Genomic DNA, 72,089 nt, shown 5'->3' with positions numbered 1-72,089 from the left:
TGCTAAGAGAGGTACGCAATTTTGTTCTATTTAGAATCCATGGTTATGTGGTACAACGATATTTAAATAAAAATATAATTTTTTGTTTTATATTGCTTCGTAAAAACTTTCAGAGGATGATGATGATGTTGTACACTCCTTACTATATCATGTATCTTTCCTTATGTCATGGTGGGTGTGGCATCCAAACTGTGAAAAATTTGTCCCCTTTCCCAAGATATTATAGATTAGAAGGTCCTACTAGCTACTCATCACTACCCCATTGAGAAGATTACCAACTTGTCAAGGGGTTACAACTTACAACACAAAATTGTGTATAAATAAATAAATAAAACAGAGACAACTTGAGAATGTCCCTGCTATATTATCCTATATACGTCATGTTTTTAACTAGTGGTGTTTGATGGCTTTGACAAACAGGCGAATGCTAGGAAGTTATAGGTAGAACTCATCTTTAAAAACTAACTTGCAAATGGAGAGTGTCTAAGAATTTATAACATATTTAAGCTTATTTATTCTATATAGGACACTAAAATTATAATATAAGCTCAATGTTACTCTAGTTTTATTATACAATGGACGATAAAAGAAGCAAAACATCACCATTTGTGAGGGTGCCAATTGGGCAAAACGATCATCGATTAAGACAAAACTGTTAAATGTAGGTTGATGTGAAATATAAAATTTAGGAATTCTTGATGGGGTCCAACGGCCGTCCAAGGAGATGGATAAAATTATTGTTAAAATTGAATACAATCAAAACTGCCACAGGCAAACCATGTGCTACTGGCATTTGAAAATTTGTGCAATATTTCTTTTTCTTTTTCTTTTATTTAATAATGTGGATAATGTAGAATCAGTTTAAGATTTTCATATGTTTTATGAATGCCAATTAACTCAATTGACATCTCAAACTTTTAGAGTGAAATCGTGATTCAAACTTAGGACCATATGTGATATTGTGAATATGATAATCTTTCATGTATATTAAAAACTTAACCCTTTATATGTTCAAATATCCTCTTGTTCTATTTTTCTCCATTTCAAATATGTTCAAGTTGATGATAGTAAATGATAAATTTAATCACTTAAAAATTATTTATCATAAACACTTCAAAGGCATATATGACTTTATGACTAGTTTTATTTTATTGGTAGTCATCCTCAAAATGATTACCTATATCGAGTACGTTGGAGACTTTTTTTCATTATATATAAGAAAAGATCCATTAAGCTTATCCATCCAGAAGAATTGAGGTGTCTATAAATATCAATTTGATAACAAGAGAAATTTGTGCATCACTGTTCTACGTGCGTTATTATATACTAGTTCTTTTTTATATGGATGCATTTCTATTTACTAAATGGGAGATAAGTGCATTAAACAGAAATTGTTCTAGTACAAAACAAATCAGCGAGGCTAGCAATGTGGTTCCATAAATGGATAAAGAACTTGGTTTTTTTTTTTTTGGAAGTTGTAACTTAATTATTTCTAAGCATATTGATAATGCGATTGAGGCTCAGAGCAAGCAAGAGGCCAATACAATTCTAGGACGCTAATTGTATGCCCCGAAGATCGAGTTCCAAGTTCCTTCGCTGTCTCAAATTAACCCTCTCCCTCTAGCAAGTCTCGGATTTCTAAAGGAGGAACCATCAGTATTAAGTATTGAGCTTAAACCATCCAAGAGTAGGTTTGGCCCATTTGACTGCCATAGAGGAACGTTTGAGCCTGGTAGAAGAATTGATGGCAATTACGATTTACGAAACGTCTCATTCCTTTTTAACAAGTTTCTTGTAGTTTAGGATTAACTACACCTTTTTGGAGGACATAGAGTTCTTATGTAACCATAAGTTTCAACTACCAATTTAATTTGAAAAGGATACCCCACAGGATGGGGAGGTCGCGTCGAAGCATCCATGCATAAGAGCAATTAAAATTAAGTCAATCTCTCCAAGGTAGAGAAAAGGAGTACCCGAATACAGGAAGTAGATGGAATACCCAATACAATTCTTCTACTTTTTGTTTTCTCACAATTCTGTTGGAGTTCAAGAAATCTATCGTATAACTTGTTAGAATTCCCAAGTAGATTGGGATTATTTAGATCTTTTAATAGTGAACTTTATCGTGGAGCTAGATTCAAAGTATTTATATAAATAATATATATGTGTTATAATACATGGTTTCATCCTAATTAAAATCTAAAGAAAAACAAAATGCAAGAATAAAATTCATAATTAAAATCTAGCAAAGAAAACTACAAAACAGTGTTACATAGATATAACATAATCATCGTTCAGTAGGTTAAGCTACAACCTAATTTAAAAGGTGTTTGGCATTCATCCATCAGACAATTGAATTATAACCACACAATCCAGCTAAGAAATGGAAAGAACACAAAATGGGGTCTACACTCACCATTATTCATCACAAAATTATGAAATAGACAAGAAAATAATAAATGAAGGCACAGAGAGTCAAACTAACCACAATTAATTCTAAGATCATAACCACAGTGGTCACTCCATAAATATAAATGCTTATGGGGTGTGGGGGGCAAAGATCAAGATCTAAGTCTCTAGAAGAGAGTTTCACATACATATACACTTATATTAGGTTAGAGTAAAATTTCTATCCTGTAAAAAAAAAAAAAAAAAAAAAAAAAATCTAAGATCATGAATGAACATTGCTATAATGCATGATTATGTAAAAATGTTAAATAAAACATATATGTGAATTTTATGGGAAAATTCTTATGAAGTTATATATAGAGAGAGAGAGAGAGAGAGAGAGAGAGAGAGAGAGAGAGAGAGAGAGAGAGAGAGAGAGAGAGAGAGAGAGAGAGAGAGAGAGAGGTTCAAGTTACATTATGTATAACTTGACAAGAGTTACACATTTTTTAGACCATAGATTTCTAATAGATCTAACAGTTAAAAATAAAAAATAAAAAATTAAATTAAATGCTATTGATTTACACCTCTTTCACCTAATTAATAACACTTTTATTTCTATATCCTTATTTATTATTTATTTAAAACCTCATTAAAGTTAAACAGCACCCGGCCATTTTTTTTAAATATATATTATATTTTATTTTATAAGAAGGCAGTGCATAATTCTATTCACAAATGAGAGTATTACTGGCTTAAAAAAGAAAAAAAGAAAAAAAGAAAATGATAAGTGTTATATGGACTCAGTTATTCCGAAGATAAATACTAGGATATTTGTATTTAATTTGAACATGTATTTATCTAGTGTTTATCACTTTTTAATTTAATTTATATAGAATACTAGAATAGAACTCATCTGTTGCAATATATATATATATATATATATATATACGGTAAATACAGATCACTTTGATAAGGTATTGAAACCAAAGTTTTTCACATTCTTTCACTACATGGTCCCAGAGCTCGCTAAGCAAATTTTTCTTGTTCTTTCAATAATACCTCAAAAGAGATCGGAGATCAATTGAGGTGGGGAGGTATATGTTTATGTTGGCAAAAAGGAATAATATCAATTATTCGAAGATGTGGTGAGAAAATTATAGTAAAGAAATGAAAGTTTATGTGTTGAGAAAATTATAGTAAATTATATACCATTTGTCATTATAATTTGATAGACTAATTAATATTTTCATAAATATTTAAAAAGTATGTAAAAAATTGATAACATATTGTACAGGTTAAAAAATTAATATGGATACTAGTTTATAGTACATGAATATAGATATAAGGAGCAATTTTTCTTTTAAAATAAAATTCAAATCAAATTGTAAAAATGAAATACATGACATCTAGCATGCAAGTGTTGTCTTTTCACTAATATGTTCATTGTCATTTTACTATTCAATCTTTGAAGAAAGAACTAAGAAGAGTAAAAAACAATGGAGGAAGGAGAAAATATATATAAAAAATTAAAAATTAAATAAAAAAGAAGAAGAAGAAGAAGAAGATACAAAGTATGTGAGAGGACAAAGCTATATTTTGTTAGAGAGAGAGAGAGAGAGATGGGCTATTGTCTTGGGGCTAGAAGTTAGGGAAAATTATTGAATATTTTGGGAGTAAAATAAATGCGTATTCCCCCCCCCCCCCCAACATTAATTGTGGGTCTCACCATGAATTTAATTAGTGGGACCTACAATTATGTGAAAAGGTGGAGTATACATTATTGGTATTTGGGGAGTATCCAATAATTACCCAGAAGTTAGGGCTTTTAGGTAATTATAATTTTATAGCTATTAATTAGGTTATGGAATAATTATTACATCCGTTTTGGTAAGGAACGATTATCCTTCATTTTAAAGAATAGTTATTCATTATGAATAACTACTATTTGTAATAGAAACACAACCAAATAATTGAATGATTCTTTCTAAGAAATAACTATTACATCATAGGGTTTACTACAGTGTAACAAACGTGGTCTTAAGACAATTAACTTGTGTAATATGAGGTCTTAAGATTACTGAACAAGCAAATACAAAAGAAATTCAAGTACAAATTGCAAGATGTATCAACGGAAAAGAGATTGCACGTGTCGAATAGATCAAAAAGGGTAGAGTTCCTCTATAAACCATTCGAGCTAATATTGATTATTGTTCCCATGCAGTTGGAACTATCTATGGGGTAAAAAGGAGAGAGAGAGAGAGAGAGAGAGAGAGTTTTGAGGTTGAGTATATCAGCCCCTCACCTTTACACAATATTTATAAATAAGATTTTATAGCATGATTTAAACAATACATTTATGTTACGTAAAATTGCTTACTAATATAAACAATAACAAGAAGTACCTCAAACACCACCTTTGATTAGAGCATACAGATCAAACATACCTAACTTGAAAGACAATCAATTAAAGGAGACATTAGCTAATAGTTTCTTGAGAATATCTCCTAGCTGATCATCTGAACAAACAAAAGGAGTAACAATTTGTTTTTTCAAAAATAAATCTCAAATAATAAGGGTAGCAACATAATTTTTTTTTTTTTTGGATAAAAAAAAATAGATAAAGGGAGGCGACTAGTATGGCTTCCCTACCGGAGCATGACAATAGTAGCACCTTATCCGCTCCCGAATGAAACCCCATACCCTCGATATGTAAAAAAAAGATTATTATAATACATCTAGATTGGAGTAGAGTAAGAACATTAATACCAAAGTCGCAAGGGAGAGATTAAGCCCATAATATCTTAGAAGTAATATGAGCCATATCTCGATACTCAGATATGGTATAAGACTAAACAACAATATTATATTTGTTATTGGGCCAAATAACCGGATTGTCTTCAATAAATGTACAAATCCAAAGTGGACAATCTATCAGATTCAAAACGGCCAGTCATTCCAATCAGCATCATTAAAACCGATCTCATATAAAGAAGTAGAGTGCTTATATAATAGTATTGGTCCAGGACCACTCTTCATATATAATGCAAGATACATAAAATAAAAACACCCTTCAGTTTAAAAGATACAACGTTTTTATTAACTATGCGTTTGGCATTACTTAAAAAGTCAGTTTTTTATACTATTCAGCTTATTTTTGTTATTATTCATAAATTTTATTATACTTTTTGGTACTATTCATGGACTCCATTATATTATTTCAGCTACCTTTTAGCTTTATCTACAATACTTTCAGCAAAAAAATTTCAATTTCAGCTAAATAAACTATTCTCAAACAAACACTAAGTGAGCGTTTGGATTTGGATGAACTTGCGTTTTCGTTTTGCTCTTTTTTTTTTTTTTTTTTTGGCACACGTTTCAGCTTTAGGGGACAAGTGCACTATTTATGCATTGTTGAGTACTGTTCACGCGCTGTTGAGTCGTGATTTCTGACATTTCTATGCATACAGTAGGTTCCCTGCACTGTTCACGAGACCCACAATTCTCACTTTTTAGTAATTTTTTTATTAAAAATAAGTCTCACGGTACTATTCATATATTTAAATATTATTTTATTATAGTATTTTCAGTTTTCAGTTTTCAACTGTATCCAAATAATTTTCAACTGATTTAAGTATTTTCATTCTTTGAATAAATCTATCATCTACCCCCTTTTGCATGAGAGAGAGAGAGAGAGAGAGGCCCACTAGTTTTCCATTAACCTAAAGTAGTGTGAACAGACAAATAAAAATAAAAAAATAAAAATCTAAACTGGTGGTTTCAGTTAGTTCTTCTCGAGCTCTCGACCCACTTTTAACCGTTGCATGCTGTGTTACACACTTGCACTTTCAGAAATGTCAACTACCCTGCTAGGTAGGTAACTTTTCAAGATAGCCATAACTTTTAGCTTTGGGTAAATAGGTTCAAACCCATAATCATATCTCAAACCCCAATTTCTTAGGGTCCACAAAGCCATGATATTATCATCATCATCAAAGACATCAAGAACAACTAAAAACCATAATCTTCGCTATTATATAGATCCTATGCTGTCAAATCTCTGAAAAGAAGGAAATGCAAGGAATGCCCCTCCTGTAAGAGAAAAGAAAAAAAAAAAATGGCCCACCAGTAAATATAACAAATACATCTATTACTACTACTACTACTATTTTAAGCAAGAAGTTGGGCTGATCTCGTCAATCAAGTTTGATTTTATCTCTCTTTCAGTTCTAAAATAAGCTTACAAGTAATACAAAAATGCAATATTAGATGTGGACAATAATAATTGTGGTTGGTTTGAATTATACCACCAAAGGTGTCTCTTTCCCATTTTAAATCCTTGCCGCTTGCTGCTTGCTTTTCGTTCTTATCCCAACGACCTTTTTCACGTGCTAGAGAGAGAGAGAGAGAGAGAGAGAAGACCATTTATGCACGTAGGAGTAGGATGATGTAGAGCCAGTGTGATTGCAGTCCCAAAATGCTGATTTGATGTTTTATCAGAGAATCCAATGAGCTAGCTCAACGAAAGAAAGTTACGAATTTGTTGCTTGGGAGTTGGGAAGAAGAAATAAATGTAATGGAATGGGTTCAAAGGTATTTTTTTGACGAATATTCGATCTATTTTCCTGTTTGAGAATAATAAGATAAAAAAGAAATGCTCATTTCGTTCAATTTTCTTATAAATATTGATCTCAAAAGTGTGAAAGTCGCTCATTTCTTACTTTTCATAAAATAAAGAGATAAATGTGAAATCTCGGTCCTATTTCTATTTTGAAACAAGACAACAATATACAACAACAATAAAAAGAAAATTTTCCACCCATAACCTATTGATTCCGTCCATAAGTTTTCCATTGACCAAAGTTTTCTATCAAAAAAAAAAAACCATTGATACAGGTAAGTTTGGATCTGGATTATTTTGTGTCTGTTTCAGTGTTTACTTTTTTTTTTTTTTTTTTTTTTTTTTTTTTTTTTTTTTCTGCTGCACGCGTTTAAGGGGACAAAGTTACTGTTTATACTGTTTATACACGGTTCACGTACTGTTCACTAGACCCACCACTATTTTATTCAAAAAAAATATAAAAAAGGAGTCCCACAGTACTATTCACCTATTTAAAAATGATTTTGCTACAGTGTTTTTAGTTTTCAGTTTTCAGTAAAATAAGTTATATCCAAATGGATCATAATAGTTTTTTTTTTTTTTTTTTTCTTTTTTGAAATGCCATTGATAGAACAGTTTGTTGTTCAAAATATACTACCATGTTTAGGTTTAATAGACACTCAGTAAGAAATTAAGGCCTTAACCTAGCCTCTATGAAGGAAAACTCAAAACGGCCTTAGAGTAAGTTTGGATGTAAAATTTTTATTGAAAATCTATTTGGTTATTTGCTGAAAAATTGTTAGCGTCTATTTGTATTAGGAAAATTGAAATTTTAAAAATACATAGATAAAACATAAGTTCGAAAATTCTATTTTATTAAAGAAAAGTTGTTGCCCAACATACACTTAATATCTCATAATAACTTTTTCTGTAACTCTTAAAATAAATTAAACAAATACTGTAGGTACACGATTTGGAGCCCAATACAATGAATTTGTAGAATATGGGCCAAAGAGCTAGATCTTAATGAGTTGGGCAACGACTAATGTTGAGTTAAGAGACAATCAAGCACAAATAAAAGACATTAGTGTCAATGGATTTTTAGTCTAAGAAGGCTAAAGTTTAACGTATACTGATCGCAATTGAATATTAAGATAGTTTAGTATGTTACAGTGTTCTCTCTCTGTTTTTCCACCACCCCCTCATGGAGGTTTTTCCACATTATATAGCTCCTTTCTAATCATCTAGACCTTACACTTGTTGATCATCTAGAACCCCACTTGAGTACCCATCCCATTAGACACCCCTTTCAGCCTTTTGTGAGTTGTGGTAGCCAAGGCAACATTGTTCAGAGGTCCTCTCCACATTAATACGTCCAGAAAAGTAGCTGCAGTGCACTTAATGCGGTGGTAGCAACTTTTCCTTAGATATTTCGAGTTTCCTTCCCTCTCACATGTTCATGGGGCGCATTTAAATTACTAGAGTACATAATTGGACTGCATTTGTCGTGTCCGAGAAGGAATTCCTCCTCGGACCTCCTTCCCTCCATCCCCCACTGATGAGACTTTTAATGGGAGTTATTTAATAGTTATCTTCTCCTCCTCGGACTTGTTAGTGTCCTCGGATAAGGCCTAAGGCCCAATACATTATTTTGGGCCCTAGTCCCTACAAATAATTATGGAGTGTAGACACCTATTTTCCCAAGTGCAAAAAGAAGGATAAATAAGATTTCTTAAAAATTTAACTCTGACTCATTTACTTATATAATTACAAACATTGATTTAATTCAATTGTTGGTTTAATTATATTTTAGCAATGGTTTTACCTGAATTTGATTTGTCAACCTAAGGTTTGAAAACTTACACTTTGTATATACAATTTTTTTTTAATAGGTATATAAAGAAAAAGGGGATAGGGTTCAAACTAAAAATATGGAGCATCACAAAAAATACCAACGATGGGGGAATTAAAGGGTGTATAGAGGGACCATGGCCCTCTTGGGTTTTTAAAATTCCTTCCTCCCCTCTCTATATACATATAAAATTTAGGACAAATTTTAGCTACAAAATTGGTTGTAGCTTAAGGCTACAACCTTACTTAATAAAATAAATGTTACTACATATTTCGAAAACCTAACCATTACATTGTATATTCGTTGCATTCTAAATACACATATCAAATTTTGTGTCAATTGGATATTATTTATTGTATAATCTATAAGTTTATATTTTATGCATAGTTTTAAATTATAAAAATTTGCTATTTAAACAATTTATTGATGACATAACTATTGATCTTTAATATTCTAGAAATTTTGCAAGCATGGAGGATATAAGATAAAGATGTAATTTAATGGTGGATTTGTCAAAATTCACCTCCAATAAAAAAATATTAAGTAAAGTTGTAGTTTAATATTACAACCAATTTTGTAACCAAATTTTGTCCTAAAATTTAATTATGCCCCCAAATTAAAAAGTTATGCAACATTTATATAAATAATTAATGCATATATATTCTTTTTCCTCTCAGTATTCTTATACCAGATATAAAACCAATTAAATCAAAGTGTATTTAAGGTATATTTTTCTTTAAAAAAATGTATAAATAATAAGTGTATCATTTTCTTTTCTTATTACTCTTATATCATATATAGCTTTTTAAACCAAAGTATATTCTAAAAAATTATATTCTAGACATATATATTCCTAAAAATTAAAACTAATAAACATTATTTAATAGAAATCTTCTTTATTTTCTAAAAATAATACCTTTTTTTTAATTTAAATTTAGAGGATTAGATATACTAATACTACGTTTTTAATTATTTGTTTATATAAAAAATATTACTAGAAGAAAGGATGGAGTTCATGGTTAGGAGTTAAAGATCCTAATTGCTTTTGTCATCTATAAAAAATAATGATTTGCCTTTTCTTTACTGATTAGGAAATAGTTAAACAAGCATTTAGTATAACAAGCCAGTTCTTTTTTCTTATTCTTTTTTGAGAAAACAGACTCAAGGGTCAAACTTATTAAAGATGAAAAACACAATTTCAAAGAGTCATGTGTGACTAAAAGAGCTATATCATTAGGAGTGGATTCAATCTAGACTTGAAGCTTATTATCAGAAATAGATTTTCTGGCTAGAAAATGGGTAACCAAATTTCCTGTGCGTTTAACATGAGAAAAATTACAAACACAAACTGTCAGCTAACACAAGAATATTATTGATCACATGTCCATACTCCGGATTGTTTGTGTCCCTAGCTAATATAGGCTTGATAAATATGCCGTTTCTTATTCATAAATTTTTTTTATAAAAAAAATCCCTTTTCTTTACAAATAAATATTTCATTCAAATTCTCATTATAATAATAATAATAAAAACATCAAAATAGGTTTTTTTTCCCCCTTTTTTCTGTGGTTATAAATGTTAATAGTTTTACAAAAACCCTCATCACACCAAAGTCATCTTTCTTTGTATTTTTTTTTTTAAAGGAAAATATTTCTTACTAGTTGTCTAGTAGAAATGACAAAATTAAATTAAGAATTAAGGGAGATTTAAAAAAAAAGAGTTAACTAAAATGACTCAAGTGCCACAAAAAAGGAGTCTTTTGACTGAATATTGTAGAAAACAAAGTTTATTTGTGATATGGGTACTTGTGAGAGACCACAAAACCTGGGTGCTCCCAAAAAAGAGATTTAGGTACTTTTTAGGGTGCCTCTCTTTTTGGGTTTGTGATATAGAGCCGCCACTTATTTTTTATACCAAAAAAAAAAAAACTAAATACAAAAAATACATGACTGAATTGTTTCCTTTCATTGATTGAATAAAAAAAATACATGTTTGAAAAATTGAAAATTACATGGCTTTGGGTCCTAGTTACAAACTACCAAACAATTACATGGCTTTTTATCCTAGTTACAATCTACCCAAAATAAAACAAAGATAAGGCTAGATCTACCTATCCAAAAGACCTAAATTCGGAGGCTAGGTTATGAAATGGGAAGGTGTTAAGCATCCATTCCGCTCAGACATTCAAATATGCATCTAATGAAGATGCAGATTTGTTTTTTATTTGAAGAAAAATTCAGATCTACGTCTAATGAAGATCATTTTTTATTTTAAGAAAAATTCAGATCTACATTTAAGGAAGATGCAAATCCGTTTTTGAGTCAAGAAAAAGAATTGTTTTCATGCAGATTTTTGAAAATAAGAAAAAGATCACAACAATAATAAAAGAATTAAGAACATGTTTTGACAAAATAAGTCAATAATTCATGATATGAATACTATAAACAACTAAACTAAAAAAAAAATACATACATACATACATACATCATCACAATAAGAGAAGCATTAAGAAAAGAAAAGGGTAATAAAAAACAACCTCTTGCATGGAGCACTTCTTCTTCTTGAGAGGATGTTTTAGGGTTCAAAGAAATTAATTCAATTATCTTTGAAACTTAAAAACCCTAGTTTAAGAGAGAATACCAGAAAAGAGGGATGAGAAATTTGAGAGTGTGAAAAGGTGACTCTCCTAGAGCGTAAAAGAATGTGCTGAATTTTGGGATCCAGTCCCTATTTATAGAGACTGGAATGCTTAAAAAATAAGCTACCACGGGTAGAATGCAAATCGGGACGCGTCTTTTTGCAAAAAAGTCGAAAAGGGTGTGTTTTATCGGCACTCAAAGAGAATTGGGTCAAAGCCCAAAAGAGTGCAATTTGGCACTTTTAAAGTGCCGAATGGTACTCTTGGGTGCTGATCGCACTTTTGTGTTCAAGTGCGTTTTGGACTCCTTTTTTAGGTTTCCTTGAACCAGTCCTTGCACTTAGACGTGTTTTCAATCTGTATTCTAAGATTTTTATCTCTTTTTTGGATAATTCAAGTCTTTTCTGGAACAATTATCTTGTAGATAATTAAATACTCTAAAATAAATCTTGATAAAGTTCAGATTATCCACAATTTTATTATTATCCAATTATCCTCTTTAATCCTATGCAAGCAATCCTATTTTAGACACTGATCATCAACCAACCACAAAATTATTTAACTAATTTTAATTATTTAACCAATCAAAATTAATTTAAATTAATCATGCGTGGTCGACTCTACCTAGACACAATGCATACTAACTGTGCAAACTTGATCATGTGATATCTTTCGATCCGATAGTAGGATTTGGAAATCGGACATACCGTCGCGACCATTAGAATCCCAAGATTATTTTTATGATATGCAATGAATGAATTAATGCATGTAATGCAATCATAATTTTTGGGGTTCATGGATGGTTACTCATCATTTTCCTTAATTAAATTATGGGTGCAAAATCGAATGTCTACAGTATTGTTCAAACTTATTTGGGAAAAGGAGGAGAGAAACGAATTTCGGCAACACCATTGCTGAAATTCTGAGAAAAAGTAGGAGAGAAGAGAGACAAATGATGTCACGAAAGTGGGAGAGAGAAAAAGGAATTTCGGCAATGGTATTTGCAAAATATGTGCCCAAAAAAATCTAGCTGACCTACCTGAAATTGGAGACTAACCTAATTGAAATTAAAATAAAATAACTGAATTGTGGCAATTGAATTGCCAAAATTGGAGGATTATAAAAAAGAAAACTGAACTATGGTAAGAGTAATGTTACGGCCACAAACTATTTTACCATATTTTTACAAACTGTTACTATGGCCAACTTCTTACTGGTTCTCATCAAGGCCCACCAATAACATCACTTTTTTATTTACCAATAATTACTCACCACATCAATAGTTTGTGAAATTTTTTTGTAAAAAAGTTTATATCTCTAGCATTTTGCCAAAAGTGAAAGATTAAAAAAAAAAAAAAAAAAACTCAATTGTGGCAATTGAATTGCCAAAATTGGAGGATAAAAATAAAAAAAAATAAAAAGGACTGTGGCTAGATTAATGCTACAACCACACTTTTGGAGGACTAAAAAAAAAAATTTGTGGCAAGTGTGGCATTAGCTAAGGCTGTCCACGAGTTAGGCCAAGTTAGGTTTGTGCCCAACCCAGAGTCAACCCGAATAATTTGGGTGGATTATAAAATAACCTGAAATTGACCCGAACTATCTAATCGAATCTGCCGGTTCAGGTCTCGTCAGTTTCGGGTTGTATTAGGTCGTTCTCAGGTTTTATCACTGGAGCCGATATTTGGCCAGTTCCGTCGAGATCCGGCCGATTCCAACGATATCTAGCCAGATCTGTCGAGATCTAGGCGATATCTAGCCGGATCCGATGAGATCAGGCCTAGATTTCGTCGGATAACGACGAGATCTCGCCAGATCCAATAAGATCTGGCCTATATTTCGTCGGATAACGATGAGATCTCACCAGATCTCAAATGATTTGGACTAAATCTCAATAAGATCTCGTCGAATCTGGTCTGAAATCCTTGAAAAATCATCAGAAACAATAACTATTAAGAGCGGGTCAAGTTTCACGGGTTTTGTGAGAAAGGAAACCTGCAAACAACTCGTCGATGTCGGGTTTAGAGAGATCTAAACTTGCATCCAATATTCAAAGCTATTGGATCGGGTGGTGGCAGGTCTTGGAGGGCCGCTTGGACACCCCTAGCCATAGCATTACTCTTGCCACAATTCTTGTTTTTACTCCTCCAATTTCGGTAATTCAACTGCCACAATTGATTTTTTTTTTTTTTTAATCATCCACTTTTGACAAAATGCTAGAGATACAAATTTTTTTACAAATTGCTGATGTTACTGATGTGGTGAGTGATTATTAATAAATAAATAAAAATGATGTTATTGGTGACCCTGATGAGAACCAGTAAGAAGTTGGTCATAACAACAATTTGTAAAAATATTATTAAATAGTTTATGGTTGTAGCATTACTCTTGCCACAATTTTTTTTTTGGATCAAGTCAGTCTCCAATTTCAAGCAAGCCAGTTGGGTTTTTTTGGGCACATATTTTGGTAATACCATTGTTGAAATTCTCTTTTCTCCTCATTTTCTCAAATAAGTTTAAATAATACCCATATCACAAATAAACTTCGTTTTCTATAATATTCAGCCAAAAGACTATAAAAAACGTGCGGTTGGCTTTGTATTTTTCTTGATTTAATGGTGGCGAATGTGGAAATTGGACGCCAATGTAACCCCACAGACAGACGTACATTACATTTACATCTACGAAAATGATTGATCGAAGAAAAAGGGAAAAAAATATATATTCACATTTCACAGGTGGTCCAATAATCACCGAGGTAGACAAACGAAAGAGTACTACTTCTAGTCTTTCATTCTATTACTTCTCTTTCTCCTACTAGACTACTAGTCTTGTTCATTCAAAAAAAAAAAAAAAAAAGACTACCAGTCTTGCTGACAATGAGATTTGTGCCCTCCACGCGTTTATATTTAATGAATACAACCCTTTCCTTTTTTGTTTCTATAATTAGATGGTTTATTTTCTGATTTTTTTTGGGAATTTTTTTTTTATATAAATTTAAATGTATATTTACGTTTTTAGACCCCTATAAACTAAATTGTTTAACCTAATTAATTAATCAAGTGAAGACTTAGGTTTATTATTCAGATCTAGGTTAAAACAAAACAATCATATCATGTAAAGCAGCGGAAAAATAAATAACAAATCGATATGATGATCAAGGAAAACCAAACCAATAAAAAATTTGGGGAGGATTTAACCTAGTTATCCTCAAGGTAAAAAGCAAATCCATTGTAGAGAATTGAAGTTTACAATAAGACTTAGACCACTAATATCTTATTGTTACCACATGTAGAACATACTGACACGACCACGTGCAAGCTCCGAATCCACGAACTACTTCTTTATTAGGTCTTTACAACACAAGCACCCACACTTGTAACAAAAAAAAAAAACAAACTCTCCTGTTTGTGACTCCAAGACCACCCTTGAAGGTTTAGATCTTCAGTACCTTTGATGACTAGAGAAGGCAGTAACTTCTATAACACCAGATCTTGAAATTCTTCAAGAAATATATGAAAGAGTTTTTTGGGTACAAATCCCTAGATATAAAAGAGGCACACTTTTCTCTCTCTGAAAAGCCATATAAAAACGTGCTTAGTGTTTCCTTTATATACTAGTAGTGTTTTACTTGAAACCAAATACGTTTAAGTAGAGTTTGGGCTGAAATTGAATTCTGCAAATATGTGTTTCGATTGGTCAAGCCTGTCTCTTGATTGTTCGAACCAGGCAGATTCTGAATTCTTCTTTCTACAGCTTGCATGTTCTTGAATTTTGACTTGAATCACCTTGAGTATTGTCTAATAATACCTATAAACTCTAAGATCTATATCTAGCTAAGTTTGTATTCACGATTTGCTAATTGTTCTAAACTTTTAGAACCTAACAGTATACATATTTTAAATTTATGAAAAACTAAATTTTCAACATGAAATCGACCATTTTAATTTCTTTTATAGATTGGAGAGAATTTTAATTCTAAGTTTACCGTATGTTTGGATAGAAAGAGAAAAGTTTCAAACAGATCCATACAAATTTGTTTACTTGATTTCTTTAGTTTATCTAAGATTCTAAGGGCATTGCCCCCATAAAGGGTATAACCCAACAATAAGAATGCTAATGTCGAGTAGGCTTTTAAGTTCGCGACAGTGTGATATTGATTCAGATCGAGCATTCTTACTTATCATAACCAAAATTATTGGATCCTTGCACGAGGTTAATGTTAAACTATATACATGGTTAATTCAAACCCAACCAAGTGAACGTTTGTAACTCTCTTATCATCTGGGAACTTCAAGCATTGGTTAATTAGAGGGTATGGAGTTGCTGTGGTCACCTTAAGTATGATAGAAATGATTGGTCTCACCTTTACCCTTTGAGACAGAAAAAAATTAATTACGTGACATTCAAATTACTCCAATTTATTGGTAATAGTGGTGTTTTTTTTTTTTTTTTTTTTTTTTTTTTTTTTTTTTGAGAAACAAACACACACACAAAAGGAAGAAGGAAAGGGGTTCTAACACAAAGGAAGAAAGTGTTGTGTGTAGTATAACTTGTCTCTTTCTCCTTTAAAAGTTACCATAACTTTTGAGTAGAGTTATGGTAATAGTGGTTTTGAGTAGGGGTGTCAAATGGGTGTGTTTGGGATGAGCATAATTGGGTTGGGTATATAAAGCCCATTCATCCATTAAAACTCATTTAATTAATTAATTTTAACCCAAATCCAACCCAACTCAATTATAATAGGTAAACCCCAATTCACCCAATTACCCAATTATCAAAATTACCAAAATGCCCTTAAAGTAAAAAGGTCCAAAGTACCAAAATATTTTAGTTTGCATTTTTTGACACATCGACATTTTAAATTTTTTTTTTTTTAAAAAGCCACGTTAGAAAATTAAAAATAAAATTCTAAATTTATAATTTTTTAAAATTTAATTAAATTAATTTTTTAAATCTTAAAATCAAATATTTGTATCTGGGTTGAGAGAGAGAGAGAGAGAGAGAGAGAGAGAGAGAGAATGATTTGTGTAATGATTTGTGAGTAGTGACGTTGGCTTCTGTTTGTGAGCTTTAATTTCAACATTAAACCCTTCTTCTTCTTGTTTTTTTTTTTTTTTAAATCATTAAATCCCTTCATTTTATTTTACACTTCGAAAAATACGCTCTTACAATATTTCAATGGGACAACGCCATTAAATTACAAAACAAAAGAGTAAAAAGAAAATATGAATACGTGGAGTGAGTTTTGTAGATTGGAGGAGTTTTAAAACTAATAAAAGAGTAATCATATTTTGTAGGAAGTTAATGAGTAGAAGTAGGAATTTAAATCAATGTAAAAGTAAGAGTTTATTAGAAGTAGGAAGGCATTTCAACCTAGAAGTAGGAATTTATTATTTTTGTCAATTTACTATTTTAACCCCATTTTTAAGTTTTAGGTAGGGGTATTTTTACAATAAAAAAAGTAATAACTAACTTTCTTTTTCCAATTTATTATTTTAACCCCAAGTTTAAGTTGTTGATTAATTAATTTAGGAGTATTTTTTACAGGAAAAAAAGTAATAACTAACTTTATGAATCTTCTTAATATATACAGATTAATAATAGGCCCATAAATAACAAGTATAATTAATTATAGGAGGTGTTAAATGTAGATTCCCAATTATAGGAAGGTCCCCAGTTCGATCCTGGGCAACAATAACTTATCAATTCTACTTCGATTATCGTCGTGCACTTTTAATGTGATGGTCACTCTATAAGTATAAATGCATGTGGGGTGTAGGGGCAAAGGTCGGGGTTCAAGCCTCTAGGATGGAGTTTCACACACATATACGCTTAAATTAGGTTAAAATAAAATTTCTATCTTATATCAAAAAAATAAATTCTACCTAATTAAAGTGAGAACCAATTTTCACTTCACTTATTCTAGCCAGGTTTAGATTTTTTTTTCTTTTATTTATGTTTTTTTTTTTTAGTAAAGGAAACTTGACCATGTGAACGTATTTAAACATCCAAAACCTTTATTGTTTTGTTTTGTGAACATTCAAATCTATTATAGTCCCTTTCAAGTTTCAACGCATGTGAAAAACAAATTTGGGAGCGATTGACTCGTCCCTAAATCGTCAAACGACTTGCACTATAAGCAAATAAATGAAAAAACTGTAAAACCTTTTAGTATGTGGTAAATGCGATACCCATAAACATAAGAACGTCTCTTTGTCTAATCTTTGCTCTTAATAATAATTAGTTATTTACCCAAAAATTCAGAAGATATTTAAGAACATATTTATTTATTTATTTTTCTTTTTATATCATCTTCCTTTATATTGATGAAAGCAAAAAAATTATAAATCTTTGCTCCTCTAGCAAAGCACATTTATTTTCCAATTAAGCTACCATTCAAAATAGTGCTTCTCATTATTGGTATATTTTGTGGTTGGAAAAGAGATATGCAAGTGAAATGTCTAGTTCACATTGCAAAGTTACATATTTGTTTCTAAATATGTGATGATTGATCAATTTATTGAGGCCTATTATATAAACCATATCCCAAAGGTTTAAGGAACACTCAGGTAGTTTAGTAGTTGAACATAGCTTTTTGTAACTCTCAGTATTAAGCAAGAACTTTCAATACCAAGCCTAATTTACTAACTTTTTTTTTTTTCAATATGTAGCCTAATTTACATATATGACAGCTTAGTAACTAAGAGAAGACTTCCACTGAAACTTTTGTGGCACCATCAAACCCCAAACTTGTCAACATGCACTAATAACCTCTGAGACCATTTGTAATGCTTGCTCTCAACCAAAATGTTTCCTCTTTCCTTCAGATCCAAAGAACCAAATAGCCAAACCCCTCCCCTCTTATATCTCCAAAGAACCAAAAAGTGCACTTGAATTTGGCAATAGTTGTTTTAAAGATCGGCCAAAGAACCAAAAATAGCACTTGAATTTGGCCTCAATCATTTTAAAGATAAACCAAGTACAATGTCAATGAATTTAATGAAACCTTGAATTATTGAATTTTTTCAAGTGACTGCATGGTAGGTTTGTCCAGCAGTTCTCCTACATTATATCAAAGAGTAATATCAATTCCTTTCTAACATATAAAAGAGCATCGTCAACAATAATCATGTCGATAATTTAATAAAAAAATTAACTTTTGTAGAAGTCACTGTTGAACTCATTGCAATACAGCCTATACACACACAAAAGAAGTTTGCTATTAAAAATAATTTCAGAACTCAAATAACTAAAAATCATTATAATGCAATCATTAAATATGGGTTTAAAAGCATCCTATCAATCATTCAAACCAATTGCATTATCTAAAAGCAGAAAAAATTTATAAAATTTAAGTACTAATAGATCTTGATGATCCTAAAAAACCACCTAAAAAACAAGGGTTTCTAAACCTAAGTAAATTAGGATTCCTAAGCATGATGTGTTGCACCCAAAAAAATAAATTGCAATTGTATTCAATTTTCAAAATTATGAATTCTGCAACCCAAAAGTACAAAATACAAAAGAATAGTTGCAAAAATTACATGAATCAACTTGCTGCTTATGGGAGATGCGCTCACCCATGTTTCTGTGGGATTGAAGGTAGTGACAACAGAGGGTTGGAAGGCTGAGAAAGAAGGATATTGGTTATGGGATTGAAAGAGAGAGTCGAATAAAAGAAAGTCTGCCTTTGAAAAGAGTCTCTTTTTTTTTTTTTTTTCTTTTTCTTTTCTTTTTCTTTTTTAATATTATTGATGTGGAAAATTGTAGGAGTAGCAAAGCTTATGTGGCACACTCTCAGAAGATCAATAAAAAGTCAAAGGCTTTGGTTTTATAGTATATATAGACAATAATTTTCCTTACATGTAGTTTTTTCCCTTTATATGATAGAATTTTAACTTATGATGTCTGTTCCATTATAATTGACAACAAAAAACTTTACAAGCACCTTCTTGGAGGCTTGAATCCTGACCCTTACTCTATATTCCATAAGAACTTTGTATTTGTAGAGTGACCATAATGCCAAAGATGCATGTTGGTATAGGAACACTTTACTAATTGAGTTAATTGGAACATATCCCCTTAAATGTAAGCTTCGTTTGTTTTAAAGTAAAATATTTTTCCAATGTAAAATATTTTACATGCAAAACATGTTCAGTAAAACATTTTCAAGTGTTTGTTTTGACAAATAAAATTTTTCAAGCAAATCACAAAAAGACGATAGCTCAACATTGAAGCTGCTAGTGCTAGAGGTCTAGTGACCAGACCATTAGAACTAGTAGTCAAGGTGGTGGCTTCAGCAACCAAATTGCCAACGATTATCGTCAAAGCTATATCTCCAATGACTGAACCACCAACACCGGTCGACAAAACAAAGTCTTTGATTACTATATCTTCGGCACTAGTTACGATGTGGCAACTTTGGCTACCAGTCACTGGTGCGACTTCTCTGACCATCAAACCGCCGACACCGATTGCTGTTGAGGTGTCTCCTACCACTGGACTGTTGGCATCGGCCGATAGAGTGGAGTCTCCAAATATCAAACCATTGACACCAGTCACAGAGTGAAATCATTGGTCATCGAAGCGGAGTCTTCGAACACCGGTCACAAAGTAGAGTCACTAGACAAGTGACTTATTGACCAGATGGTAGAGGGGAAGCTATTGTATGTTTTTCGAAATTGTTTTATCAAATTCTCAAGTATAAAACATTTTACAATTTTTTATAAAATATTTTACGGTCAACGAAAAATATTTTACAAATTTGATTATATTTTACATGCAAACAAACACCTGAAAATGGGAAACCTTTTTCAAAAAATATTTTACATCAAAATAAATAGAGCGATAATTACAACAAGTGGTTTAGCAAACTCTAGTTTCATCCACCTTTTATGACTATTGAGGTACCAATCATTAAGTTTGTTTCTTGTAGTTAATGTCACTAATAAGTACGTTTTACGTGGTAATAAACACCAAAATCATAAGATTTTTTTTTTTCATCTTTTTCTTTTGAAAAAAAAAAAAATCTTATGATTTTGGTGTAAAACTATTTTACAAAAAATTTACAAAATGTAGTAACTAGTGAGTGATTCTTGAGAAGTAAAGAAATGATATTAGTAATGAGCTCGGATAAAAGCCAATAAAAATTTGTCATATCCATAATTTGTAAAAGTATTATAAAAATATGTGTGTCTGTAGCATTTTTTATTACTGATATATTAAAAGGATGTTACCACGAAAAATAGACTTCAGTTTAAGAGTTTGTTTGGGATCCGCTTATTTTGCTGAAAATACTGTAAATAAAGATAAAAGTTAGCTGAAATAGTACAATGGAACCCATGAATAGTATCAAAAAGTGTAGTGAGGCCCATGAATAGTAGCAAAAATAAGCTAAATAGTAAAATAAGCTGGTTTTTTAATTTAGAGCTAAACATACACTAAAGATCTATTTAGATACCACTTATTTTGCTGAAACTAAAAATTTACTGCTAAAACTACTGTAGATAAAGGTAAAAGTTAGTTGAAATAATACAGTAGGGCCCATGAATAGTACTAAAAAGTGACATGGAGCCCATGAATAATAGAAAAATAAGCTGAATAGTGAAATAATTTTCATTTATAATCCCAAATCAAACACACGCTTAGTGTGCATTTGGGAAGTAATGAAAGTTATAAATTAGGGGAAATTGCACTTTATCCACTTGTGGTTTGGCTCGTTTTAACTGTGCCCACCTGTGGTTTAAAAGTTGTTACTTAACCCACCTGAGGTGGCCTCCGTTAGACCCCCGTTACCCACCTCTACCCTTTCCGTTAGAAAATCTTCTAACTATATAAGCCAAAATTAAAACCCAAATAGAAACCTAAAAAATGGAACGAGCTTTCTCCCTCTACCTTAGAACCCCAAACCCATTTCCTCTTTATCAAGATCCCTAAAAACCCCCAAAAATAAATGAAGTTTTTTGCGCAGAGCTCTCACCACTTGCGTCGAATCCTTCAATACCTCATCTGGAAACTGAAATTCAAACAAAATGCAGTTGGATTTCAACTAATGAACATTGAAAGTCGGCCCTAAACCTCTCTCTTTGATCACAGATAGAAATTTAGGAATATAATTTGAACATAATTTCTGAATGAAAAATTAAAGAAATTCATTGAAACTAGTAAATTAATCGCATTCAAAATTCACTCTTTCAGTTACAGCAATTTTTTTCTTGTCCCTTTCTTCAGTTTCTTAGCAAACAAACAGAGAATGAAGAAACAGAATTTCAATAATCTCTTCGAAATCAACTGAAGCAAGTAAACTAATCACATTTAAATTTCACTGACACAGTAACCTTTTATTCCTTTTCCTTCATTTTCTTAGGAAACAAACAGAGAATAAGGAAATAAAATTTCCAAAATCTCCCCAAAAACTTTGAAGAAAGCAACTGAAACCAGCAAACTAATCAAACTTAAATTCTCATTGACACACACTAACTTTCTATTTTCCTTTCCTTCAGTTTCTCAGTAACCAATCAAAGAATAAAGACACCGAATTTCTGCAATCTCTCTAAAAGCTTCTGTTATTATTATTTTTTTTCCTTTTGTTCAGTAAATTGTTTCCAATTCCATTAACAAAAAAGAAAATTATATTTTCCTTTTGGTTTTCTCGGAAACCAAACAGAGGATTAAAAAACGAGAGATAATTTCTAGGGATTTAGGAAGTTTCATTTTTTTTTTTTTTTTTGGGTGGTTTATTCAGCGCTACTTGTAAAGCGACCTGGTGAAGTTGCGGGAGTAGATGAAATCGATAGTGGGGGCAATTTCATAATTAGAGTCCAAGTCCATGGCCGAAGATCAAGTTGATATAGAGGAAATGGGTTTGGGGTTCTAAGGTAAAGAGAGGGAGAGATTTGGGTTCTAATTTTGGCTTATATAATAAAGAGGTTTTTTTAACGGAAATGGCAGAGGTTGGTAATGGGGGTCTAACAGAGGCCACCTCATGTGAGTTAAGTGACAACTTTTAAACCACGGGTGGGCACTGTTAAAACGGGCCAAACCACAAATGAGTAAAGTGCAATTTTCCTTATAAATTATTTCACTATTTAGCTTATTTTTGTTACTATTTATGGACCCACTGCACTTTTTGGCACTATTTATGGGCTCTACTGTATTATTTCAACTAACTTTTACCTTTATCTACAGTACTTTTAGTAATAATTTTTCAATTTCAACAAATATACGGTATCCAAACACACCTTAAGTATCAATTATGTGCCAACTTTTCAAATAGCCATGGCAAAATTGCTCTATATTCATGAGTTATTTTAACATCCCAATTATAATTATTAATAGTGCCTAGATTAATTGTAGTGCCCAATCAATTACGGCCTTTTTTATTTATTTATTTAGTTTTAATTTGATGAATGAGAGATCCTTTTCATTGCGCAAATTTCATGACCTACATCCAAACTGACATATCTCTGTATCAAATACGGTAATTGTCTCCATCATAAAAAAGAAGAAAAGAAAAAGGAAAAGGAAAAAAAAAAAGAGGTCATTGTGGAATGATATTGATATATTTAATATTTATTTTAAAAATAAGTAAGATTTAGTTTAGTAGTTAGACGTTGTTTTTTAAGTTCATCTCTTAGAATTCTATTATGTGAATTTTTTTTTTTATGGAATAGAAGTATCTTTTTAGTTAAATAGCCACATGACTGAATTTTAAGAATAGAACTTAAAAAAACAGCACTTAAATTACTGTATCTAAATTTTATAAAGACTCTTTTGACCCTGTATGCGCATAAAAATTTATTTCACGGCCTTCAACCTTCATGTCTGCAAGTTTAACATTTTAATTTAATGCTTCAAGTTTGGGGGTTTTATTTTTTTCAATCATTTAACTTTAATGTGTTTTAATTTAGCTGTTCTGTCTAGTTTTATCCGATCTTGACATTAGTCTTTTATAAGCCAAAAATACATTTTACATCCTATAATTTTAATGAATTGTCATTTTAATCTACCTAATTTAAAAATTGTTGCTTTGGTCTATTAACTTTGATCAATTGCATATTATTTTATTCCATTAAGTTGAAAAATTATCATTTTAATCTATTAACTTTGAAGAATTGTCATTTTAATCTACTAAATTTAGAGACTGCCATTGTTTTGGATTTAAAAATTTAACAAAATAATCTCTAAATTTATTATTTTTATGTTAAAAATGTTAAACCATGTTGTTTTGATGGAGTTAATGACAACTTTTTAACGGCAGTGGACAAAATGACTAAAGTGACCATGCTATCAAAGTTAATGGATTAAAATGACAATTGATCAAAGTTATAGAGAGAAACTTTTGCATTTTTTTTTTTAAACTCCAAAACAACAATGTTTTGGACTTCTTCTTTTTTTTTTTTTTTTTTGAGAAACAAACACATATACACACACAAGAAAGAGGGAAGAGGGTTCTAACACAAAGACTGTTAGGAATCTGGTGGTTCCTAATGGGATTGAATGAGAATTATACGGGAATTGATGGGAATTGTAGGAAAATTGACTTAATTCGAGGTAGTCACCCTCCATAGAGAAAGAGAGAGATTAAGAGAGATGCACTAATGCACTAAAAAGTTGGTTTATTCTTCAACTAATATCTCATGTTGGATTACAATCATGTATTTATAGAAGACTAGCTCTAATCTCATTGGCCCACATGGTCTCATCCTATTGGTTCTATTATTCCCCATGTGCATTAATAATTCCAACATATGCTAAATGTGATTAATATGCTTGGAATTGTAACTAACTAAGTAACTAAATCTCAATACAACAATTATTATCCATATGCTTATAGCATTCCTAACAAAGGCACACCACAACTTCACTCAAAAGTCATGGTAACTTGTAAGGGAGGGTGGGACAAGTTATACTACACACAACACACTCTCTTAAGCAATGTGGGACAATTACCCATTCTTTTTTTTGAGAATTGGACGAAATGATTATATTAGAAGTAAATAAAAGTAGACGTATTGAAATGAAAAAATATATAAAAACTTTATTAAAATTAAGTAAAAATTAGAGACTTAATTTGTAATTTAATTAAAAAGAACTTGGTGTGTTAGTGTGAGAACTGACTCGTGGATGTTATATTATAAAAGTCAATTTGTAAGAGACTAAGAGTATCTGAAGATAGGAGAGGTGTGCTTGGCTCTTGTCTAGATCTTCATTCCACCCCAAATCTTGGGAAGTACCTGGGTTTTCATTAAAACTTCCAGGTTCCAGCAATCATGATTTTGACTATGTCATCGAAAGAGTTCAAAGTAAACATGCTAGATGGAAGGCTCATCTTTTGTCCTTTGCAAGACGAGTCAATCTAACAGACTGACTCAGTCGGTTCTTTCTACAATACCTGCATATATTATGTAGGGGGTGTCAAATGGGTGGGTTTGGGGTGGACATAATTGGGTTGAGTATATAAAACTCATTTACCCATTAAAACCCATTTAACTAATTGCTTATAACCCAAATCCAACCCAACCCAATTATTATAGGTAAACCCCAACTCATCCAATTACCCAATTTTCAAAATTATACAATATGAAATTCACAACTACAAGTACAAGAACAAAATCTCAAAATAATCATCAATTTAACAACAACAAAAATGCTCAAAATTCAAATTTCTGAGAAAACAAACAAACCGACTTTTTTTTTAATTAATCATAATTAATGCAACATTATGATAATTATATTTAATTAACGAAAAAAAAAAAGAACAGTAGAGTTGAGTCTTCAATTTCAAGAACCAGACCAAAAAAGAAAGCTTCAAAATTCTCATTCTTTTTCCGTTAATTTTCTCAGTAAACAAACACGAACCTTTTCGTTAGTGATAATAGTAATTAATTAAATGAATTAAAAAATTTGCCCAAAAAAAAATAAATAAATAACAACAGCTGAGAAGAGTAAAGTTGAGAGAGAGTCTTCATATTCAAGAACCACACCAAAAAGAGAGAGAGAGAGAGAAAGATCCGGCAGTGAAGATCAGCGTGGCGGAGCTTGGCTTCGATATCTTCGACAATACAGTTTTGCGGGGACTTAGACTCGAAGAGTCTCCGGCGAAGCCTACAAGGAAATTTGGGCGAAGAAGAGGAGGATGAAAACGATGTCGCACCACTGTCATCCAACGGAAGTCCATTACCATCGCTCCTCCAACAACCACCACCTTCCCTTCTCCTCTTCCCTCAGGTGGTGATGGCGCCAGCGACAACAACGACGGAAAATGAAAACCCTAAAACATTGAAAGTTTTTTTTTTTTTTTTTTTTTTTTTTTTTTATGGGAAGGGATGGGTTGAATTTAGGTATACTGTTTTTGGGTTAAATGGGTCTCAATGGGTTTTTAGTTAAACCCCAATAATCACTGGGTCTAATTGGGTTGATGCCTATTTAACCCAACTAATAATTGGGTGGGTTTGGGTTCAATTAGAATGGGTGAGTCTGGGTGGGCAAATGGATTTGGGTGGGCAAATGGGTTTGGGCTTATTTTGCCACCCCTAATGTTATGCAAGGAACCATGCTTCTTAGGAAGACTTTGGACATAATAGATAAGATCAGTAGGAACGTTATATGGGATACAATTGCAGAGAAGAGAGCTACACACAGTCAGTTGGAAAAAAGTTATGAGACTAAAGAGAGGGGGAGGACTGGGAATATCTACAACTAAACCAAAAAAGTTGGCCTTGCTAGCAAAATTAAATTGGAGGCTACATACAGAGAGAGAACAACCGTGGGCCAAAGTGTTGAGTGGTAAGTATAAAAATCCTAAAAAGAACTGTTCAAGAACATAGGCAGGAATGAAGAAGGGGTTATGACATTTTCCTACAAGGTTCCAAATGGAAAGTAGGCATTGGTAGTACTCTTAATTTGTGGCATGATAAGTGGCTATCTGATAGGGCATTAAGATCTCTAATTTATGGTCCTCTCAATCGTAATGAAGACTCTTTCATGGTTAGTGATGTCACCCATGAGGCATCTTGGAACACTAATTGCATCTCTTTTGTTCTCCCTCCTGGCATCTCTTTAAAAATAAAGGCAATCCCAATGCCTTTATCTCCTATGCGTATTGATGCTTTGACTTGGGCTTATTCTCCATCGGGCAATTTTAAAGGAAAATCAGCCTATAAACTTTTTAATGGTGGACTAGAGTCTCCTAACAATTTCTCTAGGCAATGGATATGGAAACTTGATACTATCCCAAAAATTCAGGTGTTTGTGTGAAAATGTTACTTACATAGCTTCCCTATCAAGGATCTGCTTATGACTAGAGGTATTATTGAAGAAAACATTTGTGAACTTTGTAGTAGAGAGAGTGAGACCATTATCCACGTGCTGCGTGATTATAATTTTGCTAAAGTTTTCTGACTAAATTCAGGTTACACTTGCTGTGATGGTAATTTTTTTAAACTCTGATTTATCCAACTAATTGAAGAAATTTGTGTTTAGCAGTGACCTCTGATCTGAAACTACCATGGAACCACTCCTTCGCATTTGGTATTTGGAGTCTATGGCTTCATCGAAACAAGATAGTTTTCAAAAAAGAGGAACCAAACTACAAGTTGGACGGAAAAGTGAGGAATCTATCTCTAAATTTTTATCATTGTGCAGGGCGTGTCAAGCAGGTTGCTACTCGAAGTCAGGTTAATGTGAGGTGGAAAAAACCAGAGCTAAATTCGTACAAACTGAATACGGATGGATCAACTTTAGGGAATCTGGTCATGGTAGGAGGTGGAGGTATCATTCGAGATATAATGGTAGTGAGTGCTCAATTCTTCTAGATGTAAACACTACATTTTGTACCCCTTACAACTTGGGCTCCCGTTCCACAATGATGTTGAAATTCTAAAACCTAAGGTTGGTTTAAGACCCAATCATATTGAAATTGACTTTAAAAAAAAAAATTGTTTTATGAAAAGTATAACTCTTTTTATGAATAAAATAAGTTATTTTTGAAAAATAAAGGCTAAGGAAATCCTAGGGCATGCGTACGCATGTTAGGGTTCCAAAAACTATAAAAGACAAGTTTTCTATATTAAAAATGAATTTTGGAACAAATCCCACATTGTCTGGGAGTCGTTTCAAACCTATTTTCTCACTATATAAAGCCATACATAGTAGCTTTTCAAAACACATAAAAATTCCTAAGGGAAAACACAAGATTCACTAGAAATAGTGAATCAAAGAGGGAGTATTTAACAAACATTTACAAGTCAATATTTTTCTGATTGGGGCATTTTCTGGCCTTGATCTTGGAGTTTTAAAATTATTAATCACTTTTGTATTTGATTGTGAATAGATTTGATTGAGGGAAACGGTTAAAATCAAGCCAACAAGCTTTTGTTTTGAAGCATAAAGTTTCTTACCTCTTTTCTTTTATTTTTCTTTGTTTTAATCTCTATTTCTATTTTTGCCGCTTATTTTTGTGCTATAATATGTCTTCTTAGTTTAGGTTTCCTTTATCTTTTGATGTAAAGCATGTTAAGTTGTTAGTTTTTCATTTTTGAGTTGCTGTGTTCTTGCTTTTTTGTGTTAGGGTTTTGAGGCGTGTATCCGTTTTGCATGCTTTTTGCATGTGTACGGATATAGCTAAGTTGCGCACGCATGATTTATGAATGCGCACACATACAGGCCCAAAAATCCTAATTTGACCCTTTTTGCTTCTATTTCTTTATTTCTCTTATATAATACGCCTTTGCCTTGTTCCTCTTTATGCTTGTAAGTCTCTGTTTCTCTGTTTGTTTGATTGATTGTTCTTCACATGCTAGATTAGGGTTCCTTTAATGTTTTCCTTTGTTTTGCCATGAACACGTATTCATATGACCATGCATTAATGCATAGGTGCTATGGTGGAGTAAGGTAAGCCATGCATTCACATGAAAACATGCATCTGGTTGTGGATATGATAGATATGATGTATATTAAACGTGCAATCTAGATTTGCTATGAATATGTGAACATGTTGTTTTGATCTTACCATGCCTATGTTTTTGCCTTGATTTGATATATACATGTTTCTGCCTTGGATGTAATGGATGCTATATGTGATAGATGTATGCTAGGTTTGATATGAGTTGCCATGATAGATGTATGTTAGTGTGTGTGTGTGTGAGAGAGTCTAAAATGACAATGTTTAATATGCCTTTAACAAGATTAAGATGTAAGACATAATTAGTGGAAGTCGATGCACGGGTTGGGTGGTCTTGGGTGCCTAAAACCTTCCTAAGCCGTACCTAGATTCCGAACGCGTACTCTAGTAATAAGATCAGTCCTTCCATGAAGTGTGCTATATATATGGTTCTTAGACCTAATCTAGGTAACGACTCCATTTCTTTTCTCTGCCCTGGTCCACTCGGCTGAGGCGTACTCCCCCCCCCCCCCCCCCCGGTTGCGCCCACACCAGATCTATAGGTATAGCAATCAGTATGGAGGCTGAATTGTAGGCCTTGAGAGATGGTTTGAAGCTCTGCATTGCAAAGAATTTTCAAACTGTAAAAGTTGAACTAGATGCTAAAGTGCTTCGAGAGGCTCTATCCAAACTTTACTGCTTTGAATTAATATAATCTCAAATTAACCAAAAAATAGTATTATATTAAATATATTTAGAATTCAATTTAGAACTTTACTACACCTCAAGAACCATAAATAAGTTTTACTTTATTATAATATATTCAAAATTACCCATTTAAAAAAATATATCTAAATTGTTTAAAATTAGGGAGAGATTTTTTTTTTTTCTAATAGAGAAATATTATTTTATGTTAGTGATATGACGTGATTTTACATTTTCATCATCTTATATAAAAAATTCATATTTTTTTTCTACTAAAAAAAATTCATGAGGTGACATTTTTTAATATTATTCTCCAATCTCCTAAGCAAAAAATGAAAAAATGAAAAGAAATTGAATAAAAATATCATCATCAATTCATCATTATCATCGAAGCAGGGGAGTGTGGCCAAAAAAAGAAAAAGAAAAGTCTATACGTTTCATTGAAAAGAGGTCCACAAAAAAATGGGTGGGACCCATGAGCTGCGATTCGACGCCTTAATCAATCAACTATGAGATACATACAAACAAACAAAACATACATAACCTCTTTCATTAATATGGTATTTTAAATTAGTACCACGCTACCACTACCCTTCATTACATATTCTCCCACGTGCTCTATTACCCTTTCCCCTATCCTTTATCTCTTTATCTCCACGTGCTCAAATCCTCTCTAACCATTTTCTTCTTCTTCTTCAAAGCTCTCTTTGTTGTTCTTGTTCTTGTTCTTGTTTTCTCTTCTATGTGAAAAAAATGAATTTTCACAAACTTCTTTTGACGATGTTCTCAATCGTTGTTGTTATGTTCACCTGTAATTCCATAATCCCTTTCGCAGAACCAATAACTACAACGGAAAACGACAGGTCGTTTTTCGATCCAAGCTGTAGTAGTTGTACTACTGGTCTGAGTTTGAGGCCTTCATCTTCGAGCCGCAAAAACAAGAGCACTACTGGGTCTCCTTTAATACCATCAACTGAGGAGGGTGAGGTGTGGACAAAAGAGGCGGTGTTGGGACTGGCACGGCGGCCGGAGACGGTGGAGTGGTTGAAAAGTTTGAGGAGGACGATTCACTCAAACCCTGAGCTGGCTTTCGAAGAAGTCGAGACCAGCAAGTTGATTCGAGACGAGTTGGACCGCATGGATATCACTTACAAATACCCTTTGGCTAAAACTGGTATTCGAGCTTGGATCGGCACTGGTTCTCCTCCATTTGTGGCCATCAGAGCTGACATGGATGCACTTCCTATTCAGGTTCCTTTTTCTTTTTCAATAGGGACTATTGGGTTTTCTCAGGTTTTTTTCCCCCACTTTTCTAATCTAAAAGATCATTGCAATTTACAACTTTTGAAGGACTTTTTTTTTTTTTCTTTTATATAAATTTTTTGGTTTTTTATTTTTTTTTTTGGCTACTTTTTTTGGTTTTTCATTTGGGTTTTATATTTTAGGAAATTAAGTTTTTTTTTTTTCCTACTTGGTTTTTTCAAAATTATTTTAATTTGATTTAGTTGGGTTTGTTATACACCTTTAATCTCTAGTGTCAAACTATCAATATGATAGTGTGTGAAAATGGTTATGAGTCTCTATAATCATCTATTATTTATAAATAAAAAATCACACACTTTCGTACATTCATCTCATCTGATCCTTCCATAACACAAAAATGATTTGGTTGGTGTAAAATCTTAGGTAAGGAAATTGGTATCATCATATTTATCTAAACATTATTATCCTTTTTCGACAGTGACATGAAAAGTTAAGATATTATATCTCAGATAGATTTCTCGATTCTTTTTTATTGATGTTAAGATTTCATATCTCTGACACATGTTTGACTTATATTTTTATGTAGGATTGTACTAACAAACATAAATAAAATGGATAGAAATACATTATTATCCCATGTGATGGATTATGGGACAAGTTCAGATCCCAAAGTAAAAGTTGTACGAACTAAAATAGCGGCTTTGATAATTTTTGTATCACACTCAATGGCTTCATTTGAATCTTGTTGGATTTTGCCCCCCCCCCAAATAATGTATACCCTTCGTACTTGTCTTTGGCGGTTCTCTACTTCTCTCTCTTTCTGTACTTTGTGTTTGGGGGTAATTATTATACTAGCTTTCAAGTTGCACCAAATTTGGTTAGTATGGAAAAAAATATTTGGCTAACATTATGGCTAATTATTTGTTGCAGGAAGCTGTTGAATGGGAACACAAAAGCAAAGTTGCCGGCAAAATGCACGCTTGTGGACACGACGCACATGTTGCTATGCTTATTGGTGCTGCCAAGATCTTAAAGAGTCGCGAACATCTTTTAAAGGTTTGGCTTCACTTCGTTATTTCAAATAAGTTTTTTTTTTTTTTTTTTTTTTTTGAATTCCAATGAGATCTAAGTTCGATTTCCACTCATAACAAAAACTAATTATTGTTTTGATCAAATGATAAGGAACAATCGTTAAATACGGATATCATAAATTAAAATTCTATCTCAAAAAATAGGTCTTTCTTTTTTCTTTTTCATTTTACATTAATTCAAATAAGTCAAGGACCTTTGAAGAAGGATTCCTTTGATTTGAAGTTTCAACTATTTTTCCCATTAGATTACGCCTTAATTAAATGATTATACACACTAATTTTTCTAAGTAGCTGTATGCTTTTTAAAGTCATAAATGTTTGAATAGCTTTTTGAATATTTGCATGTTAGGTAATTAATTGCTTCTGAAAAACCTATCCAAGTCTCCCCTAGATTCTCTTTTCTCTTCTTAAGGGTAAACTGCGTGGTTAAAATTGTGAGGACCATTTTTTTCCCCTTAAAAGGCAGATATACATGCAATAAATTCATAACTTTTTCATTGCTGAATTGTTAGGTTGTGATGTAAAAATATTAGGAGTAATGTACTAATATGAAAATGATATTATACCAATTATAAATTTATAATCTAACATCTCAATGCATTGAAAAAAGGGGTTGTATCCCTCAAAAAAAAAAGGGGGGGATTGTATCTTTAGTGATATTCATTTGTTTTTGCAAGTTCGTTTGGTTCACTGCACTATCCTTTAAATTTGTGTGGACAACATTGGATCCACGAAAAGTTTTATAGGCCCGTGCATAGCGAGCTATACATGACCTTAGTTTGCTAGGTTTGGACATTTGTGGCATAACCTGTCTTCACTTCAGTTACTGTTTGGTACCGTGTTTTTCTTCAATGCTGTAACAAATCATATGATTCACATTTTTGCCACTGTCATGTCTTTTCCATTTCCATCTTTGTGCCCAATATTCAACTTTTCATAGCGCTTTTATATATATCATTATGAGACTTTAATATGTGTTAATTTGGTTAATAAACTTTAGATTTGAATAACCACCACACACCCTTGGAGTGGTGGTCACTCCACAAGTATAAATGTTTGTGGAGTGTGAGGAGTCAAGAGCCGGGATTTAAGTCTCTAGAAGAGTTTTACACATATGCACATAGATTAGACTAAAGTAGAAATTTTATCATGTAAAATATATATATATATATATATATAATTATAAACCTCTTGGCATAATTATTTGATCTGCATGTGATAACAATAATATTTGAAAATTATTGATGAGGTGATAGAAACCATCTTCTCAAAAAAAAAAAAAATGTGATAGAAACCATATGTACAGCAAATAATTAAATCTGTTCGACTTTAGTAGAAAATATTAATAGAGGGTTAATTTCTCACCAACCTTATGTCTAGGAAGTAATTGTTCAAACCAAAAGTGTAAAAACCAAAGTACCCTAATGTCAAAATAAAATAAGATAATATTTATCTAAAAATCTTATTTTGTAGAACCCCCCATGATCAACATGCGTATAATGGTATCCGAAGTATTATGCTTTAATTTTTCACACAGGTTAAGGGTTAATTTAGGGAATGTATCTGAATAAGTTCCTTTTGAATAAAAGGAGTAGAAAGGATGGCATGATTTAACAAATACTTTTCCAAGAATTAAATCTAGTTAATTCTTTTTAGGTATGATAGAATTTTAACTTATGGTGTTGGCTTTATAATGATTGCGCTTTACCATTAGGGCCAAGACATCAATCAATTGTTAGTGTAAGCAGGGATCGCACTCAAGATCTTTTATTTAACAACAAACAAATTTACATGTTAAGCTAATTGAAACCCACAATTAACTTTCTGTTAGAGAAAATCACACCCACTCATTGCAATCCATAGATGATAGATATCATTATATGTCGCACAAACTTTTGTCCTTGCTTTTTCTCCCCTATAGTGTGTTTAGTTTTCTACAGTCCAAAGCACGGCTAAAAAGGGAGTCACATTGTATGGACAAAATTGATTTACCAAAAAAAGCAGGGATTAGCTTTGAGATCCTTTATTGATTTGGTGTGACCTAACAAGTTGTATTTATTCTTGACATCTATGGTTAAAATTTGACACATTAATAGGGTTGCCATGTTCGTTTTGACTCATGAAATAATGGGCTATTTTCTGTCATTCTTTTGCCTTTTTACCTTTTTCATTTTTAATAATTGTCGGTGTTGCATTTGTCCCTTGCTCTTAGACTATTTTGAGTGTTCTTCACAATCAAATACCCACGATAAAATTATATTATATATATATATATATATATGTATATGTATGTATATAAAAGCCATGATAAATATCGCATGTGTAAGACATTTAATTTTGGAATATTCCAGAGTAAAATATAATTGATTTTAATAATAAATTCTTTCACGTATGTTCACTGCCACTACCCTTTAAAAAAAATAAAAATAAATGGGGAACCAAAATTAAGTATAGAATTATGAATGATAGTCTCTCGAAAGCTTGGTCTTTAAGCAGAATATATTATTCTTTCTACTGTTTAATGCATTATTATGTAGGCTTGTTGTAGCACTTTTAATTTGTTGCAACAGTTATTCTTACTTGCTTATTTACATGCTGGTAAGTGAATATATTCTTTACTTTCTTGGGAGTTGACTGATGAAAAGCAAGGAGTCTGATGTATCTTAGGATACTAAAGTCTAAAATTATTTTCATTTTTTCCTTATGCTGTACCTTCCTGGTTGGTGAATATATTCTTCACTTTGTTGGGCGTTGACTAATGAAAAGCAATGAGTTTGATCTTTGATGTACTCTTGGATGATATATATATATCTTTTCTTTGTGGTATCTAGTTGGTTAAACTTTAAAGGATAGTACAGTACTGGTTTTTATTTTTAATTATTATTAAATAAGTGAAGGAGTGAGGAAAGGCCATTGGGTAATAGATGATACTGACGAGTGATGACACCCTTAAAGGGAAAAATATCATTTTTCCTCTTAAACAAGGCATGAAGTAGGGTTGATGAAGAAAATAGGATTAGTCTTATGTGCATTCTGACCTTATATTTCTTTTGGGCAACGATGGTTACAATTTAGAGAGAAGAAAGAGAAGCAAAAGGAGACGGATAAAGGCCTAATTTTTTAGTAGAAATTGGCGCAGTGGCTTGGCCAAGTTTATGTCTGACATGCATGAAACAAGTAATGCTCAGATGTTAAAATATTTGAGGCTCAACGCTCAACATGCCACTTGAAATTTGAAAATACAATATTAAAATGGTTGTAGCTCAAGATGCTGAGAATATAAACCAAAGTTTTTGTCTTGCATGGATGAACACATGTGAGTCAATTTGGGTGTCCCTATTTAAGCAAAAGAATTTTTAAAAGCTTTGGAATCTGTAAGCCATACAATAGAATATGATTCCCTCCCAAACTATCAATAATGTCTTATTATACTAGTTAAATTGTTAGGGAGTTAGTTGGTTGAAATATAAAAATGTTCCACACAAACCACCAAATAGGTGTTCTTTTGTTAAGAAAAATATTGTTGGGTATAGGACAAGGAGAGAGGTTTATTAAGATGAAGACTAAACAATGAAGTCTTTTAATATTTAACATTCATGCACACTTTATTATTAAAACATATAACAGCACACATCCATGTCAAAACCTGATCTACAAGTTAATTTTATTTATTTTGTTTAATCAGGATTTGTTCAGAAAAAAGTGTGACAATTTCTTTCACTTCTAGTACTAACTACTAAGCTTACTAGCAAGCCAGTCCTGAAAATATTTGTATGGTTGGTATCACAGGGAACTGTAATACTGCTGTTTCAACCAGCAGAAGAAGCAGGGAATGGTGCAAAAAGGATGATAGGGGATGGGGCTCTGGAAAATGTGGAGGCCATTTTCGCAATTCATGTTTCCCATGAACATCCTACAGGTATCATTGGATCAAGACCTGGTCCTTTGCTTGCCGGCTGTGGGTTCTTCAGAGCTGTAATTAGTGGCAAAAGGGGTCAGGCTGGGAATCCTCACCACTCTGTTGACCCCATTTTAGCAGCCTCGGCCGCGGTTATCAGCTTACAGGGTCTTGTTTCTCGCGAAGCAAATCCATTGGACTCGCAGGTTGGTATGTTTAAGGACAAAGTTTTATTCTAAACCAATTTGGAATGATCTCCTACAATCCATTATCGTGCGCTCATTATTTGTACTGTGTGTGATTTCTTTTACTTTGCTTTAATTGGCTGTCTCTCTGTACTCAGGTTGTGTCGGTAACATCGTTTAATGGAGGTAACAACCTTGACATGATCCCGGATGCTGTTGTGCTTGGTGGTACTTTCAGAGCTTTCTCCAACATAAGCTTCTACCAGCTTCTACGAAGAATAGAAGAGGTTTGTCTTAGAACCAGTCCTATAATTAATGACAAAAACTTTACCAAATATTAGAACAGGAATTTTTTTTTTTTTTTTTTTTTTAAGAACAAAAAGGGAGGCAGGGGTGATCATTGTGACTCACCTTCCTGGACGTGACCATAGGAGCACCTCCCGTTAGGAAATATTGGATTGAGCCATAGTTACTATGGTCTGGGGTGAACATAGATTTTACCTTAACACGTTGAGAGAGCTGGTAATCAGGAGCTCCTCAATAGAGATACCCAAATTGCGATTATTGTGACTCACCCTTCTAGGTGTGACTATAGGGGCACCCCCTGCTAAGAAGTGTTGGATTAAGCCATAACTATTATGATCTGAGATGACCACAGATCTTACCTTAGCACCTCGAGAGAGCTAGTAATCAAGAGCTCCTCAATAGAGATACCCAAATTCCTCCCAGGTACTCGCCCGGGCTCAAACTAGGGACCATAAATCTGATTCACATATCCCAACCACCAGGCCACCCCTCTCGGGGCAGAACAGGAACTTTTTTTACCTTGTCTGTTTATAATAGAATTATAGAATAGAACCCATCATTGCTCAGCTGTGGGGACCTGCCTTTTGTCGAGCAAATGAAAGAAAACAATTGTTTCCTTGACAAGGCGGGCCAGCAGAAATTTATTTCAAAATGTAATCCAGAAATGACTATTGTGGGTCCCCTTATTTTTTTAGTGATTCTTCATTCACAAATCAATTGAGCTAACAACAATCTTCACCATGAAAAACAGGTAATTGTGGAACAAGCCAGCGTTTACAGATGCTCAGCAATGGTTGATTTCTTTGAAAAGCAGAACACAATATATCCCCCCACTGTGAATGATGAGAAAATGTATGAGCATGTGAGGAAGGTGGCCATTGATTTGGTTGGTCCAACAAATTTCAGGGTTGTCCCTCCGATGATGGGTGCTGAGGATTTTTCCTTTTACTCTGAAGTAGTCCCTGCAGGCTTTTTCTACATAGGGGTAAGGAACGAGACATTGGGTTCTACACACACAGGACACTCACCTTTTTTCATGATAGATGAAGATGTTCTTCCTATAGGAGCTGCAGCTCATGCCAGTATTGCAGAAAGATACCTCGACGAACATGACTGATGTGCGCGAATCAATGTATTTTATGCTGCAAGTTTAAGATAGAGGCGCACAAGTGACAGAGAGTCCAATCCATCAAGCCTTTGCATGCTCTATAAATTTTGGTCTAATGGGAGTTTAGGGATGGTAGGTAATAGGAAAAACTCCTCCATGCTATGAAGAACCAAGTAGAGGATGCTCTGCCTCTCGGTGCAATTGTAACTACTGGTTTTTTTTTTTTTTTTGATTTGTAACTACTGGTTTGTTGTTATTACAGAAAATACTCAAAATAGTAGTTCCTTTATCATCATTCTGTTCGGTTATAAGCATCAAATTGGGACGCAAAAGAGAAGTGAAGATCATTCATGTTGGTTAATCCTAGGCAACAAGAGAATATAATTATCAAATCTCTTTCCCATAAACTATAAGTGTGCAAATTTATCATTGAGTTTAGTCGCCAAATTAATCAACTTTTGACAATAAAATGAATATGGGTTTTGAGATCTAAGGAGCTAGCAACTTCAAAAACCACCTCTGCTAACGAGGGTCGTCCAAATTCCTAACTCAGTATCTAATCTTTGCATGCTTAAGATGATACAAGAGCAATGGACATAACTAATCTTTGCATGTTTCTTTTTTCTTTAAGTTTTAATAAGTTGAAATTGGCCAACGGTTCCATTCTCACAAAGAAACTAAGAAATAAGAAAAAACATTGAACAAGACATAATAACACTTCCATTTAGGATTTGTTTAGATATTGTTTATTTTGCTGAAACTGAAAACTTATTGCTGAAAGTACTGTAGATAAAGGTAAAAGTTAGTTGAAATAGTACTTAGAGACTTATAAATAGTACCAAAAAGTGTAGTAGAGTCCTTGAATAGTAACAAAAATAAGCTAAATAGTGAAATAATTTTCATTTATAATCTATATCCAAATAGAGGCTTAAGGGCTAAAAGATTTGTTAGGAAATTTTTTTTTTTTTTTTTTAGTAAAAACTATTTTAGTTCCTAAACTTTATTAAAAGTTGTTTTTCATCTAAATTATTGAAAAGTTCATCTTTTATCCCCAAACTATTGAAAAGTTCATATTACTCCTAAACTATTGAAAATGTTTTATTTATGCCTTTAAACTTTATTAAAAGTTTTTTTTTTTTTTTATCCCTAAACTATTGGCCAAAGTTCTTTTTTCATCCATATTTTTGTCTCTAAACTATTGAAAAAACTTTTAACAAAGTCAAATGCCAAAAAATGAACTTCTTAAAATTCGGAGATTAAAAAAAAAAAAAAATTGATAAAGTTTAGGAACCAAAATAATATTTTACCCTTTTTTTTTTCTTTTTTTTTTAAATGACCATAATCTATCTTTCCAGTCCCCCTGTATAATTTGCTTCTTCCGCTTCAAAACCCCACTCCATTACATAACAAACCGATCAAGTTTCAGCTTCTTGTCGGCTTATGGCAAGAAGCCAAAAACTCATTTCCTGCACAATTCAGAATCTAGCAGAACAGCACATGCATGAGTATTATTTACTTGATATGAGAACAAAACAAAGTAACAAACTGAAAGCCAAGCATTTTATTCTAATCTTTATTAAAAAAAAAGTCACGACTCACGTGCACTAAGCAATACACAGCAATCAAGCACCTTAATTACTTAAGCTGTACAACAACAGAAGGCAAAACTGACATGTTAAAAGCATCTCATTCCCAGTTTCAGCTTAATTCTCACGAGATGAAATAAAAGAACTCAAGTTTTTTACTTTTCCACAATAAACGATCCCCCTATTTTATTCTAAAAGTCTCTCACCTCTTCTCACCACATAAACATCTAGCAGCTTGTAGAGCAAAATATGTAAGGATGATGTCAGCACCAGCTCGTCTGAGACACATCAGTGATTCCATCATAACCTTTTCTTCATCAATCATCTTCAGAACCCCACCAGCCTTGATCATTGAGTACTCACCCGAAACCTGAATCCATGAAATTAATGAAATTTTCACTTACTCACCCAAAACATGAGTCCATGAGTTCCAGAAAATTTAAACAAACTCACTGAAGAAGAAGAATGTGGGTAGTAGTTATAACACAACAAAAATCATTTTTTGAGGACATCCACAAGAATTCCACATCTTTGCAAATTATACAGTGAAAACGTTTTCTTTTTGCTAATCAACATAACAAAGTGTGGATTATGTCACGTCCATAGACAACAAAATATTTCCTTTTCAATGTGTTCCTTTACACATTATGCATGTCCAACAAATATCATCGTTTTTCTTTTGTTTTTTTTTTGCTAGGTAAATAATTGACTTGAATCCCCACTCTCACCCACCACCCCATGCTTTGGGGGAATGGAAGTGCCATTTGGCACACAAACATCATAGTTTGAGAATAGGATAAATTCCCAAAAGGTGGGAGACAAGCATAATTAACCCTCTTACAAATTAGTCTTTAGCCGCAAAAGGAAAGTTTTTCATGTCACTATAAGTAAATGTGGTCTAACCGCGAAAGGTTTTCAATGTTACTTATTAATCAAGATGATATTAAAAAAGAAGGATTTGCCGTGGAAAGACCCCAGTCTTGAATGAGTGGGTTTCCCCTTTTCCTTTACGGATATGGCACCACTCTATGTATGAGAATTTGCTTACATATAGAATCACAGGCATTAACCAGAGAAAACTGTTGAGAAAGATCGCTTAAAAGGACTGGTTCTCGAGCTTCCTTAACCCACTACCGAATAGTCCGTTCAGAAGGCAAGGCCTCTAGATCGCATTTAAATAGCTTTTCGGAAGCATGCTCAAGTCTTCGCCTTTCCGCTTCAAGAAATGTCCTTGGTAACGACCTTCTACAGATTTGCTCTCCAGAATGCGCTTTTGGGTCAAAGTGGTGGGTGGGTACCGGTCTTGGTCTCATTGATAGTCTCAATCCAGCTCATACTGAAAGCATGAATTTTGGATATATTGAGTTGCGGCTCACCTGCTCTTAGCTAATTGTAATAGGCGGGCACCTCTCCTTAAGGCAGCATGCATCAGGAAGAAGCCATATACTACCTCTACTCGATGCTCATATGCTATTCTTCCCCACTCACCGCCCTGCTTGTCGCGTTAAGCTTGCTGCTTTGCTGTACTGTAAGAAGGAAGATGACCCAGCAAGCAACTAGTTGCGTAGGCGGAATAGAGTAGCTTGTTGAATTCCCAAAAACGGCAAGACTATCCATCTTTGAGACCGTGGGCCTCAACGTTCACTTCAATCGCAAGTCTTGAAGACCCTTGAGCTACAGCACTAAGCCAAGGAAGGTTAAGGCGGATCTCAACATAAGAATAACTGCCTATGGGAATGGTGTCAAAGTTTGAACTGCGGAAGTTGGCACGTAGAGTACGACAGAGCGAACCGAATGATTGTACTGTACGGATGGAACGAGTGGTGCTAAAGCACGATAGCGAAGTGTTACGTAGCGGCGGGAAGGGAATATGCGCTTTAGCGCTCTGCTATCGCGAGCGGAAATCCATTTTTCTTTTTTGAATGGAAAGAGAAAGAGGCAATGTTAATTGACTATATTCATAGCCCTTTCTTTTATGTTCTATTTTTTTTTTTTGAAAAAGCATATGTTGTGTTGATCCGCCCTGCATCAATCCTTACGATTGTTCTATGACTCTCTCCGTTCGAAGGTTTGATTCCAATTCTTTTTATGCCATCGTCGGAAGAGATCTTGTTGTGTCGGGTTCCAATGCCGATTGAGAGACAGAAGAGTAAGTTCATGAACCGTTCATCAAGCGAGAGCCCGCAGACAGGAAATGAAATATTGTCAATCACCGCGTAACGTAATAAATAGTAGAGGTACAATGGGCATGCTTCCTTCAAAGACTGGCAGATCAATCAAAAATCAAGAATCTTCTTGTGTCTGCTCTCTAAAGTTTAAACCACCACGGCAGACTGTTTCCCATTAATTGAGTAGATCGCGTCACGCCACTCGTTCTTTTGATAAGAGGTCTTTCTTCCACCCACGGGTATCGCCAACATACGCTAAGGCCGGGTGGTCGGGAAGGATGTATGTGAGGCCAACTACTTCCTATACATCAGAGACGAGTGCGGCTTTCCAATATGATGAGAAGGAAGTCCGACTGGTACCAAAAAAAAGCAATTGTGAATTGAGACCTATTCTTTGGCCTGTTTTCATGCGCGTTAGAAAGCAATTCTCATATCATAAAAGAAAGAGCTACTCGCCACAGAGTAGGCCTACTAAGATAAAAGCAGATCATGAACCCAAAAGAATAGATACGATTCAGGGTAAGCCGGAGAGCTTGGCCCGATCTTAATTCGATAAGGCGATGGATCGCGAGATTGACGATGCTATTATGCCCATTCCGTCGAAGACAGCGAGACAATGTATATTGTGTTGAGAGATTCCACGCGGAGATGCGAGACGGGTATTTTGGGGGATATTACAAGAGGAGTATAGTATAGTAGGCAGGCGAGTAGAAAGAGAGCTAAAAGATTGGAATAAAAAATCGCCCAGGCCTTCTTGATCAAGTGTCAAGGCCGGGAGAACAGACTTCAAACAAAGGCATACGCTAGACTAAAAGGGCCCAGTGGTGTGGCTCATTCTTTCTACTTGCAGCTTTACGGTCTAGCGGTAGGACCCGAAGTGTTGGAGAAAGGAATAGAAAGGCTAGCATTCTCAATTGAAGCTTCTGCCGATGGTATATTAGATCATTCATATGCTTGAAGCAGATGTCTATTCGTTCTATTTTTTACTATCTTCTTTTGGACTATTTTCATAGTCTTTGGCTCGGCAGCACAATCTTCGATTTCCTTTCTTGACTTGGCTTTCGCTTGCTCCTCCCCTGTCAGCCTAGGCGACATATCGCCTGCCCGCTAGCAGTAACCACCAACAGCACAATAGGAAACTGGAATTCTTTTGGCCCCGGTCTGCTCTACTCTTTGGAAACTCGCTTCTTCGATTGATGAATTGTTTCTGAATGAGCTCTTGTCTTCCCAGGTCCCTGATACTGTAATTTGCCTCTTTCGTCGAGTCGTGATGGTCGCATTTCCCATTCGAAGCGGGAACAGAAAGAGACATCAAGTTCGAATAGTCGGAGAATCCCTATCACCCTTTCCGAATCCCGATACTGCTGCAATTGACAATCGGCTCCATCCGATCAAGTGAATCCCTGCGCTTGCTTCCTTCTAAGGCTCGAACTGAAGTCCGAGCTCCTGCAAGAAGGATGCCTCATGTTCCTTCCTCTCTTCACTCTCCGGATTCCGATCTGCATTCTTCTGGTACAAAGGCCTATCCTTTCACTTTCAAATGGAGTGAAGCCAGCGCTTAGGGGCTGAGGCTGAGGGGAGAACAAATGAATTGTATAAGCCCCTATACTCTTCCTTAAGGATGTCCCCCTTCAAGAGCTAGTCTAATCACTAAAGGGGGGTAGCTTGTCGTATTGGACTTATGATATACTTTCCTTTTTTGAGTAGCTAATTCATACCTGTATCATAGACGGCAATCCGTTCTCTTCCCTTTAGCAGTCTAAGGTAAGCGGTAGCATTCCCCTAATCGGTCTAGTCCATAGTAATAGGCGCAATCAGTACGATTATCTTTTTACGATTCTCTTTCCTTTAACATAACACTATACTTGTTGTGTAATATTTTCTTTCCGAAGGTGGAGTTAAGGCAGCAAGCATAGGTGCTTCGGTTTCCGGTAGCAAGTAATCAGGTATGTGTAAAGCAAATCTGTCCTGTCCTGGTAGGCGCAGGAGATCAAGCAAAGCATGACGGTCTTCAGTCTAGCATTCTTGTAGTTCAAGAGTGAATAAGGAAGTGCAAGGCTAGCTAGCAGCTGTCTGATGAGTTCATCGCTTTCTATGGCCATTTGTCTTTAAGCTTCAGGCCAATTAAAAAGAGCTGATAGGCAGATGGAAGCAAGAAAACGGCTGGATTGGCTGGCTAGCTCGTGCAATCAACGAAAAAAGCCTTCGCCTTAGTAAGCTAGCTTTGTAAGTTAAGCAAGCCTAGTTCTCCGGGCACTACGGTAGGACGTGGATCGATCATGACGAGAATGGACTATCTGTACCATTTTAACCGGCTGACATGGTACTAAGGCATGTGATACACAAATAGACAGCTATAGATAATGCCCCCCCTTATTATAGCATTATTCAGTACAGCACATGTCGTGTTCTATCAAAATCTCGATCTTATACTGTTATATTATATAACAATCCAATTATTCAGGACTGCTGCATCAATACATCTGTATGGCATCGGTGCCGTATTGATGCTGTGCTTCATTATCTCAAAACATAAAAAGACCAAATGCAAGATAAGATATAGTATGACTTTACACATGTTAAAAGTTAAAATGATAGCAGTCCTCTCAGCCTTGAAGGTTATCTTGAACATGAAATTTGAGACAGACTATGAAACAAATGGCAAAGGTTGTGTTACTTATCTATTCCAAAACCATGCACGTGCTGTGTATTCAGACCAAGCATCATCTATAAGCTAACAAGACAGTTATAAAAATTATCATTTTGTTTCGCTCAATCTTTATGTGCTGCACCAACAGGAGGTTTAAAATAGCATGGGGCTAACATAAATTAATTTCAGTGCATAGGTGCAAAAAATCATGATCTGCTTCCATAACAACATGTATCCTTTTTGGTGCTAAGAGGACTACATCCTAAACTACAAAAATGTGGAAGAGATTCCAAAGTAATTTTTGTCTTGAAGATTAATATAGATGATAGTGCACAAGAATCAGGTCAAGAATGGGAATCTGAAATAAGTATGCAAGCAATTGAAGAGATATTGTAAGTACAAAAGCGAATGATCATACCTGATATGCAGCAATCGGCAAAGAAGAGTTATCTCGGAGAAGCCTTATAATATCCAAATAAGGAAGACCCGGTTTCACCTGTAACCCAAGGAAGTTAAAACTAGTGTACAGGGGAGCTTCTGCCCTCAAGTAAACATGTTCAAGAATCAAGTAAAGAGAAATTTGGGAAAGGGGAGGACAAACCAAGAGGATATCGGCGCCTTCAGACTCATCTTCATGGGTCTCAACCAGAGCTTCTCTATAATTGGCTGGATTCATCTGATAACTTTTGATTCCAAATAAAAACAAAACTGAGCATAAGTATATTAGATAACAAAGTCACCATAAAATTTGACATTAATGAATTACATACGTCTTCTTGTCTCCAAAACGCGGATTTGAGTCAAGTGCTTCTCTGAAAGGTCCATAAAATGAGCTTGCGAATCTGTTATCAACATGACAGAGACAGACATTTAAAAACAGTGACCAACACTAAAGTGGCAAAAATGGCTTCGGGTAATACCTACCAATGCTATTCAACTAGTCAAAAGTTCTGCTCATTACAATGGTTGGTCAACCTAGAAACCATGTGTGGACAAAGGTCCAGCTCCCAACTATCAAAAACCTCAAAGGGACTAATCAGACTGAATCTAATAGACAAAAAATGATAACAACTATACAGGGGTACTTGGACATCCCTTCAAAATGAGATTACCCAAATTGCATTCTTTGCATTTAAAGAAATAGCCCAGCTTCTCCAGGAAGAAGCCATGAAAACAATAATGGGTCTATTACTTGGGAAAAGAGAGGGAGAGAGAGAGAGTACAAATCACCACTACTCGTATGGAAAATGAAAATTTTGTTCTAGGGATCCTAACAGTAATCCTATGCAAAGAACGGAGCAAATTCTTTCAAAATGCTATCATTTTAAAGAAATGATGCCATCCATACTATTTCCAGATGCTCCATAACTGCATTGTTACACAATCTCTGGAGAAGAATTGACTTCCACACAATACATAATGCGACTTTCATGCACTCGGATAGTAAAAGTACCCACATTACTGTCTCTCTCTCTCTGTGATAAGTGCTTCTCTCTGTGTGTGTATCTGCTACACAGGCAGACACAATATAGTTTTTCTTACTGTGATTCTCTACTAACCTCTGAAGCTTATTGCACAGTGAAATAAGTAGCTTAAATTTCCAGAACATTGGCCATATTTCTCAAATCTTTTGTGGCACTTAATTGCACCGTCATGCTTTGACACAGTATGAAGCTTAGAAACCAGAACTCAAAAGAACTTTAGTAACAGGACATGGCTCAACATGTGCACTTATTTATGTGTTATATAGAAATCTATGAATCTGTTAATAATGCAATACATGCTACATAAAGTGATGGGAATAGGACTAAAATGAGAAATTATGTAATCACATTACTTTGCTGTATAAGACATTATTGAGACATGCTGAAAGCCTTCGGCATCCAAAGCTTCTCGAATGGCTCCTACACGTCCATCCATCATGTCACTCGGACTGACTACATCAGCACCAGAACGGGCCTATTACAAAAGTAACCAAGTCAAAAAGTAGCAACTAGTCAGGGAACAGCAGCACAATGCGGAGTGCATATTACACATAGCAATATAGATGTAAATATTAAAGACCCCCAGCAAGATTGCTGAACTACCAGTACCTCCCCATTCTCAAGTAAAAATGAATTGCAGGCCATGGGAGACTTATACAATATTTTTGGGGACTTAAAGCAGTTAACTTTGAAAGTCAGGGACAAAGTAGTTTCCAATAACTTTTAAGTGGAAGAACTCAGTATACCCAAATCTTTTTGCCCAATTAAGTGAACCTTTTTGAAAATTCTGTATGAGTAGACCTAAATATGATAATCAAAATGTATGATGGGCAATTTCACCTTTAGAAATCTTGGGATATTTTCAAATGTCAATAGATAGATCTTGTATTTTTCCAAACAGTAAATACATAATGCAGACTTATCTACCAAAATTACCTGGGAAACAGCTTGCTTACATAGTTGGTATGTGGTCTCATCATTCATTATAACACCTACAGGGTATCAATAATATATACATACTTGGAATTAGTAACTCAACGTCCGTATCCATGGGAAATCAAAATACAGAAGCACAAAAGCTTAAGCCTAGAGTCAGCTCCCTAAGAATAATGATCAAACTTTTGTTGAAACTTGAATGATGATTATAAGAAGTTATTGAGGTGCAATATTAGATACTCAGGTAAAGAAGCACAAGCAATACCCTACATCAGCAGCTGTCGAGGATCCTTCTTAGTTTGATCTCCACAGTTCTTGAACACCATTTTTTTAAGAAATATTGTTCAAACCTCTATATATATAATATATATATCTATATATATATATATATATATAAAACACATGTTTCTTACCATCTTCTCTGACAATACCATCATGACCATCAGAGTTGTATGGATCTAATGCAACATCAGTGTAGATTACCTGATGAAAGACCCAAAATTAAGAAAAGTGACATTTCCACACACACAAGTAAAATGAAACCCCATCTATAGCCCTAAAAAACCAAGTGAAGTGTGTTGACTTACAAGATCAGGGTATTTGTCTTTGAGCAACCGTATTGCTCGAGGCACTAAGCCGTTGTCATTGTATGATTCAACTCCTGTTGGAGACTACAAGGCAAAAACCAATCATGATACACCATTATGTGGAATAGAGTGGAAATCCTCCCACCCACACCCAGCCAAAAAAAAAAGAAAACACCAAACAAATGAAAAGGTAGGGAGGCAATAAGAACCTTGAGAGCATCTGGAACTTTGGGGAAGAGGACAACACTATTGACACCGACATCCCGAGCCTTTGCAACCTGGTTCAGACAATGCTTATTCAAAAAATTGTCCTCAATTCTGAAAAGTAGATTATATTTTAATAATACCTTGAATAAAAAAAAATCTTAAAAGGTGCTCCATTTGGGTGTGAAAATTAACTTAATATGAGCAAAAGGTTATTCAAGATTTGTCTGCTACCATCTCACTTCAAACTAGGTCTAACTTATAACTAGCTGTTAAAGTTCTTAGATATAGTACAACTAACATCTAAACAATTAAGTAGGTCTAAAGCACCATGGAGACTCCGTAAGATTCTCAAAAATCAATATACTTACCAAAAACAAGTGGACAATGCAAATATAAATCTAAACTTGTGCCAGCCAGAGATCCTTAAAAGGAATTTATAAGCCAGTCAAGACACAACCTCTACATATTCTCAGTTTCCTTTTTTTTTTTTTCTTCTTTTTGTTCCCCCTCAAATGAGACGGTAACATATGAACTTAAGACCTACCCTATCCCACCCCAACATTTTACAAAATGAGCCAAGGTCCATGGGCAATAACCTCCAGGGATTCTGGCTCAAGTTCTTCACATAGTCGAAATCAACTTATACAGACAATACTGAGCAAGGGAAACACCTAGAACAGTTGGTTTTTTTACATATTTTATCATAATGTTGCAAAACATTTAAAACAGTTAAACATAGACAACAATGCACAGAGGAAAAATCCAATAATGATGTCCACTAAAGCACTTACCATGGAAGTTTCATTCAAATAAACGAAAGGGAAACAACAATGAACGCAAGTTTGAGAAATATTATTTTCAAAAGGATATGACAAGTAAACTCAATAAAGGGTGGAGATCTTATGTTTATCTATTTATATTTATTTTTAGGTCTTTTTTGTGCTATTGGGGTGGGGAAAGTTTTGGAATCAGATTTTCTTACATCTGATTTGAAAGGGCTGCATCAATTTATTAGTACGAGAAGCTCAGCTACTTTGAGAAGCAACCCTTGAGCTGCTTCTCAAAAGCCACCTAAAAAGCATAAGCTGCTTCACAAAATTAACAAAAAGCCAAAGCACCCTTGAGTTTTTTTTTTTTTTGATAGGTAAGAAAAAGTTTATTAAAGATGCTACAATATGCATGAAAAGCACAAAGTAGTCAAAAAGTACAAAAAGAGGACAGAAAGCTAATTACAAAAAAGAAGAGAGTTAATGAACAAAGGGATGGAGTCACAAGATGTGAATCCCCAAGCCCGAGAACAATCAAACCAATAACGAAAGAAGTAAGCAACTAATCATCAGAACTATCCACATCCTCAAACTTATGACGATTACGTTCCCTCCATATGCACCACAACAAGCACAACGGTACTAAATTCCAAATGTCTGACAAGTGTTTCCCTAGCCAATTTCTCCAACCAAACAAAAGATCAAACACCATTTTGGTAAGATGCTGATAGCTTCTACTTTTTAAAAGCCAAAGCACCTGTGAAAAAGCCTGACCAAACAAAGCCTAAGGTCATCTAATCATAAGTAATGATAGAATCCAGCAAGGCCAAGTCTTTAGTAAAGACCAGTTTTGGCTAGCCATACACCAGCAAACCTTTGGACAATATTACTGAGTTTTAATGCTTGGGACAGAAAACATAAATTTAAATATTTTAATTTAACTAGACATGTAATATCAGTTAGAGCTAAATCACCTCTTCCACAAGTCCGTGTCTCCACCCAAGCCTATAACATCCAGGCATAGCTCCAATAGGTGTGTCCTCCTCACCTGCAAGTTTTGTCAAATGACATTTCATATCATGTGAACTGAGACAAGTTTATGCATAAAAACCAGAAGCAAAAAACTACAAGTCTACAACAGAACGGTCCACATCAATACAAACCTTCATGAATAAAAAGTGGATAGACGAAATTAGCAGGTGATATTTGAGTTTCCTGGAATGCAGCCCGCAGTACAGGTGACTTGCGATTACGACGAGGACGTCGACTCAGTGGCTGATACACACCAAAAACAGTCATCAAGGAAAGAATTGCAATTGCCAATAACAAAGTTCAAATCCACACAATTAAAACCCATCAAACCTAATCTAACATTTCACTCTGAATCCACAGTTTTCCCATTCTTATACTTCCAAACCAATTATACAAATGACATCTATTTTCCCAAATTTTTTTTGTTTACAATAAGTGCGGGAGGGTGATTCGAAACCAGGTTCCCCTCATTGGGAGAATCGGGCAATGCAATTAAGCTACAAGGCTATTAATCTACTTCCCCAAATTATATCCCTATAATTGGTACCATACTATATGCTTATTTCATGCTATCTAGCAATGCTATTCAAATGGGATTCTGATACTAATACTCACATATGAAGGGACCACAGGAGTTCCAGCTGGTGCTGCTGGCTTGGGTGGCACGGGAGGGGCTTCAGGCACATTCCCAGCAACAACAGCAGCTTCACATTCTGCTTCACTCAACCCCAACTTCTTAATGGGTCCATCGTGCTTCTCACTCGCCCTTACAACAAAAAGACGCGGAGAACGAACCCTTATTGCAGTCTTAACACAACTGAACTTTGAACTCGTTGATGGCTTAAGCCCAACATAGTGGCAATCCACACCCTTCATTGCTTGGAAAGGCACATTAATGATACTCGAAGCCATGGATTATCCCAATACTTTTTTCTCTCTCTGTAACCAAGTGTCTGCGTATTACAAATACAAAACGAGCAGCACAGATCAAAATTAAAAGGTCCAATATATATACACACATAAAATTCAATAATATTTGATTGTTTGTGTAATGTAAGTCACGCTTTTTATAAAGGTCGTTCTATGATTTCTATCAACACACAACCAGCTAACTAAAACAAGAAAAAGCACACATTTTTCTTCAATTGCAGTCTGTTTGGTTGCTGAGAAAACAGTTAAGAAAGAAAAGAAAATGTTCAAATTCAAAAAAAAAAGAATAATTATCTACTTCCCTACTTCAGTTCAAGTCGTCTTCAACCGAGCCACAAATAGTTTTGAGTCATTCTCAATTATTTAAAAATAATTGATTTCTAAGCTTCAACTAAACGAAGGAAAAGAAACTAAACTACCTAAGATCCTAACAGTTTCCCGAGAAAATCGAATTGACAGGAATCGGACACGAAAATCATACCTTGGATTCGAACAAGCCGCAAAAGATGAGAGAGTGAGAGAGGACTTATCTGATAGGGGAATTTGGGGGGAACCAATGAGAAGAGGGCTGTACACAAAGGGCGGGTGAGGACGCTGACATTTGATTTTTATTTTTGTCAAATTTATTAAACTAGTTTAATCATATTCGTAATTTGGTATCGAGGACGAGTACCTACCCACTTTGACAAAAGAGAATGACAGAGAATTTTAGTTGGATCATGTGATTCATGTCCATGTCATCATGTGGCGTGCTAGCCTAGCTAGCCTAGTTTTGCCTTTCTTTTTCTTTCTTTTTTGGGCCAATTGGGCAAGGGTCACTTTACAATTAAAAGCATTTGTGGGAGTGTAAAGGATAAATGTTAAGGTTCAAGTCTTCAGGAAGAAGTTTCACACACATATACACTTAAATTATGTTAGAGTCAAATTTTTATTTTGTATCAAAAAAAAAAAAAAAAAAAAAGAATCAACACCACTACTAGATTAGGTTAGGGTAAATGGGCAATTTATGTGAGTAATATGGTTTACCCCCTATTGCCCCTTTCAAGCAAAAGAGAGATAAGAAATATGATAAAGGAAATGGGTCATATGTCTATGCTTATATCTTTTACATGTAAAAAACGATTTAGTAAACCTAATGATTTTTATGCTAAAAAGAAAAATGTTTATAAGAAAAAGGATAAGCAGAAACCTAGTAAAGGAAACTGTTTTAATTATGGAAAATATGGTCACTTTAGTAAAGACTGCAACAAAATGGGTCATATGTCTATGGTTGCTAATGCTTATATCACCGGCCATAATCTTGACCATGCTGAAATTGTTTATCTTCTTACGACCAGTTTTTCTAGGACCTTTCGCAATTGGTGGGAAAAATATCTTACCGAAGAGTCTAGAGAATCCATCGAAAAGGCTATTAAAAAAGATGATGATGGATTACCCATTTTTTATGAAAGAGTTGGTCAAGGTATTCCTGATGGAGTCAATACTTTAATCTATACTATTATTAAACATTTTGTTAGAACTCCTTCTAATATTTCTTCCTGTATTAGTTACTATTTAAACAATTTGCGTTGCCCCACTAAGTCTGATTACAGATGGTACTAAGATGTTTTTATTTCCAGAGTAATGTTTCGGAAAGACTGCTTGAAACCTTATTGTAAAGAGAAGTTTATTGCTGGACTGCCTCCTCTTTTTGCTGATAAGGTAAAAGATGAATTAACTGATAAAAATGGTATTATTAATTATGATGATTTAACATATGGTGATATTTTTAGCACTAAAAAAAAAAAAAAAAAAAAAAACTTGGTATTAACATGTGTAATGATCAAAAAATGTTAAAACATCAGTTAAAAAAATAGTAAAAATGCCAAATATGAAATGGGCAATTTTTGTGAGCAATATGGTTTACCCCTTATTGCCCCTTCCAGGCAAAAGAGAGATAAGAAATATGATAAAGTCTATAAAGATTACAAATATAAAAGATATAAAAAACAATTTACTAAACCTAATGATTTTTATGCTAAAAAGAAAAATGTTTATAAGAAAAAGGATAAGTAGAAACCTGGTAAAGGAAACTGTTTTAATTGTGGAAAATATGGTCACATTAGTAAAGACTGCAACAAAAAAACCTGGTAAATTAAAAAACAAGCTTAATATGTTAAATATCAATGACAATGATAAAGAAGATCTGATTCAGATTCTTAAATCACAATCTTCTAATCCATCTTCCTCATCAGATAATGATATTCTCTCCTCGGTCAAATTTATTAAACTAGTTTAATTGTAGCCGTAATTTGGTATCGAGGACGAGTACCTACCCACTTTGACAAAAGAGAATGACAGAGAATTTTAGTTGGATCATGTGATTCATGACCATGTCATCATGTGGCGTGCAAGCTTAGCTAGCCTAGTTTTGCCTTTCTTTTTCTTTTTTTTTTTCTTTTTTTTTTGGGCCAATTGGGCAAGGGTCACTTTACAATTATAAGCGTTTGTGGGGGTGTAAAGGGTAAATGTTAAGGTTCAAGTCTTCAGGAAGAAGTTTCACACACATATACACTTAAATTATGTTAGAGTCAAATTTTTATTTTGTATCAAAAAACAAAAAAAAAGAATCAACACCACTACTAGATTAGGTTAGGGTAAATGGGCAATTTCTGTGAGTAATATGGTTTACCCCCTATTGCCCCTTTCAGGCAAAAGAGAGATAAGAAATATGATAAAGTCCATAAAGATTACACATGTAAAAGATATAAAAAACGATTTAGTAAACCTAATGATTTTTATGCTAAAAAGAAAAATGTTTATAAGAAAAAGGATAAGCAGAAACCTAGTAAAGGAAACTGTTTTAATTATGGAAAATATGGTCACTTTAGTAAAGACTGCAACAAAATGGGTCATATGTCTATGGTTGCTAATGCTTATATCACCGGCCATAATCTTGACCATGCTGAAATTGTTTATCTTCTTACGACCAGTTTTTCTAGGACCTTGCGCAATTGGTGGGAAAAATATCTTACCGAAGAGTCTAGAAAATCCATCAAAAAGGCTATTAAAAAAGATGATGATGGATTACCCATTTTTGATGAAAGAGTTGGTCAAGGTATTCCTAATGGAGTCAATACTTTAATCTATACTATTATTAAACATTTTGTTAGAACTCCTTCTAATATTTCTTCCCGTATTAGTTACTATTTAAACAATTTGCGTTGCCCCACTAAGTCTGATTACAGATGGTACTAAGATGTTTTTATTTCCATAGTAATGTTTCGGAAAGACTGCTTGAAACCTTATTGTAAAGAGAAGTTTATTGCTGGACTGCCTCCTCTTTTTGCTCATAAGGTAAAAGATGAATTAACTGATAAAAATGGTATTATTAATCATGATGATTTAACATATGGTGATATTTTTAGCACTAAAAAAAAAAAAAAAAAAAAAAAAACCTTGGTATTAACATGTGTAATGATCAAAAAATGTTAAAACATCAATTAAAAAATAGTAAAAATGCCAAATATGAAATGGGCAATTTTTGTGAGCAATATGGTTTACCCCTTATTGCCCCTTCCAGGCAAAAGAGAGATAAGAAATATGATAAAGTCTATAAAGATTACAAATATAAAAGATATAAAAAACGATTTACTAAACCTAATGATTTTTATGCTAAAAAGAAAAATGTTTATAAGAAAAAGGATAAGCAGAAACCTGGTAAAGGAAACTGTTTTAATTGTGGAAAATATGGTCACATTAGTAAAGACTGCAACAAAAAAACCTGGTAAATTAAAAAACAAGCTTAATATGTTAAATATCAATGACAATGATAAAGAAGATCTGATTCAGATTCTTAAATCACAATCTTCTAATCCATCTTCCTCGTCAGATAATGATATTCTCTCCTCGGTCAAATTTATTAAACTAGTTTAATCGTAGCCGTAATTTGGTATCGAGGACGAGTACCTACCCACTTTGACAAAAGAGAATGACAGGGAATTCTGGTTGGATCATGTGATTCATGTTCATGTCATCATGTGGCGTTCTAGCTTAGCTAGCCTAGTTTTGCCTTCTTCTTTTTTTTTTTTTTTTTTTTGGGCCAATCGGGTAAGGGTCACTTTACAATTATAAGTGTTTGTGAGGTGTAAAGGGTAAATGCCGAGATTCAAGTCTTCAGAAAGAAGTTTCACACACATATACACTTAAATTAGGTTAGAGTCGATTTTTTATTTTGTATTTTGTATCAAAAAAAAAAAAAAAAAAAAAAAAAAAAAGAATCAACACCACTACTAGATTAGGTTAGGGTAAATGGGCAATTTCTGTGAGTAATATGGTTTACCCCCAATTGCCCCTTCCAGGCAAAAGAGAGATAAGAAATATGATAAAGTCCATGAAGATTACAAATGTAAAAGATATAAAAATCGATTTACTAAACCTAATGATTTTTATGCTAAAAAGAAAAATGTTTATAAGAAAAAGGATAAGCAGAAACCTAGTAAAGGAAACTGTTTTAATTATGGAAAATATGGTCACTTTAGTAAAGATTGCAACAAAATGGGTCGTATGTCTATGGTTGCTAATGCTTATATCACCAACCATAATCTTGACCATGCTGAAATTGTTGATCTTCTTACTACCGGTTTTTCTGGAACCTTTCACGGTTGGTGGGAAAAATATCTTACCAAAGAGTCTAGAGAATCCATCAAAAAGGCTGTTAAAAAAGATGATGATGGATTACCCATTTTTGATGAAAGAGTTGGTCAAGGTATTCCTGATAGAGTCAATACTTTAATCTACACTATTATTAAACATTTTGTTGGAACTCCTTTTAATATTTCTTCCCATATTAGTGACTATTTAAACAATTTACGTTGCCCCACTAAGTCTGATTATAGATGGTACCAAGATGTTTTTATTTCTAGAGTAATGTTTCGGAAAGACTGCTTGAAACCTTATTGGAAAGAGAAGTTTATTGCTGGACTGCCTCCTCTTTTTGCTCATAAGGTAAAAGAAGAATTAACTGATAAAAATGGTATTTTTAATTATGATGATTAAACATATGGTGATATTTTTAGCACTATAAAAAATTATAAAAAAAAAAAAAAAAAAAAAAAAAAAAACTTGGTATTAACATGTGTAATGATCAAAAAATGTTCAAACATCAGTTAAAAAATAGTAGAAATGCCAAGTATGAAATGGGCAATTTCTGTGAGCAATATGGTTTACCCCCTATTGCCCCTTCCAGGCAAAAGAAAGATAAGAAATATGATAAAGTCCATGAAGATTACAAATATAAAAGATATAAAAAACGATTTACTAAACCTAATGATTTTTATGCTAAAAATAAAAATGTTTATAAGAAAAAGGATAAGCAGAAACCCGGTAAAGGAAACTGTTTTGATTGTGGAAAATATGGTCACATTAGTAAAGACTGCAACAAAAAACCTAGTAAATTAAAAAACAAGCTTAATATGTTAAATATCAATGACAATGATAAAGAAGATCTGATTCAGATTCTTAAATCACGATCTTCTAATCCATCTTCCTCGTCAGATAATGATATTCTTAATTCTAGCTATCATTCTACTAATAAAACTTTTGATTCCCCTAATATTAAAATTGGTTGTAGAGACTCTTGTTGTAATACTATTAATGTTCTACCCAAAGGTCGCAAAACAATTAATGTTCTGACAAAGGAGAAGAACAAGAATATTTTCTAATAAACTTGATAAGCCAAATTGATAATCTTGAGCTTAAAGAAGAATATCTAAAAAAGCACAAGAAAACTTTGGTTAAAGAATAAAATGATAAAAACAAGAAACCAAAGATAAGTCTTGATGAGACCTTAGAAAGGTTTAATAAAAAGAAGTCTAGAGAAATAACTGTTAATGACTTACAACATGAAATTACTATTATTAAGAAAGAAATCATTGAACTAAAAGATGATTTAAAGAATGTTAAAAATGATAACTTTAGCTTAAAACAAGAAATGTTACTTTTAAAAATTGATAAATAACTTGATAATGAACAAACTGATAATGAGCCTGATGAGCAAAGATGTGAAGACAGCCCCAGTCAACAAGCTCCTCTTTCTGATAATGCTCCTACAGATGGTAATAGGCTCAATCTTATCAACAGACTGATTCCTCCAAAATGTTTTTCAAAAGTTAAAATTGTTGTTTGCTATGAATATGAATTCAATGTTATTGCTATGATTGATTCTGGTGCTAATATGAATTGCATTCAAGAATGAATAATTCCTTCTAAATATTATGAAAAATCCACAGAGAAACTGTTTTCTGCTAATGGTACTCAAATGAAAATTAAATATGAATTAAATAATGTTCATGTTTGCCATGACAATGTTTGTTTTAAAATTCCCTCTATTCTTGTTAAAAACATGACTGACAAAGTAATTCTTGGTATTCCTTTCATAAATTCTTTATATCCTTTTCTTACTGAACATAATGGTATCACTACTGACCCGTTTGGGTAGAAAATGAAATTTAAGGCCTTGTTTGGATTTTTTTTTTGATCATTCATCACTCCTCACTTAATTTCCGTCACTCATCACCCATCACTCATCACTCAATTTTTCACACCCGTTTGGCATCATCACCCAATTTCCATCACTCAATATTTTTCACACTATTTATGGGCCCCACACCTGTCACTTTGTCAGATTTTTTTTTTTTTTCAATACCCAAACTCACCGAATCCATTAAAAAAAAAAAAAAAAAAAAAACCCCAGAAACCGAACCCAGTGAAAAAAAAAAAAAAAAAAAAAAAGAACTGAACCCAGTGAAAGAAGAAGGAAAAAAAAAAACAAAAAAACAAAAAAACACAGCCAACGGAGACCAGTGAAAGAAGAAGAAGAAAAAAAAAAAAAAAAGAACCCAGCCAACGTGAAAGAAGAAGAAAAAAGAAAAGAAAAAAAGAACCCAGCCAATGTGAAAGAAGAAGAAAGAAAAAAGAAAAAGAAAGAAAGAAGAAAGCCAACGGAGACAGTACTGAAAGAAGAAAGAAAAGTGGAAGAAGAAAGGAAAAAAAAAGGGTCAAAAGTTGCGGCTGTGGGTCCCTTTATGTGTGTTTATTTACGGAAATGTCATTGAATTATGAGTTATGGAAACTGAAAATAGTCAAAATGTGTTTTCAGTTTCCATAACTCATAACTCAAAAATCAGAGAATTGAGTAATGGAGACAGAGTTATGAAAACAGAGTTATCGTTTGCCAAACGGATATTGAGTTATGGGTCCCACCATTTTTAAGTTATAAGTTATGAAAACTGAAAATTGAGTTACCAAAATTGGAAATCCAAACAGGCAGTAAATGTGCTTCCAAATTTGAAATCGATACCGATAATTCTTTAAATTTGATTCATGCTAAAACCAAACACCTAAATTTTTTAAAACAAGAAGTTAGGTATAAGAAAATTGTTGAACAGCTTTCAGATAAATTATTACAATCCAAAATTGATAACTTTCATAAAATATTGATTAATGATGTTTGTTCTGATATCCCTAATGCTTTTTGGCATAGGAAAAAGCATATTGTTAATTTGCCTTATGTGAAAGATTTTAATGAAAAAAACATTCCTACTAAGGCTCGTCCCATCCAAATGAATGCTGAAACTATTGAATTTTGTAAAAAGGAAATTCATGATTTGCTTGCAAAGAAGTTGATTAGGAATAGTAAGTCTCCCTGGTTATTAACTAGAAGCCTTTGAACAAGGTATTAGAATGCATTAGTTATCCTATCCCTAATAAGAATGACCTAGTACATAGGCTAAGTGATCCTGTCATATTTTCTAAATTTGATATGAAATCTGGGTTTTGGCAAGTCCAAATCAGTGAAACTGATAAGTACAAAACTGCTTTCACCACTCCTTTTGGACATTATGAGTGGAATGTTATGCCTTTTGGTCTTAAGAATGCCCCTAGTGAATTCCAAAACATTATGAATGTTATTTTCAATTCCTTTGGTCATTTCACCATTGTTTACATTGATGATGTTCTTGTTTACTCCAAATCCATTGATAAACATTGGAAACATTTGTATTCGTTCCTTGATACCATCAAATGTAATGGTCTTGTTGTCTCTACTAAGAAAATCAAACTATTTCAAACAAATGTCCATTTCCTTGGCTATGACATTTCTGAAGGACAAATTCGTCTCATTGACAGAGCTATCCAGTTTGCTGATAAGTTTTTTGATGTCATTATTGATAAAATACAACTACAAATATTCCTTGGGTCTCTAAACTATATTGTGGACTTCTATAAGGACTTAGAAAATTATGTAAACCTCTATTTGATTTATTACAAAATAATCGTCCTCCTTGGTCTGATATTCATACTTCTCTTGTCAAACAAATCAAGTCCCATGTTAAAACTCTGCCTTGTCTTGGTATTCCTACCATCAATGCGTTCAAAATTGTTGAAATTGATGCCTCTGACATTGGTTATGGAGGTATCCTGATTCCAGAAACAACGTGTTTTGCCAAACTCATCCGAACAAATTGTTCGTTTCCATTCAGGAGCTTGGAATAATGCACAAATGAATTATAGTACTATTAAAAAAGAAATTTTATCTGTAGTATTATGTATTTCCAAATTTCAAAGTGATTTGCTAAATCAAAAGTTTTTATTACGAATTGATTGCAAAAGTGCTAAATATGTTATAGAAAATGATGTTGAAAATATTGCTTCAAAACATATTTTTGCTCGATGGCAAGCTATTTTAAGTGTTTTTTATTTTGATATTGAATATATTAAAGGTTCTAAAAATACTATTCCTGATTTCCTTACTTGTGAATTCTTGCAATGCCACAATGGCAAGAAGAAGGTCGAAAGACAAACACCCTACTACAGATACTTCTAAACAACCTGTTAAATAAGAACCTGCTTCCCTTGTTGACATTGCTAGCCGTTTTACCACCTTAGGTACTATCCCCAAACAAAACTACTCTACTGTGTTAGCATCCTCTTATGACCCATATGCTATGGTCCCTGTTAACCAACCTGTTAAAACCACCTTCTCCAGAAATCCCAATGCTTCTTAATATGTCTCAAAACAATATTGCCAAAACCTATTCTCTATTGAGCCCAACAGAGCTATGATCAAAGATCCCCTCAAACTTGTAATAAGTTATTTTCCTCAAAATTTCCACTAGATTCCTGAACACATTGGTAAAGATTTAAGATATTATTTTGCTATCTTGTTCCATGAGAAGTCAATATTTATTAAACCTATATCTAATAAAGCTGATACATCCAAATTATTTACCATAGTGTTCTCTTACTCGATATTGTTACTGAAGAAAAATGGGGACTCAATCCTACTTCTACACAGCATTTACTTGGCTGGACTATTCCTTATTCTTACCATGACTACATCCATGCCTGGTTCAAGTTCATGCTACACCAAGATGAAAATATGACTTATTCCTGGTTTGTTAATTTTGATTAGAATTTCAATTCTCACCTACCTCTTTGGTTCGCCCATTGGTGGACACAATTTGGCCTTATTACTGATATTTTTCCAAGACCTCTAACTGGCTCCTTCAAGTATTTTACAAGTGTTTACAAAACAGATTCACATGGTGCTAAGTTTCCTACGACACTTCATTTTGTTAAAAAATACAAGGTCCTTTGAATCTTGAAATGGCTGTATGTAAAGGAAGGGGATGTCCTTACTCAATGGTTTGTTAAATGGTGGGACAAGTTTTCCCACACCCAAGATGTTATTGATAATATTACTCAGGAATTCCCTGTTGTTAACACCATTACTCATGATAAAGCTCAAGCTTCAGCTTACCCCCTTGTGCAAATAGCTATGCCTCAACCCATGGCAACTATACCTACTACCACATCCATTGCCAAACTTGCTAAGCCTTCTGCCAAGACCAAAAAGAAGAAGTTTGCTTTTGATGGTCTCAGCAAATCTGCCATAATCGCCTTGTTAAAACAACAGTGGAAGGATGAAGAAGAAGCTGCAAATGCTAACTCAAAAGAAGAAGAAGATGGTCAAGAATCAGGGGCATCCTCGAGAAACCTCTGTTGCTAATACTAATCCTTATTACCCCTACAATCAGGAATTATTTGGCCATGATGAAGCCTCCACACCAGAATTAGGAGAGAATTAACATTGTCAGCACAAGTGGCCAAAACTGCTAAAATAATTCTCCTGCTAAAACCTAGTGAAGCTTCAGATTTCCTGCTAAAGTTACTAAACCTGTTTTGATTCCCTTATAAGGGTATGGTTCTTGCTCTGGCTGTTCCCCAAGAGGAATGATTCCCTTTAGACAGCACATGTTGACAATCTTGCTGACCTACGATGAATAGTAAAAAGTCAATTTTACTGTTCACTATTCACTGTTTAAATAGTATTTTATTTTGCCTATTAAAGGGGGGATGTCCATTTCTGAAGGATCATAACAAAATTTTCCTAGTTTCAAATCCCATTTAGTTTTCAAATTGCTAGCTAAGCTTGGTAACCTTTCCCTTTTCAATTCCAAGCCTTGTAACTACTATTATCCTGTAAGTGTTTTAATCTATTACCGAAACTATATTTTGTTAAAATCTCAACTGCTTTTTACTCCAGGTAAAGCTGAGAGAAAATCCAATTAGATTTCAAATTGGAATTCAATTAAAGTCTAATTTTGTGCCATGTGTCCCATCTAATCTTTTTTTTTCTTTTCTTTTTTTAAATTTTTGTGCCAAATAAGTTAATTTAGTGTAAAAAATGATGAGTTTGATATAAATAAACCATAAAAAACCTAATCATATATCTAACACTATATAGTCCAATACAAATAAACCATAAAAAGCATAATCATATATCTAACTCTATATATAAAATTAGAGGAAGAGAGAGTTTGAATGATTTTATATTTATGAGCCTTTTTTTTTTGTATAACTAAAAACAACTCAAATTTGTAAGTCTTTTATGTAATATACCATGACTATATACAGTCCATTACTAAGTAGGCAATATATATATATATATATATATATTTGCTTTTTTAAAACCAAAGTTTAAAGAAAATTCAATTAGAATCAAAATTGAAATTTTCCTTTTTAAGCTTTTCATACAAATTAAATCGTTTATATTTTTGCTGTTATTTTTTCTCTGAATCAATGAGCATATTTTTATATACTGTTTCTATTTAGATATTTTGTATGCGAAGATATTGAACATAATTAACTGTAAGTGAGCTGAATGATCTAATGCACCTATCCCCATTCAATTTAGGAGATACTATTTAATCAATTTATTATTTTATTTTGTGTTGTATGTAGTAGAATTTCACAGACAGTAATTGTAAATTGATATTGTATATATAGTATTCAATAATGATTTTCAAAATTATATACGTAATAGCAATGTAATAAGAAATTTAGAATAACCAATATCATGAAAATTGCAAAGAAAAACTATTTTAGTACCTTCAAATGTCCTGGTCAAACTATGTCTTATATGTTTAATAACTCAAACTAACATAAATATCACAATTACAATTCATCATTCTCATGCGTAAGCACGGATTACATACTAGTATATATTAAAGAAACATTGAAAAGAAGTAATTTTTTCCACAAATTAGTGAAATTACTAATAAAAGTACCAAATTACAAATACATAAATAGAGTTCAAAATTCAAAATTTACAACTCATAATTACTAAGTTCTAAGTTAAACAACTTAAAGCATACATAATGTCTCAATAAACAAAACAAAGCAAATAACAATGTTTCAAACAACTCCATAAACATACTCAATCATCAAGACCAAAGTTTTGGTTATCTTGGTTGAGTTCCTCAAAGGACGGTTAATCATTATAAACAACATTATCGTCATTGTTAGCAGCCACATGGCCCGCACCATCCATTAAATAATCATCAAAATCTCTTAATATTGTATTTGGAGGTTCATTCACTTCATTTTCATTGGCATCACCAAACTCAAATTCATCTCCAATAGTATGAACTTCTTTATCATTATTACCTAGCCAAAATTTTTTTGAAAGTTTATATATAAAGTTTTATCAATTTAGGCTAGGGCTATTGGGCTAATCTGTTTATTACATTTTTTTTTAAAATCAATTTGGAGCATTTGGGCTTCATTTGGAGGCCCAAAAAAAGAAAAAAAAAATTGAATTTTCCTTTATATCATAGGATCTTTAGTATATATCGCTATGGGATCGAGATCCTATAAAATCCTAAGATTTGGATTAGGATCTCTCTCTCTCTCTCTCTCTCTCTCCACCACCAAGCAAACTAATAATTTTCATCTCATCTTCCTCATCCTCAAGAAGTTGCAAATGAGTTTTGCACTTTTTTTTTTTTTCTCTCTTCTTTTGGATTGCTTTTACTTTTACTTTCAAAAGGTCTTGTTAAGTTGAGAGACAGAGGAATTTTCTTTACCGTTGGTTTTGTATTTTCAAAAGTATATTTTTTATGGTAATTCCTCAAAGGAATCAATCAACTGCAGCACTATTCTACCAATCATAGCCTATACATGAAGATCCTCGATTAAAATTAGACGACATTAATTTTTCCATATGATTTAACTTCTTTGAATCTATTTGATTTACAAGGAAGAATCAAATGTATTGTTTTTGAAAAAGTAATATGATTGCAAACATTTTCCAAAGGGTAAAGAAATATCTATTTGGAGGTTGGAGATCCAAGACTTCTTGATTGGCGGTATAGTTGGTAGTTGATGTGGCATGAAAAATAATTTTTTATTGTTTTGTTTGATATATCAGTTTTTTCCATTCAAAGGATAACAACATGAACTAAATTGACACGGCACTACAAAAGTTAAAGACTAAATTGACACAATTAAAAGGTTATAATCCAAATTAAAATCTAGTATAAAAACATAGGGACCAACTTTATAATTTATCCTCAATAATTTGTTTGAATCTTGAATGAAAATGTTAGATACTTATGGGATAGGTTTGCCGCTTGTTTCATGTTGCCAATTACACTTATATAAAAACGTTGTGTTGGACCAAAAAAATTATGGTACAATCTTATTGGAAAAGGGCAGGGCCGGCCCAGTAATGCCTTGCAAAGGCCTATCTCGTTTTCCTGGTAGCCCAGAAAAATCTTGGTGCAATACACACATCAAAATAAGGCAAAAAGCTTCTTACATCAGGGGCCAGGGCCATATTTTTTTTCATATCTACCGGATCCAGCAAAAAGGTAATGGAAGGAAGCGTCTTGATACCACAAAAAACCTAATTTGGATTTTGATGTTATGCAAGATCTCAAATCTCTTATTCCGACATTAAAGATTTAACTAATTGAACTAATTAGAACCCACTAATTATATTTCTTATATAAAAACATAAAAAAATAAATAAATAAAGATGCCCCATATGTTTTTCTCTGCTATTCTATCAATGCCAAATATTCATTTTCTTTTTCTCTCTGCTTCATAATGTCTTCATATGCATTAAAAGAAGAAAAAAAATTTATTTTATCTTTTCCTCTTTTTTTTTTTTTTCCCAACTCTTTTCTTTTCCATTTTCATTTCATTTCCCTTGGTGCTAATGGAAAGGGATGGTTTGGCATGGTTGGCCGCTAGCCTCGATCTCCACATTAAACACATTGAAGAGAATCGAGATGAAGAGACCCATGATTCGAACACTCATGTTTATGTGTTGAATTGAATCGATTCTAGTGGGGTCGTACCATAGTCAAAGTTCGTTGAACTCGTGGATTTTCACGCATGATGTTCTTGACAATCATGACAATCATGGGTGACAAAGGTGAAAGCAATAAAATGTTCAAAGAAAATCTTAATTGGAGTTGAAGTATGTTTCTTTTGCCCTTTCCCTTTCCCCTCCAACTTTAGTTGGATATCCCAACTTTTTTGCTATGTTTCCATACCACGTGTAATGGAAATTGCTTACATGGTCCCACGTTAAAAGGACTATATATATATAATTATTAAGAGGATTCAAATATTTGTTTTCATAGTAAGGGAAAGCATGTAATAGCATTAATTTACAAATAGTGGCGGAACTAGGATTTTGATTCAAAGAGTCATGGAAGAGAGGGTAGATAAAAATATAAGATTGGAAGTAAAATTATATATTTTTTTAAATATTAATTGATATTTAAAAAAATAATAAATAATTATATAATAAAGAAACAGAAATAATCAATTTATAGCTAATGAAAATTAATTCAAGGGATTAATCTAATTGTATAAAGTTTAAACTTGTAATTTGATTATTCAAAATAAATTGAAAAATTAAATCAATGTAAAAGTATAGCAATATGCCAGAAAAGTTGAATACTACAACTTGAATTCAAGTTTATATTCTGAAAATAAATCACTATCTTGAATGCTTATTTAAAATTCAAGTTTATATATAGTAAAAACTCAAATTTGAAACTATAAAAGAATCAAGAGGGTGGGGGAGGGGAATTAGTGAAGGGATGGAGGAATTAAGGATTTGGTGCCGTGGGAAAATAAGACATAATTATTTTTTAATAATATTTTAACTTTAAAATAATGGATTTGCTGCTTTGAGTTGAAGTGCTATGAGAAATTTTAAATATGTGAATATTTCATTTTGATTTCAAAATTATAAAAAAAATGTTATAAAGTTCAATCTAAAAAAGAGAAATCAAAAGTGTTGTATATTTTGATAAATATAAATAAGTTGTAATATTAGAAGTTGGATGAATAAGGCCTTGTTTGGTTTAAAAAAATGGTCACTCATCACTCAATTTTCATCACTCATCACTCATCATTCATCACTTAAAACACCCCACCCCGTTTGGCACCATCACTCACTTGTCATCACTCAATATTTTTCAACTATTTGTGGGCCCCATACCTGTACCTTGTGCAGCTTTTACTTTTTTTTTTTCCTTCAACCTCCAGTACCAAACTCACAGAACCCAGTGAAAAAAAAATGAAGAAGAAGAAGAAACCTAGAAACCCGAACCTAGTGAAAAAAAAAAAAAAAAGAAGGAAGAATTGAAGACTGAACTAGTGAAAAAAAAAAGGAAAAAAAAAGGAAGAACTGAAGACCAAACCAGTGAAAAAAAAAATGAAAAGGAAGAAGAAGACCGAACCCAAGAGAAGAAAGGAATATAAAAAAAAGAGTCAAAGGTCAAAATGTGCGGCTGTGGGTCCCTCCATGTGTGTTTAATTACAAAAATGTCATTGAATTATGAGTTATGGAAATTGAAAACAACTAAAATGTGTTTTCAGTTTCCATAACTCATAACTCAAAAATCAAATAATTGAGTGATGGAAATTGAGTCACGGATCATAAGTTATGGAATCCAAACAAGTGTTCTTCCGTGGACCCTACCAGTTTTGGATTATGAGTTATGAAAACAGAATGATATCACTCAAAACTCTCTTCATCCAAACATCACCTAAGAATCCAATTGTGAAAATAAAGATTTTTTTTTTTTTTCGTAAAATTTCAGTAAAGCGAGATGTCAAGCAAGAGAGAGGCGAGTCTTTCTATATGGCTCTCTATGTTAAATTCTGAAGAGTTAGGTCGATCGAGATACGACGTGAGAAAGAGACAAGATTCTCCTATGGCTCTCTAGGTTGACCGAGATGTCATGCAAGTGTCAAGTGAATCTGAAACGATGTGTTTTTTCTGCATAATTTTTTGAGTTTTTTTTTTCTAAAAAAAAATCTATTTGATATGTTTTCACATGCCGAACTGTTAGGAGTGGTTCCTGACTATTTTTTGGAAGGGTTGTAACACTTATTTAGTGTCTGTTCTACATCTATAAATAGAGACACGTTCAGTTATTTCCAAAAAGATTAATTGCATATTATTCTCCGCACAACAAATCAAATTAAATAAGGAGGTTCTTTAGTATTTTCAAAAAGACATACTCAGGCTTTGTTGTATGTTGATTGTCTATAACTATCCGAGCTAACTCTTTGGAGGGGGGACAATTCAAGTCTTAAAGGACGCGCCTTAAAACCTTCGATCTTTGTTCTCCCCACTCCCCAACAAAAACAATGTGTATGTATATATATATATATATATCATATTTAAATAGAAATTCATGACAAAGAAGCTTATATATGTTGGATTAACCTTGGTGCAGTCCTGTATAGCCAAACGAAAGCATCCTTTTTTTTTTAAAATAGAAAGTGCATCACTCCCCTCAACTCGAATTTGGCCATAGCCCATATCGAATTCTTTCGGATGTATCCAATTTTTGACAAGCCTCAAGTATAATGTACACCAGATTATATCTTCCTTTCCTTTGAGTCTTGTGTAACTGATATCAGAGCCTCCTGACCCACAGCAACAAAACTCGCAGGACCAGACAAAAAATCAAAAGAGCCAAACCAGAGAGCATTAATCTCATTGTTGTTTTCATGAATTTTTCTTATGTCATTGATCATGCTCTCAGTTAGCTCCAAAAAACATGTCAAATCAATGGTTGGTAAACCTCATCATATAAATCCAAACCTAAAATATTGTTGGGTATGAATTGGCATATATAGGCATAGCTGCCGTTCGCTGTTTGAAAATGTGGATTTTTTTTTTTAAAGGGACCAAAATTTCAACTCATTTTAGATTAGCACACTTAAATCTGTAGCATGGGGATGCTATTGAGCATTATGATGTGTTACGTACATGACACCCATGGTATTTTTTTTCAAATAATTCTGTAGTTGAGAGATGAGGAATTTGATCCCCAGACTTCTCTATTAGAAATATGCACTAAGAATTATCAATTGAGCAACAAGACACTGTGATATTATGAAGGTCTCTTGTATAAAAAAACTCAATAAAAAACTAGAAACTTTATCATGAAGGTTACCAACTGCATCCGTCATAGATTCGCAATGGGAGATGCTTAAATGAATTTTGTTTTTGTTACTGTATTGGATACGTGTTGTATTTGTTGTGTTAGATACACCAAGTAACATAACCAAGGTGTGATAAGTTGGCTCAAGGCATGTTTTGTAAGTGTACACTTCCCGTTACGATAAATCAACTAACATCTCTTAATATTTTTAATAACAACTTCAAATCTTTCAATCCATAATTTTTTTTTTGGTAAACAAAAAAATGGAGTTTGTAGGTCACTGTCTCTAGTCCACTTAAACATTACACATGAATGGCATGGGACCATCTGCGCAATAATAGAACTTGTCACTACTTAAATCTAGTATCTCGAACTCATAAAGTAATGAGTGAGAACTTCTTACCATAAAGCCGTCACTTCCACAAATAGCTCCCTAACTCCACACCTAACTTTTTTTTTTTACAAACGGTAGAAATATCCTTAATCCTCTATTCCATAATTTCCCCGAGCCCACACTTGCATGCATTGAACCTAATTAAATGTATCTTCCTACTATTAGATTACCCTGTAGGGTTAATAGTGAAGCTGACCATTTATATACAAGGGACCCATGACACCATGCATGATGCATGAGACTTATTTCATAGGGGGACCCCGTAATGAAAACATGATCTAAAGACTTTGTGGCTTGTCAACTACAAAATCTTCAATGATCATGCGTAATTTTGCCAAAGCCTTGATTGTCCGGGAAGGAGAAACTGATTTGATAAGTCATGCACGGCTTTCATAAAAGTTAAATATATCACACAGATTCCTGAATTATTGATATTGATATACTCTGTCAAAGGACAAATTATTATGTGGTATTGGTATCTTTCATTAATCTTTGGCCAAAGTTTTTAGAGCACTATAGATTTGCCTCCCTTCTAGGAACATTCAAAATTTCATAAAATCAACATTTCCATAAAGTGGGTATAATTTTAATTATTACTGTGGGAAAAGTTCTCAACAATCGTTATAGTCACTTGTCCAGGACAATGCGTTTAGTGAAATTGCAATAATCCAATAACATAACATTATTCAAATCCAAGACGGCAAGACCTTTTTTTTTTTTAGGCTGAAGGCAAGACCTTTTTTTTGGGCCCTAAGAAACCAAGACTTTGTATGGACCCGTGAGTCACTACTTAGGACTTTATGAAATATCTTTAGGAGATAGTTATAGATTGGAAAACTTTTAAGTGGACCCAATAGTTAGATATGTTAAATCTTAAAAATGATTCTGGATTGACTTAAGAAATAACATAGATATATATTCGTGAAGATGAGGTTAGTTTCAAAGGACCCACATTGCTTCACAAATCAAATTAACTAAAACCGGTAATACTTATCATTACAGTTGTGTGTACAATCTAAGTAAAGAGAAAAAGATGGCCACAAATTTGTCAAACACGCTCATTACTTTTTTTCACAAAAAAGAAAGATCGCTTGGAGATTGTTAAGATTGATGAGTTTCGCAATCAAAATTCTTTTGAGAGATTAGGAACCTCTTTTGCAAACAAATGAAAGCTTAGGTCAAGGCAAAAGTAGCTAAACATGGGATATGATTAAAAAAAGAGAATATATATATAAGACTGTTCAACAGCATCATTGCCTTGCTGGTGAGCAATTCAGATCCTCTTTGACATTTATATTCTTAAAAAGTTTTGTGGGAACTAATTACATTTGTTTTCTTTAATGAAGTTGGTTACTTTTTCTTTCTTCTTTTTTCTTTGATTGAGAGTCTCAGAATATCAGATGAATGAAATTGTATATATTGTAGACCATCATATTTTTATTTTATTCCACGATTTCAACAATATTTGATGGGAGAAAGGTTTAGAGAGGATATTTGAAACGTGCTTGCAGGTGGAAAATTTTTTAGTGAGCATAAGCCTGAAAATATATTCAACAACTTATATAAGCGAAGGAGCTGAGAGCTATTTGGATTGCTGGACTGTGGGCAGTAAACCTAGTCATTAGATCATCCTATCAATTACTTCATTTTTAAAATAAAAAAAGGAGAAGATTCATTTTGAGGCTAAATTTTAAGAAAGCCAACAATTCAAGTTTGAGATAATAAAAAGTCTTTCCAACCTCAAACCCTCTAAATAATTTCCATACTGAACTGGCCAACCCTATTACATTTTAGAAATCTATCACAAACTATTCCATTTATATTTGAAAAATCTAAATCCATACCAAACCTCTCATTTATCTTACTATAAGTTGGGTCAAATTTGTCAAATGGGTCAAATTGGAAGTAGTGGTATAAAATCCTAGGGTTTTTATTATTATTATAAAAAATATATATATTTCTTGAGAGTAAAAGAGAGGAACACTTACTTTTAGGGACGGAGCCAGAACTTAGAGTTAGGGGAGCGGCTTTACTGTTAGTTGTGTGCAGTGACTTTGGCCTTCAACTTTGTTACTATTTAGTCGCTTAGCTACTAGTTGTTTAAAATTTTTTAAAAGGTCAAATTGTTTGTTTTAAGTAAAATTGGTTGATTAGGCTTAATTTTTTTTTTTTTTTTAAGTTTACTGTTGATAATTTTTGTTGTTGTAATAATTTTTTTGGGCTTGTATATTTCTTTTTTAGATTTTAGACTTATAAACATTTTTTAATGGTCTTTAAAATGTGAAAAATGTTTGAACTACAAACCTTTTTACAAATTGCTGATAATGTAAGTGGTGAGCCCAAATGTGAACCAATAAGAATTTGCTACCTTAACTGTTTGTAAAAATGTTATAGAAAAATTTGTGACTATAACAATACTTTTAAAAGAATCAATAATATTTTTAAGGGATCAAAAGTGTAATTTTCTAAAACAAAATTGCTAAAATTAGTACCCATATATATAATAATATTTTTTAAAAAAAATTGGGGGGGGCCATTGCCCCCCAAGTCCAACCATGGCTCCGTTCATGCTTACTTTGTTGCATAAACCATAGGTTTTGTATGATAAAATTAATAATCAAGACAATTTAATAATTTAAATGCATCAACGCATTAGAGTACCTATGGTGATCTAAACCCTTCCCAAACCTTAACATGTAACAAAGTTGAATCAAAATCCACCCTAAACCCATTTAAAAAATTCAAACCTTTACTATTCCTTCTCATCATGTCAAAAAACTCAAAAACTTAATCCAATACCATCACCACTAAAAATGTAGGGGGCCAAACTTAGTTCCTCTACTCTCTTCTTTTTTCTTTTTTTTTTAATAATAATTTTATAGTTAGGATGAAATATTTGAAATCTAGATGTCTCCGTTAAAAATACTAAAAGGTGCTAACTAGTTGAGCTACAAGGTTCTTGGCCAAACTTACCACTTTCAAGTCTTTTTATATGTGAAAAAATGATATATCCATATAAAATCTTGTGCATTAATTAAACATCTATCTATATTAAACTCTTAACTAGAAATTTGTGGAGAGTATATATCTAGAATCTAATACATGAGGTCAAGCATAACTACTCTATTGAAAATCTATAATCGACTCTTAGCATTTTGAACTAAGGCTTAGTTTTTATTATTACATATTTAGTACCCTTTTATATTTTTTTGGAGAAATTACATTTTAAATCTTATAATTAATGGGATAAGTTTAAATTGCATTCCACATTTTTAGAAGTTTCCAATAAACATTATTATTTTTTTAAAATCCATTTCAATAATTTAAACCAGAAACCCGTTTACGTTGATGCAGTTAATAGAAAATGTTTAAACAAAACAATACCATGTGCTTATTTCAACACATGCACCTATTCATATGACATTATTTCACTTCAAGAAATACAATGGCATTTTGTTTAAGCATTTTCTATTGTGTGTAACGAGTTTTTGAAATTTTTTTTTTTTTAAATACATAGTTTAATTTGAAACATATAAAACATAAGATTTAATTTAAAACCCTCATAAACTACAAAATTAAAATATAAATTACCTTTTCCCTCAATCATAACCCGTGCCCTTCTAATAATAACACCCTTTAATAAATGTATTAATTGAATATGTTCACATCCCTTTCAATGCTTTCATAAGTTCTTGATTAGATACTCTAGATGATGACTCACTATTTTTTTAACTTTCAAGAGAGATGTCAATGACGGCAAGAACTATTCATAAAAAATAAAAAATAAAAATAAAAAAAGACGGCAAGACCATAATATGTAATTTTTTTTTGCAAAATTCTATTTATGATTTGATTTCTAAATAAAAACAATAAGAAATATCATTTTCACGTGGTTCGCTTACACCCATGCTAGATCATGTGCAATCCACTGTCAGAGACGTATGATCAACGATTACACATAGAAAAACCAACACATGGTAGACAAGAGCTTGAACTGCCGGACCCACGCTCAAGTGTGAATAATATGAACAATCTTTTTTTTCTTCCTTTTTTTCTTCTTTTTTCTTTTCCTTTTTTTTTGGCTAAAATACAAGAATAGTATTAACAGACACCATAAGATGTCCGTTAAGAAATAATTTTATATCAAATCATTTTGTTTTAGTTTCAAACATTTTAATAATATTTTCAATCCCCTCATCAATTTCTATTAATTTTTATTAGGTGAACTTCACAATAAATCTTCCTCAATGAGCACCTCATGGTGCCCACTAAGATTGCCGAAAATACAATTAACACTAAGGCACAATAAATCATCCTTAGACAAGCACCCTTCGGTCCCGTAAACATTGCCCAAAATACAATTAGTATTGAGCTTCGGGCTAATGTTAGTTAACTTCATGACTTTTTAAAAATTGACTAACTTGATTTATAATAATTGTGAAAAAGACAAGAAAATGAGTAACAATTTAAGTATCAAGTTAATCAGTCAAAAAAAATCTTGCCATTAGCTCAAACCTAAAAAATATTAATAAAATTTTACCTTTTATTTTTTTTTGTGTGGTGAGAATCCAATAATATGAACAATCTGAACAAGTGACCCGGTCCCAAGGGAAAAACTTTCTTCTTTTCTAATTTTCTTTGGACACCCTCGATGGAGATAGATTCGAAATTTGGGAGATTTAGAGCAGAAGGGAAATATGACCCACAAAAATATATATTTACTTGGACCCACATTAGATTTTCAATAAAATTTTGGTCCATGGGGTCCACAACAAAAAAACCTTTATTTATTTCTTGTCCCCTTCACCCTCTAGTAAAGTCATCATCGTTATCGAGGATTGAGGATTGAGGATTGATTATTGATTCCCTCTGCATGTTCTTATACATGTTGTGGTCCCAATTATTCCCTTTTCAGTACTCCAATTTTTTATTATGACCTTCAACTTTGGGTGAGATTGTTTTCCTAAACTAAGCTGTGGTTAATTTTTTTGCTTATGTACTACTTTTGAAAATCTCACCCTTCGTTTTATTTTTCTAAAATTCAAACCATATTTTAGTCTACTTTTAATATATAAAAAACTATAAACTAATACCAAATTGACATTAAATAATTTTGCCCCAACTATTTGTGAGACATTTATTAAAGTTATTTTTTTTGACAAAATAAAATCTGCTACTTATTACTTTACTAGACATGTTAGACATGCTAGCGATTTTTTGATGTAGATAAAAAATGTTCTTCTACATTTTTATATTGTAATGGTAACCGACTTAACTAGCTTTTCTCAATAAAATTTTTCACTTTTCTTTTAGAAAAAAATGATACCAAGGGTCTATTTGGATATGAGAATGCATTCGGTTCGGAATTGGCGTAAATCCTCTATTTTACGCTCTCCAATTGTAAGTGGCCACATCAGCAGTTCACTAAAGAATGAATGACATTTGCCACAGAGAATCAAATCTCCAAAATCCAATTTCTATAGAAACCCACCCAAAAGAACGCATCACCAATCCGGATCAAGTGCTTTACGTTGAAACAAAGGGTGACATGGCAGATTTGGGACTAAATGGCAAGATTGGCAGTGGAGAAGTGAAGGCAACTTGGGTTTGCGACGGTGGCTTGAATA

General features: G+C 33.0%; 2 protein-coding genes across 4 annotated transcripts; one reads left to right on the top strand and one right to left on the bottom strand.

The window, feature by feature from the left end:
* The first annotated feature begins 29,661 nt into the window (after nucleotides 1–29,661).
* LOC126698184 (IAA-amino acid hydrolase ILR1-like 6) lies at nucleotides 29,662–37,266 on the top strand. Its single transcript, XM_050395226.1, has 5 exons — nucleotides 29,662–30,319; nucleotides 31,262–31,387; nucleotides 35,212–35,526; nucleotides 35,664–35,792; nucleotides 36,563–37,266. The coding sequence occupies exons 1-5, from the start codon at nucleotides 29,822–29,824 to the stop codon at nucleotides 36,926–36,928; spliced, it is 1,434 nt and encodes a 477-aa protein (XP_050251183.1). The 5' UTR covers nucleotides 29,662–29,821; the 3' UTR covers nucleotides 36,929–37,266.
* A 1,191-nt stretch (nucleotides 37,267–38,457) lies between these two features.
* LOC126698183 (delta-aminolevulinic acid dehydratase, chloroplastic-like) lies at nucleotides 38,458–49,912 on the bottom strand. 3 transcript variants are annotated; one of them, XM_050395223.1, is made up of 13 exons: nucleotides 49,748–49,912; nucleotides 48,952–49,289; nucleotides 48,468–48,579; nucleotides 48,279–48,352; nucleotides 46,540–46,608; nucleotides 46,331–46,414; nucleotides 46,157–46,226; nucleotides 45,744–45,799; nucleotides 45,161–45,282; nucleotides 44,094–44,165; nucleotides 43,925–44,006; nucleotides 43,742–43,819; nucleotides 38,458–38,875 (listed from the first exon to the last, which is right to left on the bottom strand). In XM_050395223.1, exons 2-13 carry the CDS (start codon nucleotides 49,246–49,248, stop codon nucleotides 38,708–38,710), a joined length of 1,284 nt encoding a protein of 427 aa, XP_050251180.1. In that variant the 5' UTR covers nucleotides 49,249–49,289; nucleotides 49,748–49,912; the 3' UTR covers nucleotides 38,458–38,707. The 3 variants fall into 3 exon arrangements, with proteins under 3 accessions (XP_050251180.1, XP_050251182.1, XP_050251181.1); XM_050395225.1 differs by lacking the exon at nucleotides 49,748–49,912 and adding an exon at nucleotides 49,686–49,737; XM_050395224.1 differs by lacking the exon at nucleotides 49,748–49,912 and adding an exon at nucleotides 49,573–49,709.
* Nucleotides 49,913–72,089: the final 22,177 nt, after the last annotated feature.

The sequence above is a fragment of the Quercus robur genome, chromosome 9 (genome assembly GCF_932294415.1).
Source record: "Quercus robur chromosome 9, dhQueRobu3.1, whole genome shotgun sequence".
Taxonomy (NCBI): domain Eukaryota; kingdom Viridiplantae; phylum Streptophyta; class Magnoliopsida; order Fagales; family Fagaceae; genus Quercus; species Quercus robur.
Note: the sequence above shows the minus strand (reverse complement) of the source record. Positions and strands in the feature narration are given on the sequence as shown.

What these genes read in the sequence shown, in the direction of transcription:
- LOC126698183 (XM_050395223.1), bottom strand. Translation starts at nt 49,248, where the DNA reads ATGGCTTCGAGTATCATTAATGTGCCTTTCCAAGCAATGAAGGGTGTG. An exon ending in CTCCTGTGGTCCCTTCATAT is followed by an intron (nt 48,580 to 48,951) that starts GTGAGTATTAGT and finishes GGTGTGTATCAG; the next exon opens with CCACTGAGTCGACGTCCTCG. An exon ending in AAGACAAATACCCTGATCTT is followed by an intron (nt 46,227 to 46,330) that starts GTAAGTCAACAC and finishes GTCTTTCATCAG; the next exon opens with GTAATCTACACTGATGTTGC.
- LOC126698184 (XM_050395226.1), top strand. Translation starts at nt 29,822, where the DNA reads ATGAATTTTCACAAACTTCTTTTGACGATGTTCTCAATCGTTGTTGTT. An exon ending in GTCGCGAACATCTTTTAAAG is followed by an intron (nt 31,388 to 35,211) that starts GTTTGGCTTCAC and finishes TTGGTATCACAG; the next exon opens with GGAACTGTAATACTGCTGTT. An exon ending in CAAATCCATTGGACTCGCAG is followed by an intron (nt 35,527 to 35,663) that starts GTTGGTATGTTT and finishes CTCTGTACTCAG; the next exon opens with GTTGTGTCGGTAACATCGTT.